Here is a 72,089-nt window from a genome sequence, read left to right as displayed (position 1 = left end):
CTTTTTGTGAAGGATGCAATTAAAAAACAATTCTAATTATGATCTTTAGACAGTAATGATGGCTTTGAAACTGACTTGCTTTCTTAACCAATTCAAATGCAGAATGTTGCTCCAGGGTACATGTTTTCCTGACCATCTCTTTTTTGGCCATGAGAGTGCAATCAGATTAAAGGGCAGTTTATTTCCAGAACTGATGAAAAACAGTGTGCTGATGGAGGATTGTAACACAGGGCTTAAAAAATGGGCTAACCTGCTTGCTGAATGAAGCAATGTTTTACTTCACAGCTTATCTTGCCATTCAGCTCTTATTATTCAAAAGGAAGTGCATCTCCTAGTCACTGCTTGTCATTATGACAATGCCAGCAGCAACTGAATTTGCTGGGGATAAAATTTTGTTCAGCCTCTGCTGCCCTTGTAAACAGATTCTGTATGTTTTAGTGATCTTTGCCTCTTCATTTTACTGGTTCCTTTAAAAAGAAAACTTTTCTTCTGTTGTGCCATTCAAGGACATGATAAGCTTAATTTGAATTTTGCAGCAAATATAGCCTTAGAAGGATCAGTGGGCAAGTCAAGTCCTTTATCTGTTTCGTAAGACTAAGAATATCTTTTATCTGTATATGTATATGTATATATATGTGTATATATATATATGTATGTATATATATGTATATATATATGTATATATATATGTATATATATATATGTTTATATATATATGTATATATATATGTATATATATATGTATATATATATGTATATATATGTATATATGAGGCAAAAGCACACAAACACATAGAGGTAAGAAAAGGTAAAGTTGTACAAAATACTCTTCACCTATCTTATATGTCGAAAAAAAAAATTGGCTTAGGATTGAAACTGGAAATAGCTGAAGGGTTAGAAACAACTATAAAATTCTCTGTAGCCTCTACTCAGCCAAACCTCTCTGGCTTTAAGTTCTGTGGCAAAATAAAATGTCTTGATGGAAACGGGATTTGTACCTTTGTTTGTAAATAGCTGTATATTTCTCTGTCTATGAAATCTTTTGGTTTTATTCCTGATCTCAGCTTTGGATATACATATTTCAATTCCACTCGGTCATCTTAAACATGCAGGTGTTGTCATATTCATTAGTAATGAATGCATATTCTCATGTACATTTCTGTTTGAAAATGAGCTCCGTTAATTGTTGCTGCACGTGATTCATGAGGAGAATCTCCTCATTTAGCCTCCTTTGTTAGAACAGTTATTGCCTTTCATATCCAGAAATGGGTGGAAGGGGAAAAGTCGGACCACAGGACAGCACTGCGTGCGCCTTCTTATCTGGTGTGGGTGGGCTGGGAGTAGGCTCAGAATTTTATTGGCCATAAAGCCAGATAAAATATTCTGAGGGAATGACATTAAAGTCCAATGATGTAAAATTCCAGTGAGGTAGAGATAACTATGTTGTATTCATTCTAAGGTTTCCCAAAATATCAACATGGACAGGTCTGTAAATATGCTGTAATTAGGTCCCCAACTGTGCCTGCTTTCATCTCCTTCCATTTCCTACTGGAGGTCTGTGAATGCATGGAACAAGAAAAATCCAAATTAGAGCAGGTTGGCAAAACTTCCAACAAAACAGTTTTCCCTGGTACCTTAATTCCTGTGAAATTTCAGTGAAGCAATAATCTGGGTTTTTGTCAAGTAGGCTGCTTAGGATACCAGGTCTGCAAAGTCAGTCCCTGCCAACAATTCCATCATGATTTATTCTGAGGCTTAGAATCCCAAACAATTAAACAGTGAAGATAGAAGTAGAGAATTCTTTTAGCTAAATGTAGAGGGTTGTTTCCAAATGGCAAATAAGCCCATCCCTAGTAGGATGAGGGAGAGAATCAGAAAACAAAAATAAAAAAACTTGAGAGTAGAGATGGATTCATAGGAGACTGGGGGAAGAGAGGGGGAAAAAAGCAAGTGATGGAAAAGCTGGTAGTCAGCACTACCAGCTGACTGATGCTCAGTCTCTGAGCAAAGGCTACTTTGGAAAAATTCCCACCAAATTTTACTGGTGAATATGACATTATATGGACTCTCTGGCCAGCTGGGGAGAGCTGTCCCAGCTGTGTCCCCTCACAACCTTTTGCCCATCCCTAGCCTACAGGCCTTTGGTGGTGTAGCAGGAGAGAGAGCCTTGACACAGTGCAAGTGCTGTTCAGCAGCAGCCAAAACATTGATGTGCCAATGACACAGTTTTGGTCACAAATCCAAAACACAGCTCCATATGGGCTGCTATAAAGAAAATTAAGTCAACCCAATGACCCCTGTTTAAAAATTAAGATTTTTAAATCAGTGTTTGGCCTTGAATTCCACAAAACCAATGCCATTTAAATTGTAACTGTTTTCTAAGGGAGACAGAGTGTTTTTGCTAACATCCGAAATTCCTAGGAAATTACTAGGATGTTACATAAAAACAATGTTGTTAATCTGCCCAGTTTTCACAAGGTAGTGGTGATTGCTTGAAAACAGTGATGGCTTCATATTTAGAAATGACTTTTTTCCTCAGTTATAACCTCTCCTACACATGCATGTTTACCAAAGAGAGAAGTTAGGAAAACACTCCTATATTTACAGCTTTTAGATTTAGATGGTGTATGCTATTTGCTATTTTCCACCTGCCTGTGTTTCCAAATCCCTTTTTTGCATATTGTTGAAGTTTGACACTGGCCAAACAACAGGCACCCAAAAAAGCCGCTCACTCCCCTGCTACAGCGGGGCAGAGGAGAGAAAAATTTAAACAAAGGGTTCATGAATTGAGATAATGGCTGTGAGAAAAATACTCCAAGGGCAAAACAGGCTCAACTTAGAGGTACAAAATGAGTTTATTACTAACAAAATCAGAGGAGGATAATGAGAAGTAAAATAAGCTTATAAAAATACCTTTTCTTCCCCCAACCCCTCCTCCTTCCCACCAACAGTGCAAGGAGACAGGGTGTGGGGTTTTGTTTAGTTCATCACCTGAGATTTTCTTTCACTGCTCCAGGAGAGGAGTCCTTCCCCTATGAGGCTGTGGGGTCTTTCCCACAGGAGAGAGTTCTCTGTGAACTTCTTTGGCGTGGGTCCACTCATGATCAGCAGCCATACTGCACCTGCTGCAAGGTGTGTCCCTCCTATGGGCACACAACCCTCCCAAAACTGCTGTGGTGTAGGTCACCCTTACACAAGGTGCAGTCCTCCAAGGACAAGCTGCTTCCCCCTGGAAGCAGGGCCCCCTCTCTCCCCCAGATCTCCCACTGGATCACAGCCTCCTCCAGGCATCCTCCTGCTCCAGCGTGGGCACCTCCTCACAGGCTGCAGGTGGATCTCTGCATCCCCCATGGATCCCCAAGGGCTGCAGGTAGATCTCTGCATCCCCCATGGATCCCCAAGGGCTGCAGGGGCACAGCTGCTTCCCCATGGTCCTCACCACAGCTCACAGAGGAATCTCAGTTCCCAGGACTGGAGAACCTCCTTCTCTTCCTTCTGCACTGACCTCAATGTGTCCATGTTTTTTCCCTCGCATGTTCTCATCTCCTCTTCTTCTCTGGCTAGCAAAAACTGTACCCACTTTGTTTTGATTTTTTTCTTAAATATGTGATCACAGAGGCCCAACACCTCCAATTGCCCCAGCATTGGCCAGCAGCATGTCCATCTTCAGAGCCATCAGGGATTGGCTCTGCCAGACGTGGTGGAGGCTTCTGGCAGCTTCTCAGAGAAGCCACCCCTGAGCCCAACCTGCTACCAAAAACCAGGCTGTGCAAAACCAACACACAGATTCAATGTGTACCTGAATAACTTGGTAATGTAGAAAGGGAAGGAACACAACATGAGTCATTTCTGCAAAAGTCAGCATGAGGTTTTTGTATCATGGTTTAACGAGACTTAAGTGATGCACTGGCTTTGTACCGGTTTTCATACAGTGGGGACTGTGGGTCAGACTATTAAAATTATGAATCCCTAGCTAAATATAAATACCTAGCTCTTCACTGGAAGTCAAACAGCTTCTGGGGACTTTAGCATGTTATTTACTTCTGTATGTCTTAAACATCTGGTATCATGTGGCTTTCAGATTTGGGATGTTAAGATTATTGTTTTCTTATCTTAAAGCTGAATTAATCCCACTTGAAATCTGGTGAAGGCAGTGGTGGCTATCTAATTTGTAGTTCATTCTCCTGTAGGGTCAGTCCTTAAGGGTTCTTTTACTTTCCTGAATTAAGGTCAATTGCACTCTGTACTTTCTATGTAACATTTTCTATAAGAAAAAAAAATTGATGGTTTGCGTTACTAAAGACTATTTCGTTAGAGAAATAAAGTTCACAAATGTGTAACAAAAGTGTCACAAATATAGCCTTCAGATAAAAAGTTCTGTGTCAGCTACAGATGCATTGCCAGGTGAGCAGCCAACGACATGGGAAGAACTGATGGGTGGTGAAGTTATTTTGCTGCCTCACACACCCGCTCGGTTTTTAATTCTCTTTATAATTATATATGAGAACACATTATACAAGCAATCAGGCTCAGGGGAACTCCTCTTGTTTCTTATCTGAATAAAGTACATTGACATTAAATAACTATCATGAAGAAGTAAGTCATTGTCTCCCACAGGAGAGCTGTTCTTTTATCTTGTCTCAGAGATTGATCATTTCAGAGCCCACAGACAGGTCTCATCTTCTTTACCATGTTTTTTCATTTACATGTGCTAATGGCTACTCTGTAGATGGTACCACTTTCCTAAAGCCATTCTTACAGAAAATTAAATTTCTCTGGATTGATTGATGACACAGTTAAAAATGTAACTTTTTTACAAGGTATAATTACTAATATGTGAACTAACCTTGACAGAAAAAGTATAGCATAAGGAGTAGACTTAAATAAGTGCTGTCACAAAAAAAAGCAATACAATACATTTATTTTGATCCCTCAGATCCCATACCTGATGAACAAAACAGCTATTCTGCTACTGTAAAGATTAGCAGTTATTCTCCTCAAGGAAAAAAAATTAGCCCTTGATTTTCGTAAGTAGAAACATCACTGCCTACTTCAAATTTTATAATGGTATTTTAAGCTTTCCAGTGTAGTAGATGCCAATACAATTTATGTTGTTGAAAGACGAGGAAAGAAACATATTATGCAGAAACGCCTGCTTCACTACTATGTAATTTAATGTCATGTTTATTTTCTGTGCAAAGTGCTGTGTGTTAGGGTTTAAATTTCTCATATACACATCAAAGAGGAGGGAAAGAAGAAAGTAATGTCTGTGTGTACAGCTGAATCTTTTACTGAAACTTGTATGGCACATACATGAATTTCTAGAATCCAAAGAACCTGTTGGCACAGAGAAGATAAAGTGGCACTACACCTCATCATGTGTGATGATTTATTTGCTGTCTACAGTTCCTCTGTTCAAAGCTCTACAGTTGCCCAGCTCTACAGTTGTGCCAAGTTCAGTAACAGATTCAGCAATGTTTCCCTCTTGACTTTGCCAAATGCGAGCTCAGTGTCAAACCACAATCATATTTTATTTATGTTCAAAAGCTGAGGTTGCATTTTGAAGCAAGATACCACATTACAAGAGATGGGGAAGAGAATGTCCTTAGGAGATTGGAGGACTGGAGAGCATTGTTTAAGAAGTCAGCAGTGGCTAGAAGGAAGAGAGGACAGGTTTTAACTTATGTCTAGGGTTTCTACCAATCAATCTATCATTACATCTATATGTAAATGGCATAAATATATTTGAATTAATCAATGCTGAAATGGAATTGCTCAGACAAGGTACTCAACCAGGCTGGTCTTCATGTTCCAAAGGAACATGTCAGTAGGTTTTAATCTTAGAATTATAGAATTGTAGAATGGCTTGGGTTGGAAGTGACCTTACAGATCATCCAGTTCTAACCCCCGTGCCATGTACAAGGAGATGGAGATTGGACTGTTTCCATGGTCCTTCATCTGTTTTGTGATAAGACTGGACAATACTTTCCAGAGCTATCCATGTAACCTTTTTTGGTGATTCTTAAAGGCTACACAAAGGAAAAAAAATCAGCAATTTTCTTATACAAGATTTTAAAGATCTTAGCAGAGAATTGATAGTATCAGGTCAAGAATGCAAAAAACCACTCCATATATATTAAAATTTATTGTCTGTAATGTGACTTGCATTTAACACAAAACTATGGTATCATGCAGTAAAAATTATGCACTGTTGCTTTAGGCAGACTTACAGTTAAACCATAGGACAAAACAATAAGCCTATTGTATCCACTAATATCATTAAGTATGTTTTATATGTGAAAGGTACATGTGTATGCATTTACACAGACATGCACAAGTATATTCTTTATATGAACCTATATACACACACATGTAAGTTATGATGAACTGCTTCGGACCAACATTGAATGGAGGCACAAAGATGTAGAGATGGAATTTAAGAGGAGAAGAAAAAAGGAACAGGAATATTTGGTGGGTTTATCTGTTTTTTAATTTGTTTACTAAATCCTAGTCAATATCTGGAATTTTGAAAATTGCCTGGAGCTTTGCTAGGCAGAACAGAATACAAGGAATCAGTAGATAGTTTATAGAGCTGGACAGAAAACAAAATGTTTTAAAATTTCCACAGAATGGGGGGAAATGTTCTAAGAAATATTTGGCAATTCCCTTCTCTGCTTGTTTTTTTCCCCTAGCAAGCTTATTCTTGTCATTATCATGTCTACATATGTAAGTTCATGAGTACACACATACACACTAAGGAGATTAGATCACTCAGAGATGATAAATCCCAGATGCAAGCCATGGATGTTCTCCATCTATACATAAAAGGCAACCCCTTGGGGAATATAGCCACTCTTCAACTGCAAAACATTTAATGGTGCAGAGAGGATGTGGATCTTGATCCTGCAAACACTTAAACATGTGCTGCAGTGTAAGCTGTTAAATAGTCTGAAGAAGTCAAGTGTGTAAAGCTAAGTACATAATTTAGTTGCAAATTGAAGGTTTTAAAACAGAGCAGAATGTATTGCTTTTAAAACTGCTAATATTTTTTCCTTAGCAATACCACACAAAGCAGGAAGAGATAATTACAGCTTGAAAGTCTTTTAGTAGAATTCTTGTAAAACCAAAGATTACAGTCAGAAGGGGCAACTGTCATAACCTTTATGCTCACAGATGCCGAAAAGATGTTGGTGGTCTAGGGATTATCTTCAAATACACAATGCTAAGACTCGGGTTGAACAGCAGGATATCTGTTCTTAGCATGGCAGCAAGTCTGGAATCAAGGAGGTAAGAACATCACAGAGTCACAGATCTGTGGAAGCAGAATTCCTAGTTCTGCAAAACAGCAAATGTAAAAGCTCTAGATTAAGTCTATGTCATCAAAGAGGAAAGATGTAAGGTCTGACTGATTAGATTGCCTTTGTAGAGAGGGCTTAAAGACTGAATGTTTTAACTTCATTAAACATGCTGTTAATGGGTTGTGAAGTTTAAAATGACCCTTCATCCTCAAAATGAGGATGAAGCTGAGCTTCAGATGAGCTGGCTTCTACATATGCAGCAGTATTCTGAAAAGAGAAGCCAAGGAGGTTATTAAGGACTGGGTGGGAAAGAAATGCTACAGAGGACATTTGCTTAAAAATATGTTCTTAGTTCTAAGACTGCCACTCTATGCAAGGCAAATAGCAATCTTTTAGCCTCCACTACATTATATTTCTTCTTCCTGACTGACAGTCCCTTTTTCTATGAACAAGTAGACAAAAATGAGTAGACACATTTTAAACCCTGTTCCTTTGTAATATGTGTAAGCATAGACCAGTCTAAATACAGCTGAATGAAAGGAAATATTTCATTGTATTAATTGCTTTTACTTCTAAACATCTTCAATTCTGAGTGATAATCACATTAGGCTGGTAACTAAACAAATCACATTTGCTTTACGACAGTTAAAGAACAGCACTGACCAAGGTAATTATTCTTTTCATTGGAATGCAGAGGGCATCAGCTTGGAATAGTCCTGGTGGGACACAGTAGATGTGTTTGAGATACGTTTTATCCATCAGTCTGTACGTGAAGCTTTAAACTCTGATATTTTACATTCTCACAAGGGACTCGTAAGCATTAATTTCCATCACACTTCAGGGCAGGTTACAAAACAAATTTTTAACAGGTGTTTGAGGGCTGTTGAAGATACATACGGGAACTTTTATTATCCAGTGCTTTTCATTGCCTTGGTTTTTGTTTTTATATTCAAGGACTGTATTTTAAATTCACGATCGTGAATTCTGTGAAAGCATTATATGCAATGGAGAGCTAAAATTACACAAGCAGGACTGAAAGAAAACCCACTTAATGCAGATTCTTTTCCTAATTACTGGAACTGCATAAAAATGAGATAAATCCAGCAGCCAAATTTTATCAGCACAAAGTCATGTAGTTCCGTGGGGCCCACCACTGTAACAGGGACTATTACAACAACCAACATTCTCCATTCTTTTCAAGCTTTTTCCCTCAATTTGCAATCAGACATTTATGCAGTTTAACAGTCTAACTTGGCTTTGATTTTTGCAGGTTTTTTCTGGTATCTTTTATGTTGATTTCATGTGACAGTTTCAGCAATGACATGCTGAAAGTATTCTCCAAGCCCCTGGGTGGTCTCTGAGCCATAGAGAAAAGGAGTTGAAAACTGAACAGTATTGTACAGCAATAGGCCTAAGAGGAGGTTATTATTAATAAAGCACATTTATTTAATTTTATATTTTCATAGCTCAGGCCTACAGAGATGAAGATTTAGAACACCAATGGCAGTAGGATGCTACAGTAACAGTAATTCTGTTGCTCCTTAAAGCACTGCAGCTCCAAGCTCTTCCAGGTAATGAATTTTAAACTTTAAATTGAGATATGGCAGGAAATTGGTCTGTTTTTTAACAGCACTAGCCTTTCCACTGCTGACAGAAGAGACAGAAGGGCTTATGGCTTTGCTCTAGTCACCTATCAAAACCCTCAGGTATTTGTCAAAATCACATGTCCTCATCAGAAGGAGCACAAGCTGCCAACGTCTTCTGCATATTTTCAAGTTTGAAGGAGTGTTGTATGATACCACATATATGATGCCTTGACATTAGTAATTATGCAACACCTATGAACTCAGGTTAAGAATATTATCTTTTTTTACAGCAAGGGTGGTAAGTTGCTCCAACGGGCTGGAGCAAATCTTTGCTTAAGGAACACAAAGAAGGACTTCACTCAACTCAGATGCTTATGTGTTTTCTCAAACAAAAACAACACCCTACCAAATGTAATATCAGCCTCGATTTCCCTTTGTCAGGACCACAGATGTAGCAGCTCTGAAGCCAGACAGGTATGGTACAGAAGGGATGCATGTTTAACTGGGAAAAAACCCCAAGAAATTATGTTATGAGCATAGGGTTTAGGGAAGGATTAAGGCAAAGACAAATGTCTACACATAGTTTTTGTAGGAGACACAGTTTGGGGGAAGCAGGTTCAATACAACCTTGTGCTAGCTGGAGAAATGAAGTAGCTGGTTTCTTGGGTTTTTTAAGTAGTGGTAATATCTCAGTCTAGATTTTATTGATGATATTGTTTTATTCATTCTTGCCCTGTGTAGTCATTGGAACAAAGCTTGAATCATGAAGAAAAAAAAAAGAAAAGGAGCCATAAGGATTTATTTGCTCCCCCACTGACCATCTGGCTTTCATTCTCAGATCTACTTATGATCTATTGCTAAAATGACAAAACTGAGATGATTAACAATATTAAATGTCAGAATACAAAAGTTATTTTTTTTATCCTTACTCAAAACTCTGTCTCCACAAGCCATTTAATTACCAGGTTCTGTCCAGTCCCATCTGGGTGCCAGAATAACATTACATTTAATACAGTTCATATCAAAATTCTTAACTATAGAGGAAGAAAGGTAGTGAAACAGAACCTTCATGTTACAGTAACATTGAGACTGTTGCCCAAAAGACATACAATTAAAAAAATTACATAGCATTTACCATATTTATACTGCCAATAAAATGAGAATTAATATTTTAATTTAATGTAATGGTTTTTTCTGCATCTCTCACTATAGCTTTCCTTTCACAACATTTCTGTTCCTTCCTATTATTAGCTTAAGAACCGGAGGTATAGATTCACGAGCCAGCTAAGGTTCCCCATTTAAATCTGGCAATGGTTGGGTAGCTCTTTACCTTGTAATTTTATGTAACCCTTTTTTTTTGCATTTCTACTCTTTACTAAAGATTAAGAGCATAAAAAAAATCAAACCATGTATTACTCAATACCAGTGCCTGACAGGACCAGTACCATCCCGCTCAGAGAAAACAGAACACACAAGTGAAATAATTTCTTGTCCTGTTCTCACTTTTATCCAATTTCTGATGCTTTGGTTTTCCTGAGCCAGACACAGTAGCTGTGTTTAACACTTCTTCATATCTAACACTTCACCAGATTAATAGCCCTCAATTCCATGTAATTAATTTAGCACCAGCCTTTTAAATCTGGTATACTACTGAATTAATATTTTAGTGGATTTGCAGATTTTTTGATTTTTTAGAAATCAAATCATCAACGCTACTTTGCATGAATTAGTAAAATAGTTTTTGAACATTTTGTTCACTTCTTCTTTAAAACCAGGTCTGTGCTTTGTTCCTGTGTCAATAGACTTCTGTCAAATCAAGTCATGCTCTATTTTTTTAGGCATAATAAAAACCAATGGTGTTAACCTAAAAATTGAGATGGCCAAACCATCAGAGAGGGAAGTTAACAGGACACCAGGCAGAGATTGTCCTTCCAGTTTCTTCAAACTACAGATGATAAAAAGCAAATTATTTTCATAATTTGCTGTGCCAAGAAAATTCTATCTGTAGTGAGATATCTTACTCCTATCCAAGAGAAAGACTTAATTTTATCTGGGGAACAGACAGGAAATATATTTTCCATTAGAGTGAGGCAGGGGGATCTGCTTTCCTCAAAATACTTGTTTAAAGCCTCAACAAAGCCCATTGGGAAGGGGAAGAAACTCACATCTGCTTCTCCCTGTGAGGACACTTCTGTTTTTTCTTACTGTATAAAGATACACATGAATACAGGCATGCTGGGAGAAATCCTCAGCAAAAACCAGTGGAACTTCACACAGTAAAGCTAATTGATAATCTCTGCTTCTGCTCCTTTAGAGCGCATCTGTTCTTACTGTCCCATCCCATATTAAGTCAATAAATACTGTCTTTCTCTACAGTGCAGGGAAAGGCTTACAGAAAGCCACAGCTTAGCTCAGTGGAGTATTAAAGCTGAGGAACCCCTCTGCATGTGCTTGCTTCCTTTTATGATCCTCAGCTGTGAACTCCCTCCTTCAGACACTACAGAGACCTTTTCATAAAACTAAGGCAAAGAATGTGCTTTTCCTGGTTTGGTGAATATGTATTTTTCTTACCAGGGCAGCCACAGGTTATTTGTTTTTAATTTAGGGTTATCAAATAGCCTTGGCTTGTGTGTAGGATGTGTCCCTTATCAGGACACATGTCTGTATTTGGACACAGCTAGAGGTGGCTGCTCAGTCACTTTACTGACTCACTACCCAGGAAGCTGTTCCCACATATAAAGTAAAAACCAGGAGGAGAAACGATAGGTCCAGAAAGAAAGAGCACAGCTTTTAGCACTAGAATGTGGGATTTGGGAGATTTTTAATCCCCCTTCTTCTTGTGGGATTTTACTAAAACACATTTTAGTGTCTACATGATCAAAGGTTTTGGTACTAACAAAGGTAATCTAAGAATTTGAGAAAAAGATTCTATTATTTATTCTATTCTATTATTATTTATAATAATTATTATATATTATTATATAGTATTATATATTTATTATTATACATTATTTATTATATATTATTATATGAGATATAATTATTAATATAATAATTATTATATTATATATTATTATAATATTCTATTATTATTCTATTATTTCTCATCTGCATAGGTTACATAATTTAAGAGCATTTTTTCTCATCTACATCTTAGAAGACCACATAACTTAGTCAAGACTTTTACCCAGTAATGTTATAGTGGTGAAATACAAATAGAATAGTGGTGCAAATGCAATAGTGGTGCAAATACAAATAGATGAAAGCCAGCAAGACTGAGTATGAAGTACACTGTTACCTATAAGGTCAACATTTTGCACCTTACTCAAGTAGTATTTATTCTATAAAGAGTAAATAATTAATTCTATGTTGCCCTACTTTTTAGAAATTGCTACTAAGTGAGCTGTACATACACAAACTGCATGGGAGACAGAAAGAGATCATATTCAGTTTATCAATGTAATTATATGTCAGTGCTACAGTTCAGTATGTGTAAAACAAAGATTATTCCATTAATATTCCACTAGCCAAGGGACTTCCTAGACTTCAAAATATTCTGGCACATTCTGAGTAAATACAGCTGACAGACCATGAATTAAAGATATAAAAATACTTGAGAAAAATAAAAGAGTAAGTGGCTGATCCAAAGATGATTGAAGTTAATAGAAAGCCTAACACTGATTTTATTTGACTCTTATTAACTTCTGGAGACACATCTCCCATGATTTACATTAACTCTTATACTGCTTATCAAAGCCAAATTACATTAGATTTTTAAACTGAAGTCTTTTACTGTATAAGTCAAATATAGTATATACAAGAGGTCAAATATAAAAGAGAATTAGGGACTAAAACATACTAAAGATGTCATTACTTCTGAAAGTTTAACAAACTGTCAATGCTGAGTACACTTACATGGCAGCTTAAAAAATACCCTCTACAAATTTTAAAAGCATTTTGGAAAACAAATGCCACTCAAAAGCCCCTCAGTTTTCTGAAAAAGCCGCCAGCAGAATAAACATGAGTAAAGTTAACCTCTTGTGATGCTGCAATTTTAGCCAGAGAATGACCAAAATGAATAAATGCACATGACCATTACCTATGCTCTGTTTCTATTTATTTCGTGTCAAAGATAGGAAGGGGTATAGAATCCCCTTCTAAGGGTTTAGAATGAGATATTCTAAACTGGAACAGGCAATGTGTCTTAGTGTGTCTTCCTATGATTTAGTGATGTTTCAGGACATTACTTTCAGAGCTGCTAAACCATGGTTTTAAATCAAATGAACCTTAGCTAAGTTAAAAGTCACACAACCTACAATTTGAAGGGAAGATTGGAATTTGACTTTAAGGGCAGAATTGATTAGACAAAGAATGTTAACAATTTATTGCTTTGGAAAGGACGAGTTCACCTACCATTCACATACATGAACTGGCACAAGCAAAAAGAAATTATTTTTATACAAAGAAGGAACTAAAAATATTAAGGAAAAAACACCAGAAAACGTATCCCTCTCTGATCCTTTTGGATCTGCCCAGGGCTGCAGGCTATCTCTCAGCCATCTGCTCCTTACAGGAGGGGTGTTATCTGCTGAAGGCAACTCTTTGCAAACATTCAGCACTTGGCAATACTGCAATAACCCTTTGAAGCTTTGTAGGGAAATTTCTCCCAGCTTCCAAATTCTGCTCACAGCTTCATTTGGAGTTATCATCCATGCTCTATCTCTGCACAGATAACAAATACAGCAACATAGATTTAAAGGGCTTATTCAGATTTACCTTGCCTTAAACTACAGATGTGCTTAATGGTACAGCATGAGAAATTCATTTAAGAAAGACTTCCATTTGTACTCTTAGCTACACAGTTGGAAAGAAAAGGTTTATAATTGATTAGATATAGTGGGCAATTTTAGCTTAAGCTTAATCAGATTCTTCTCTAAGTGTTTACCTGACTTCACAAAACCTGTCTAAGAACTTCTGAGTGTCAGAGTGAGCAAATCTCAAAGTGTCAGACCTGGGGATTCATTGTTCAGGACAGCATCCACCTACCCAGCTGTCTTCAGCTCTCACCCTCTGCTTCCCCTGCCTGTGCCCTACCATTCACAGGAATTACTGATTATTCCAAGGAGCCTACCACAAGTACTGCCTTTCTTGTAGGTGATCCCCTTATTTACCTTCGAGTTGAGGGTTTGGATACAAATAGAAAAAAACATTTGTGGCTTTGTCTAGAAACAACTCCTTTTAAAGGTGGTTTTTCATTTCCAGTTTACACCTGAGCAGCTATGCACACCTATTTGTACACATTTTGGCAAACACTGCTGATTGCTCTTCTTAGCTTAGTTACCAAAAAAAAATCTTTAATCAACCTGCTAGCCACTTGGCTGCTGCTCACTCTGGACTGTTCCCCTTATTGCAATGTGAGATAATGACATCTTGTTAAATAATGTATAGACATGTGCTTTGTTTACATTAAGTTAATGATCTGAGGTGTACTGCTACAAACATCCCACTGGCATGTCAGCAATAAAGTGTCAGATGACAAAGTTGCTATGTTGGCTGGGTTTATGAGAAAATTCCCTTTTTTCCCTTGGACGTTTTTTCCAGGATTCCTGTTACCCATACACACATGCTGGAGCTGGACAGTCATGAACTTATGCAGATAACCCTTAAACCAGAACAATCTAGTCGCAGATCCAAGAACTTAACATCAGCAGAGCTGCCTTCTTTGTTATCTGAATTTTTAAACTCTATTTTCAGCATTGCCCAAGTTGTGTTCCTTGTCATCCAACACGTCTTCTTTCTTCAATTTATCACTATGCTCTTCCCTGCCTTATGAGACAGTCATGAGTCAGCAAAAGCACTTCTGCTCAGGCTTTGTTCAAATAATAAATTTAATTTATTCATAGACAGGACTTCAGAATCCACCTTAAAATAAATATATATTTAAAAGCTTCACCAAACAGGCTGAGATTACTAAACTCTAAGTTAGTTTTGAAATAATTTTCAAAACAAACCTTAAATCTTTCTTTCTTTCATTGTTAATCATAAAATCTACTCTGGGAAATGCTGCTTTGTGCTGCAGCATCTAAATGCTCCCTAGAATTGATATCATCATTCCTTGTGCCATGTTTTCAGTGGAATATTAAGCAATGACTTGGGTTACATAACCATGATAGAATCTTAAATCCTTCATTCAACACTCTTGGTTTTCCTCCCAAACATCCTGCTATTTAATAATATACACATACAAAATTGCAGTTTGACTTCACATTCCATTGTAAATGAAAGAGGTGTTTTCAGTAGTGCAACACAATTTTACCTAGCCTATGATTTACTTAATTGAAACTATGGAAACTACTGACAGAAACTATCTGAAATTCAACCTGCTGGAAAGCCCTGTTCTCCTATAATAAGCCCTAGAATTACTTTCGTTTTCCATAAATTCACTGTCACTGACACAACTCTGTTACCATGAGTGCCAAGTACTACTTTTGGCAAGTTGTCAGCTCTTTTAACCACAATATGCTCTTTCTCTGCTGTCACTGTAAGAGGCTACAAGGCTGATAGTAGCAGAGGGAGCTGGCGGAGGAAAACCAGTCCAGAAAAGATGAAAGGTGCCTGTACTCTAGCAGCCATTACTGCCTCCTCTTTCTATCCCCTGAATGATCCATGACAAAAGGTGTTAATCCTCCTGTAAATACCACTCTATCATGACTAGCAGGGGTCAAAAAAGTAGCTCAATGTTTAAATTTTGTCAAAGCTTCTCACATCTCTCTTTCTAGCTCTTGACTTTGTAATTTGTTTTGTAAAATATCTCTTTCAACCCTCTTGTTTTCTTTATAAACATGTGGTTTGGGAAAGAAGAGAAGTAAAGCTCAAACTCATTTCAGACATATACAGTATTTCAGGATAACAGTTTGTCATATCTGCTGACAAATAATGGAGAGAGTTGAGTAAACAATTAAGAAAATTTATTGTTAAAATTTCCCCAATTTTTTAGGACAAAAGTCTTCCTTAGACAACTGACAGGAATCTAAGACACCATATCCAATTGTCAGGCTGTGCCAGCAATTCCTTTAAAAAACTCACCGCATCATAGAGCTGAACTGTTTCTTGCAAGGAAGAAGCTCAGAGTATGTGAACAAAAGATGACTGAGGTTACCCCAACAATGCTGCTCTGCCTCTGCCTTGACTCCACGGCCTGATAACTCTTCCTGCAGGCTCTGCAAAGAGCCATCCAGGTCAGTACAACAGGGAAGCAGTCTTTGCTGACCATTGTAGCCTGGCAGATGTTCAGTGGAAGGCAGTAAGGTGTGTTTTAGTTGTCAGCAACTTTTATTTTTGAGACTTAGGCCTACATATGCTACAGAGATTGTGAAACATTTCTGTGTACTGCTGTGCTGCTTGGTGTGTGCAAAGTAGTTCAATGACTGCACAACCTCAGGCCTACTGTGGAAAATACCAGCAGTGACAAATCTTAAATGCTGAGATTTGTCCTGCTCTTTGTCCTCTGACAAACGTCTCTGAAGAGGAGCATCTCTTAGCAAGTCTTGAAGCTTGGGCTCTTGGAACTGTTAAATAATTGCTAAATTCAGTCTGCATTAATGGTAATGAAGATTCAATATCGTAAAGGTTAAAGAAATATAAAAGACTCCTGGCGGTCTATTGAAGGACCAATTTGAAACCGGCTCTTCAGCATTTTACTGTACATCAGAAAATAAATACAATTCTGGGTTGGAGGGCAACAGGACATTGCTCACGATGCCAACCTACTTCGGGTCTGTTTGGACCTCTTTGGGATACGGACAAGCACCTTCACAGAGCCCCCGACAAGAACCAAGGAGGTTTGGCTCGTTTTCTTGCAGAAAGTCCCCACGAAGGAGCCCGGGGCAGGGGATGCCACAGCGGCCGGGTACAGGCCCCGGGCTGAGGCAGCCCCAGAGCCGGGACGGGACACGGACACACCCTCGGCCGGGCCGGGCCGGGCCGGGGCACGGACACCCCCTCAGCGACCCCGGTGGGGCTGGGCCGGGCCGGGCCGGGCTGGGTCGGGCCGGGGGCGGGCCGAGGCCCCCGAGGGAGGGGCTGCGCGGAGGAGCAGGGTGGGCGCGGGAGCGGCCACAGGCACCGGGAGCTGCGGGCGGGCCGGGAGCGGAGCGGAGCGGAGCGGCGGGGCCATGCCGGGGGCCGCGCCCGCAGCCCCGCGCCTCTGGCTCGGCGCGGCCGTGCTGGGCTGGCTGGCGGCGGCCGGAGCCCGCCGGAGAGGTAAGGGAGCCCGGGCACCGGGAAGGGCAGGTGAGCGCGCCGGAGGGGCGGGCGCGGGCGGCTCCTGCGGCGGGGCCAGAGCCGGGTTCCCCCCTGCGTGCCCACAGACAGGCGTCACTGGAACAGGCTGAACCCTGTACCTGCCGCAATAGGAACTGCCCTTGTCACTGCGCACTTGCGGGGAAAACCTGCCCAGGGGAACTCCAGGAGCCAAGGTGCTGGGTCTCCATCGCTCTCTGCAGTGTTAGAGCACAGGCAGTGCCTTGGCACATCCTCACCTGGGACCTCTGCTAAACCCGTGTGTGGATAGCTTCAAGTTTCGGATAGAAAATCTGCATCAAGTGTAGATGCAATAACGTATTGCAATGAGAGCTACTAGAAAACGTTTGATAAACATGTATGTTACAGTTTCATAAAAGTTAGGCAATTATTTACTACCTTTGTAAAGCATCTCGTAGGGTGCAAACAGACGTGGCTGAAAAGTGTTTTAACACCAGTTTAATGTGGTTATTTGTAAAGATGTATTAATTTGTGCATGTTGATTTGATTTTCTTCATTGGTCCATGCATAGGAATCACCATGTTCCTGTTCCATGGGATTGCAATACTGTAATTGCTACAACATTTTTTCTCATGTTCTTTTATAGGTCTCATCAAAGAAAATGACATTTTTTAGGTAGTTACAGTAATTTCTATGTTCTCCTTTAAAAGTATCACTCTAAAAAGCTGTTCCAGGATAACTTCTTCCAAAAAGTGAACTTTTTTCTATTTTATTATTTTGGAAGAGTTTAGATCCACAAATACTTTTGCTAAATTCAGTCATAGCTCTAATTTCTGCCTTGGGATTTTGGTATTCTGTATCCTTTGCAGTCAGTAGATGCAATAAAAAGCACATTCCCACGCGCGGTGGGCACTTACTGAAGACACTGTTAGTTTATCAGGGGTCATTTGCCAGGCCTCAGCCTTTGGGCAGCAGGACTTATATACTTAAAAGCTATTTGTACCTAAGGGACTGGATTGCCACTGTTGCCACTCTGCCCTTGCCTGTTTGTACTTTGCTGTGGCTCCTTGTCTCTTCTCTACTCCAGTTTGTACCCAGTAGTCCTCAGTTCCTTACTGTTCCATTGGGTTGGAAACATTCTGGACAGGTGGAAAATCACTGACCCCTCTTTGCACATGGATGGAACAGAGATGTGAACAGGAAGTTGAAAAGCCCTTCCTTTGTGGAACTCATTTTCCACCCCAGTGCCTCAGAGATAGTCATCAGAAGCCACTTCATGTCTCTTTGTGGCAAATGAGCTCCAGTGTTGACTTCAGGAACCTCTTTGACTTTTGGTTAAGGTGTTGAGAGGTATTATGTGACTCAGGTTACAGCAGCCATGGTAGAACCTCAACATGTTTGCAGAGATTGCATCTGTATCTCTCCCAAAAGGCTCATCCTCTAGCACATGTGTTTTAAGATGTTGCAGTTTAGGTTCACATTTCTCAGTATCCATCAAGACCAAGGAAGTCTGGGATGGATCAAAGCAAAGCTCACTGCACTAATCCTGAAGACAGTCAGGAAAAAGCAAATATGGAATCAAATTCTTCCTGCTGTGCAGAGAGACAAACTGAAGAAAGGTAGAGAGCCATGAGCAGTATATATATAAGGTGTTTGTGGAAAGAAGCACAGAATATGATAAAATAAAGTAAACTCAAATGCTAGAGAATTAGCTGCATGTTTTCCCAGGATGGTCTGCTTTTTTTCAGCAGACAGTGTAGTCTGGACAATGTAGTCTGTAGTAGCTTGACCACCAAACAGAATGGGAGAGTTACAACTTTCTAGAAACAAGTCTTTCCTAATAACCTATTGATAACCTTTTGTGTGTATCTCCTCTAGTTTAAGTGAAAACAGAAGTACACAGTCTACAAAGGAGACTGGATATCATGGTCTTATTTCTCAAGTATTCATTTGTGTATTTTATAATTGAATTTTCACTATTCTATAGCAAATATTTAAAATGAAAGTTATTAAATCACTAATACATTTAAAGGTCAATAAATAACTAAAAATAATATTCCCATGTATATGGAAAGGTTTTTGTCAAGAACAATCATGAGTAAATGCTAAATTTTGTTAAAACTTACATGAGTTTCCTGGTTTGTGTCAAAACATGTTAGTATTTTTTGTGATGAAGTCAAGCCACACCAGTAGCACAGAAATCTTCCCCTAATTTAATGTTCCTCACATCCAGGACAGAACTGTGGGTAAGCCTGCCCTTAGGAAGGTAGGTAACCTTCCTTAGCACTTCAAAGCTATCAGAACCTGTTTTCAGATCCTTATAATTTTGTCAGATTTGAATCATCAGGAAGCCTACAAGAAAAATGGAGAAACATTATTTACAAGGGCCTGTAGTGACAGGGCAAGTGGTGGTGATTTCAAACTGAAAGAGAGTAGGTTTAAATTAGATATTAGAAAAACATTCTTTGCTGTGAGGGTGGTGAGGCACTGGAACAGGTTGCCCAGAGAAGCTGTGGCTGCCCCATCCATGGAAACATTCAAGGTCAGCTTGAATGGAGCTCTGAGCAACCTGGTCCAGTGAAACATGTCCCTGCTTGTGTCATGGAAGTTGGAACTATATGATCTTTAAAGTCCCTCTAAGCCCAAACTGCTCTATGAGTCTATAAAATTGCTGAGTGTTAGAGGTAAAGCTTTTCTGGAGCATTTCAGCAAAGTCACTATTCATCATTCTGAGAATAATATTTGAAAGAATCTTATATCAAAATCTGTTTTTATTTAAGGCATCCTGAATAAGGAAATCATTATTTCAATGGAAAATGTAGCCAACTCCCTCTTAAATGCTTCTGGTTGGAGCAGATCTGTTCTGCAGGGGTAACGTTTTCACAGAGAACACAACATTAATTTTTTGTGTATCTGTCCATAAACATGATAATTTTGTTGATTTTGCTGTTGCTGAAGTTAGACAGCACTTCAGTTACACTCAGGTGTGCAGAAAAGTTGTTTTTATTTGTGTTATTGATGATGACAGTTATTTTTAGTTGTTTTTCAGAAAGAAAAAGAAAAAAGAAAAAAAAAATCACCCAGTGTTACATAAGATTTCCAAACAACAATGATAAAAATATTAGCATACTTCTCGAAAGGAAAAAGGGATACACTATATTCATAAAGAGCTGGATGGCCTTTTAAAGTGATATGCATAATAATAAGAAACTTATAATTTGATCTTTAGTAGGATTTATAACCCTATTACAAGTGACTACAGTCAGCTGTTTTAAAGATCTATCAAATGATGATCTAATTAAACTGTGGAGGAAAAGAAAATAAAGACTTGTCTCATGTCTAGCCTGATATATTAATGGAGAAGGTAACAGATATTAATTGTTTCAGGAGTGATTCAGTTACAGGAAAGAAAATAATGAGGGTGCTGTATGAAAGGGAGAATTCCAGTGAAAGATAGAGAACAGGAAGAAACTTTCATCATGGCTCGTAAACTGCTTGTGCTGTAGCTTGCTTGGAAAACATTTCAATAACACACATGACTGACCTGTGATTCTTCAAGGGCTTTTCTCTAAATTCCAGTGAAGGGTAAGTTCCCTGTAAGGTCAAATTGTATGGACATGAATAGCCCACAGGCTACTACAAGAAACTCAGAAACACAGTGGTGGCACAGTCAATCACTCTGACTTCCAGCTACCCTTAGAGGATTGAAGATAAAGCTATTGTTACCTGCCTGGGTAGCCTAAAGCTGTATCAGATTAAATCTTTAGTCTTTGAAAGACTGTAGGATTCTCATACTGTGCCTGTGGTGAGAGAGATAAAGTGTATTCCTTCACTAGGGCATCTTTTCCATTTAAAGGTGGGGAATTACCTGATTTTGAAACTGTTTTATAATTGTGGTTATCTAGAACAACATGAAGAATGTGGAAGATAGTAAACTATCTTATATTAATAAACTAAAATGTTTCTTATCAGTAACACAATTATACCATGCAAAGTATACAACAAATACAGACACACCTGGGACCAAAAGCTGGAGATCAGAGCATTCATATTCAAAATGTAACATTTGACAGCTTTGCTTACAGCTGCATCTTTAAATTCAATGCATAATGAAGGCAAAGATTAAGCTTCACTGTATCATTCAGTATAACCCAGATTTCTGTTCACAGTTAGCATCAATTGGTATCCATTTTAAAAGCGAGTTAAATAGATAGGTATACTTTTAGTGTCCCTTATATATAAACGTTCTCTTACTTTATTTTTCCATTCTTTCACTTTCCAAGCACATTCCTGAACAAGAATGACTATTCAGTATGTTGTATGTAAATATGCCATTAGCCAGAACTTTTGTTGCCACTGTTTTCGACAGAAGTCAACTCACATGCCAGATCAGACTCAGAAATTCTGACATTCTGCTTTATTTCTAAATGAGTTTATGTTAAAAAAACCCAAAAAACAAAAACAAAACAAAAAAACCCAAAACCAACCAAACCAACCAAATAAAAACAACTGTGATAAAGACTGCTTCATATTCTGATCCTTCATTTTATCTATGAGAAAATTTGAGAGATTTTTCGAGGCCACAAGGTCACTTAGATGTCAAAAAATATGTTTGGCAGTTGTGTTTCTTTATTATAATTTAGGATGTCATTAATGCAAATTTACTTAAAATGTCTAATCAAGTATCTACCCATTTTAACACACACTTTTGCTATGTTCTGCATGTATACATGCAAACTGCATGCAACTATCCAGCTATCTCTCATCCATTTGAGGGAATTGTTAATTTCATGCAGAGGAGTTCTGTGAAATGGTAATCTATTATGAAAAGACCTTTGGATAAACCTTACTCCTACTGAGGTAAGTTTTGTATTCTCATATATCTGACACTTCATTTGTATTCAGGTTTCATAAATATAAGTAAAACTAGAAAATAAGAATCCAGGTAGAATGTATAAACATATTCCTTCCCACTGATTTTTCATCTAGTGTAAATGCCTATGTGGTTATTACTGCATTTATTGTCCACTAAAAGAAGGAAAGTTATGACATAATGAATTCTGTTAAATTTCAAGAATGCTAACATGCAAAGTTGTTGTTACTAGAACTTCAATATATTCTTTCATAAATTTAGTTTTGCATAATATTGCAAGATATCCTTATTTTCCTTTAAAAATGCTTAACATCTTTTCTAAAATACTTGTTAGGCATTCCATCTTGATACTCTAAATGCTCTTGCTCCACAGTTCTAGAATGCTCTCCTGGTGGACATCAGATCCTGCAGAGCCCTTACCGAAGTGTGCATTTTGATTCATCCCACCTCCAGCAATCAGCTATCCAGGATTTAATCTGTGACCATTCCCTGACTCCAGGATGGTATCGTTTCATGATTTTTGATAAGCCTGCTGAGATGCCAACCAAGTGTGTGGAGGTATTGTTACAAATAGTTTCATTCTGAGAAATAGATATTTTGGTGAAGATTTTTTCAGTATGATAGGTATAAAAAAAAGAGTATGATTATGTGGTCTGGAGCAATACTAAGTTCCTATCTTCTCTAAATACTTGATTATATTAAAATGTGTTAACTGGAAAATTAAATCTAAGCATTGAAAATTTTACACTGAATGGGCAATAGCAGAGGATGATAAATCAAATACCTTTTAGAGCACTCAAAAACTGTAATTTCCACTCAGTGCTAAAGAAATTTTCTCAGTAGCAGCATAGGGCAATCATGTTGTAAATGGAACTGTGTGATGGTCAGTGTGTCAGGAAGGCCCTGTGAGAGCAGTATAAAGGCTTGCAGCCACATGAACCCAGTAATTGTGGAGCTTTTAAAGTCATCATGTCACAGAAAAGAGATTACTCCTAAAGTGACTTGAACTAACAGAGCTAATTGAATATTAGTTGCCTTGTCATCTGCAAGCCTCCAAAGATTCAAGAGTTGCTTGAAATATTTAATACTTCAGATGACTAGTTCTTTATTTCAGAGCTTATTTGTAGCTTTATTTTGGAGCTTTGTTGTATTCTAAGGAGATACATCTTTTTAGTTTCCCCTTTTTAAAACATTTCCTTCCTCAAAGAACCTAAAAATGTCATTAGAATATTGTAGCCTTGATTTTTCTACTGAATTGAAATTTCCTTGTCACAGTCTCTTAAAAAATAAGCTAAAATCCCATCAATTAAGTGCTTTTAAATGAATACAAAACAGTTCAAACATACTAATAGATCAGCTGCTCACATCTCTTAAAAGAAATCCGAGAGGTTAGTTGAGCCTAGTTGATGGCAAAGGGCAGATAAAACTTTAACACCTTTAGCTGATACTCAGTGTACTCCTGCTCTGCACTGCATTTGCTGTGCTCTGATAGCATCCCACAGTCACCTACTGTAGGCTAATGGTGCAAAGTAGCTCACTAAGACATAACACAACTGTGAGCTTTTCTGAGCAAAGCACTCAGATATGGCTTCCTGGTAAGTTCTTCACACACTAAATTATAGCCTGTCGTTAGAATACAAACACAAATTCACTAGGTTCAGTAAAGGACTTAAGTCTCTTTTGTGTGCATTTGTATTCAGCCTTGAGGAGGAAAGTCAGCAATCCCTCTGTTATACTGGCTGAACTTTGCTAAAAGCTCCCGCGAGAAATTAATTACATATGTACCTCTAATTAAAGCACAGCATTAACCATTTCCTGATGTTTTTCTCTGGTGCTGAAGATGCATCACTGTGGGACTCAGGCCCCTGTCTGGCTGTCTCTGAGGGAGTCAGAATCCATGCCTCGACCTGGTGAGATGAAGCAGTTAACAGCTTGTGCTACGTGGCAGTTTTTCTTCAGCACTTCCAAAGACTGCTGTCTGTTCCGAATCCCCGTCAGGGTCAGGAACTGCGGGGATTTCTTTGTTTACTTTCTGCAGCCCACCCAAGGGTGCATGGGGTATTGTGCAGAAGGTGAGAAAATACATGCTCTAACTCAGCTAAGTGTGTGTGTTTATGTGAGTAAGTGTTTTTCTGATTTATATCTGTCTGATATTTGGTGGTGTGGAAATGTCAGGAAATAGTTATGCTAAAATTCCTTGCAATCCTTACTTTTAATATTGATATGATAGGAGAAATTATTTGAAATGGTGAGGTGGGTTCACTTCACCCCTCTTTAACTTACATGTAGCATTTGACTAATTTTCAAAGACCAGAAACTTAAGAATTGAAATTTTCCATATAATGAGGTGGGGTTATAAGACACATCTAGAAATCAAAATTCAGTGTGCCAAAATTCAGTGTAATTCACGGCACTCAGACTGTCCAAATAGCCATTACTGAACATGCATAGAATTTTGTATCAGAATAAATTTTGTCTTAAGAACTTGAGCAAACTGTATTTATATCAATTATTATTTAGCACTGTAAGGAATATGTTTCTTGTTGTAATTCTTATCATCTTTCTGGGATGTATATGTGTTGTTGCTAGAAGAAAATTCAGCACAGAAATGCTCTACTGATATGCATTGTATTAGTTCTGTGAGAAAGGAGACCCTTTGCAATGTCTCCTACTGTCTTGGGCGCTTGTGCTGCAAAAGTATGTTGGTGTTGGCAGCTCAAAACTTCAGCATTTCATTATTCATGACAGATTTTTCAGATAAGCAAGCCAGGGTGAAATCCTTAGAGTTATAAATACTGTGAAACAGTGACAAATTTGTGTAGTAGGAAATTCTTATTAGCTCATATAACACGCCATCATGAAAATACTAGCAGGATTTTCATGCATCATATGCTGTATTGCTTGGAGTCATGTTCCCTGTTACTGACTACTTTCAAAAGCTTAGTAGCAAATCTATCAGTGGGCTTTCTGGTGCTTGTTGGCCCATCATCATACATTTAGATCCAATTGTTAAGACATTCTCCAAGGGCTGAGCAAGCATGTGCCTGAAACAATGAACTCTTGCACACTAGGGCTTGCATTTACTTTGAATCCTGGTACATGATGAGGAAAGAAGATATACAAAACCACAGCTAGACAGCAAGCTAGCAAATTTTTACTACCTCAAAACAAAGCAGGCAAAAAGCATAACTCTGACTTGCCTCTACTGAACACTGTAAATCTGAAACACATTTTGAATCTAAATGCACATACTTAAGATGATGTTGTTATGTGATGTACATTGTACTGTTCTACTGCTTTTTGTATCTAGGTTACCATGTGGCCAGTGTTTTTTCTTTAACTTGACAGCTCTAAATACCTAATGCAAATTTTCTATCTGTCCTCTACATGCTAAGGAATTCAAACATTATACCACTGAAGGTGGAACAGCAAAGTCTGCTCTTTATTCTTTTGGTGAATGGGATTTCCAGTATTGCTGCCACCCTTCTGATGTAGTTTGGGTACGGTGACTAACTGGCATTTTCATGTTTAAGTGAAGTTCCACTTATTTTTCTGTAGCATTCAAAATACAAAGCAATAGCAGGGCACACGCAGTTTTTCTTAGGCTTCTGTAGAAAAGATGATTTTTTTCAAAGCAGGTCTGCACTGAATTTTGCTGTCCAGGGTTACAGGTAAAGAATAAGTGTTCAGATATGAATTTGGAGAGGCAAAATATATATTTAAGAGAATAGTATAATTCCTTTTTATTCACTAGCAATGTGTGTTAAGTATTGGCTGAGCACATCAGCAGTGAAGGTTGTAGAGGTGGTAGAATGTTCTGTACCCTTCCTCCTAGATGATTTCCAGCACAAGACATTGTGCTGACTGCTGTCCTAGCTGTTCATGGATCAGATTACAAGATTGCTTCTATTCTGACTTTTTGCACTTCAATTGGTGTTTTGTGACATTTGGTGTATAATCTAAGAGCACTGCTGTTCATGCTCTGTATGTGTGTGAATATAAAATGTAAAAACACTTTATAGTTGTTTCAGATGCAAGGCCACAAACCTGTGATCCCGAGGGAATGGAAATTGAAGGCGTCTGTAGCAGTGAGTATTTTGTTTTGATTTTCCAGGTTTTCTGTGCATCTGGGACCCAATAATGTCAGCATTTAGTGATATTCTGACTTGAATAAAAATGTGTTCATGTTATCAACAGTATTGCTTGGTTTGTGGCAAAATGAGCAGTTTGGAGGTAATTTCAGACAAACGTGGATTACAAAAGTTCTTTCTCAGAATATTTTGAGTAGGTATCAAAATGTCAAAAAGGAACTGTAGTGATGGTGAATGATTGTTCAGGAGTAAAATATAAGAGGAATCTACAAATCATATTGTTGCTTATTCTGTTCCTTTCTAAATAGCCTTTTTCTTTCTCCTTTTTTCTTTTTCTTTTCTCCACTTTCTTCATAAATAGTGAAATTATTCTTCTGTAAGGCGCATTCCTTTGCATGTTGCTCTCTCCTGCCTGGTAAAATAATTAGTTGCATTTTATTCTCTTGTTTATGTTTTTAATTTAGGTTTATTTGGATTGAGGTTTTTTCCTTCTTTTTCTTCCTGTTATGTAGAATGTAATCAAAAGCTCATAGAGAGTTTTTTCTCCATTGAATAATTATTAGCAGGAAGATACACATTTTTCTTTGATTCTCTTAAGAAATTATGTAGCATTTCCACATACAAAAAAGTTAAATATTACTAGTACATTATTTAGCAAAAAATATGTCAATGTCATTGTATCCAATACTGATTTTGTGCAGAATAAAAAGCACAGACCACACTTCTGTTTGACTAGGTAACCTGGCTCCCACATCATCTCCATCTGTGCCACCACCACTTCCATCTGTTCCTGAAGTTGTAGCAGAGATGATCAAAGGCAGCATCTACCTAAGGTGTACCTTTGGCATTCCTTTTGCTAACAGCTCTGTTGGATTCATTGTCACTTGGTCAAGACTTTCTCCTGAAGGTGTCAAAGAAGAACTTACACATGAATCAGCAGTTCATACCTTCTCACTTCTAGAACTTGATGGGATAAATGTCAGACTTGGAGACAGAGTATGTTAAAACATTATTATGATTTCTTTGTGTATTTGTAAATATGGCTCAACAGACACTAACAGAAATATAACTACCACTGCCTCTGAGGTTTTGAGACTGATTGTTTCAATACAGTGCAGTGTCCCTCCAGGAAAACTTTTTATTCAAATAATGTAAATTAAGAGATTTTTTGGATACAACTCCATCTCAGTGAGAGGCTGTAAGAGCCAGAGGTTGTTAAAAGCTGTGTGGTTGATTCATTAGATGTATATTTTTCTCTGGATGTGAGTTTGTTTCTAGGATTTATGTTTTAATCTCTGCCATCAAAAGCAGTGTGATGCCTTACCTTCCATTGTATGAGAATGAAGACTTAGGGTCTCAGGGTAACTTTGAGAAGCCTAAGCATTGGAAAATCAGTACATCTTTTACCTATATATGCACCAAAATACAGGTTAATTTTGGCTGGAGAAAATAAAAAAAAAACCAAAACATGGTTGGTATGCATATTTATGTTCAAGACAAAGTCAGGCTGCCTGGATGGCTTATAGACAGGAATAGCAATTTTTATTCCCCGAAAATCATTTGTGGACTTTGTGAAGACTTGCCTGACAGTGTTGGCTTGGTTACACTTAAAAAGAGAGGCACAATCATAAGCTATCTCCTGCTGCTATGCATCACTTTTTTTTCAGGATCAGAAATACTGCATGTGTGGTCAACACATCTCAAAATGGATACAGCAAAATAAAAACAAATACCAAAACAAACACCAAACCAAAGCAAAAGCACAGTGTCTAGTAGCATGAAACTGGTTCAGTGGAGTGAAGTCATACTGAATTCCTCATCTTGAAGAACATTATCCAGGTCTATAACATCAGGAAAAATATAATCTGATGGTCACTAAATAAAATTAAAAAGCAAAAGCTATGATATTACAAAAAAAAGTAGTGAATAACATGTAAACAAGTGTAAAATACATTTTCATAGATATCATTGGTTGTAGAAATGCTCCAGAAAAGATTTTTAAGGTATTCATTGAATATGATTTGTATGCAGCCGTTAGTTGAAGATACCTCTGCACCACTAGTAGAATATGCCAGGAAAATCTCCTAGGGTGCTCAGTCTGTTTCTGCTTTTTTTCTTTAGCAGTATTTATCTTTTACCAGTGGCAACTGGTACCTTGTGGTGCAATCAGAAGACTGGCCATGATGAATCATTGAACTGACCATGGTCCAAGTTTTGTCTTCATGTGACTACTTCATACCAAAAATATATTCTTTTATTCTGGTTTTACCCTACAGGTCTACTGTAGCAGTTCTTCTTTTTTCATGGAGAAGCCAGATATACAAAGCTCTTCAGTTGAGAGCAAGGAATTTTTTGCTGGAATTAAGGTAACTTTGTACAAAACATAATGTGGTAGGAATTTTTGAGTATTGCTATAGCAGTCAGTCCTCTGACTAGAAGGCGCTTAAAATGTATAAACTGTGAATTAATAGAGCCTGTTGTCAGCTGAGGTGGACTTAAATTTGTCCCAAAGCAAGAGAATCACAGTGGTTTTTGTGCTCCCAGGTACTCAAGGTGCAGGAAGGCTGAGTTGGCACCTTGCACACACAGTGCAGGCCTTGGCTTCCAGCACTGGAGCTGGCTGGTGCTGTGCTCATAAAGTTCGGGGGCACAGCCTGAGCCAGCCTGGTCTGGGCTTGGAGAGGGGTAGCTGGGAGGTGGGCTGTGCTATGCTGCCTGGTCAGAGGCCAAGCACCAAACTAGTTTAGTTCCTGCTGTGGATAGAGCTGTAGGGACCCATTTGCTGGCCAAGAATGGGACTCCAGTCCTGGAAGGACAGACTGCATGTCATTAATTACATATTGGGTATAGTCCTGCTGACTTAGCCTGAGCCTGTTCCTGTAGGATCAGGGCCCAGATTTCTCTCATGGAGGTGCAGTTCTGCAGTGTACCCTGCAAGGAGGCAATGTGCTCTCTCTGTTTCCCTGTGAGGCTGCATTCAGGACCCCACCCACCCTACCAAGCTGAGGCCCCTGTTACTATCTCTAATTGAGTTTCTGATTATCCATTTTTGGTGATCCACATTGTGAGCTTGTATAGAGGAATCCCAGGAGAAATATGGTGCTTCCAAATTCTTTTGGAATTGTGACCTCTAGATAGCTTCCCACTTCCTTCCACCCTCCCACCCACTGTCCACTTTGACAGTACACAAAGCTGTTTGTATCTTGGCTTCCAAGGGTTACTCATTTTGTGGTGAAGATGTGGTTTGCTTACTCCCTCCTTTCTAGCTAACCCTTTTTCTTGCCTTTTCCTTATCCTTGCCCCTTTACCCACCTCTTCAAAACTATGGCTGCTGTGTCTGCATCTTCACCTCAATATGCTGCTGCTCCTCAGCTCATGTAAATAAGCACTTCTAGCTGATTAGGAAGCAGTGCTGCAGTTTACTTACAAAGATTGCATTTTAAGCACAATTTCTTCTGTGCTAGATACATCCAGAAACATATGATATATCAGAAGATGGGAAGGAATACAGACTGACAATAGAAAGTACCATTCCTATTCCTTGTCCTGAATTTAGCCAGCTAAAAGATGACTGCAAAATCTCATTAACATTAAACAGTGTTGATGAAGGTAAGTATTACCCTGATTTTGTTACGTTTTGTGTATTTAATTACATTTTAAAATATTTTTATAAATACTGTGCTGGTTTCGTTCTTCAGAGCTGTAAGATACTTTCTAAAATGTTAAAGTATTCAGAGTCTGTATGACTCTGTATGCTGCTGAAAATATGAAAAAATTACTTGTTGAAGTTTGCAGGTGTTTTGGTAGACACTGATATTAGGACCACATTCTTTAACTTGAATAGACAGAATTCTGTAATACTTGTAAAGTTTATAATTCAGGTAATTTTGTTTATGTGTTGCATTGCAAGTATTATATATGCAGTCATGAAGTCATCATTTTTTACTCTTATAGCCATTTTCTGTAATATTTTCTCAAGCACAAATCCTGTGAACCAGGAGGAGCTTTGCCTATGCAGACAACCATTCTTTTTTTCATATTATCAAACCTATCATGATTTCCATTTGTCTGAACTGGGGAATGCAAAAACATTGTCTTGGGTGTGTATATGAAGAGGTAGAGAGGAGGTTTTTTGCATGACCAAATCCAAGAAAAATGCATCATTATTTTAATTTATTAAAGTGTGTGTAAATAAGTTAGTATCTATATTAGTATCTCCATATGTAGTATGGAGAATGTGGCTTCTTTAGAGAAGGAACTCACTAATGATGTATTTTCTTTAAAACAGGTAAAGAGCAGTTAGGTCTAAACTTGGCTCTTTCTTCTTGTCATGTGGATCTTCTCCAGAAATCCTGCAATGATGGAATCTGTAGTCAAGCTGTAATTTATTTCAGTGCTGTGACAGACTTCATGCAGGATGGAGACAGGATTACCAGAATTGCAGTTGCACCTATATCCAGTGAGAATTTCCTGTGGAATGGCTATGTTCCAGAAAGCACACAGGTTGCAAATCTTTGTGTTAAGATCTGTAAACTGTCCAGAAGTGTGGCTGGTGCTAGTGAAGCTTTTATTTCAGTTGTGACTTGCTGATTCACACCAAAATTTTTAAGTAGTTGATTTTAGCTGCTTTGTTTTTCCTTGAAATGCTGTGTTCTCATTTGAATTTTTTGTCTTACATTTTAATATTGAAGTAACAACTAAGATTGATTAAAAGTATAATGTAATATACTTACTGGAATGTAAACTACTATCATAAATAATGTAGCTGAGTGCATTTATTTCCTAACCTGACATATTATTTTTTTTCCTTTGTTTTGAAGATTACAGTTAAGGATCTACCCACTGCCTACTGTTACTCATTTACTGACCCTCATATAATTACTTTTGATGGAAGGTAATTACTGGCATGCTGCTCTTAAATTTAAGTGTGTTTGGAGTATTTTGGGTGGGTTTTGGGGAGTGTGTTTTATTTCTTTAATTATCTCTATATTTATTCTAAATCTGTGGTGGTGATACAAGTAAGCTGTAGTTTCCTGCAATTGCACTGAGTGGTTGACAATTTTTTTTTTGACAATAAGGATTAATGTGCCTTAGTTGGTAAAATCTTGCCAGTCATGATGAGGTTTGTAATATTTGCATTTCTAAAGGCAATTTTTGGGGTTGTGGCAAGAGAATGAAGCAAATGGACAAGAGGAGTGGTAGCTGTGGAGTCTGTTGACTGCAAATAGAAAAGTTCATATATTAAATATGAACCATGATAAAATGATTTAGTAAACAAAATTTTTAATGCAAAGATGTTTCTAAATAAAAGCATAGTTTCCCTATTTCTGTGTGTCAGTATCAGAATCCTTATAAGGATCAAATTACTAGAAGCTGTCTGCTGTCTGGGTAGCATTTTGCTGTGTTTATTAGTGGCATTGAAAGCAACTTATTGACTGCTGTCACTTGCACATCACTGGCCAAAAAGGATTTTGAAGTGAAAACAGCTTTCATAGCCACAGCTGGTTTTGGTGTGCTTCTTTCTTACAAGATATTACCAATTCACAAAGGATGTCTGAACAAACACGGGCTCCACACCTGGGAGTTTTATGTTCTTGTTCAGCAGAAGCACATTTCAAGCAGCAGGGTGAGAAGACGAAGATATGTTGCCTCCAAAAAAGGATGTTCAACCCACACATGAACTTTGACTACTACTACTAGTAAAATCAATGGGCTTATCCTGATCTTGCAGTTTCTCCTTCAGTAGAAGTTTTAAGGATGTCTTAACTGGGCATTGTAACAATGGATGCATTGTGATCAAGCTTTCTCATGAAGCAGTGTTTTACTGCAATGTGATCTGTCTGTAAGCATGATGCTGCAGAGAAGGAACTTTCTTTTTGAAGGATAAATTATGTTGCTACTTTATTTTACAAACTGAGGAAACAAATTACCTACTGAATTATGGACAGTCCGATGCAGTCCCAGTTGTGCAGCCATCTGCAGTTTGTCTGCTGCCCCATTATACACAAAGTAAATTGGCAGGCTACAATCAACTGTCAAATGCCATTTATAGCCAAGAGGCTATTAAACTTACAGCAAAAGTTTGGGGGTTTTCTTGCTGTTTTTTTCTATTTTTTTTTCTTGCTGCTGAATCATTAAATTGGCTATTTTAACCTTGCTTCAGGGGACAGATGGCTAACCCTAAGGAAAAAAAGCAAGTTGCTATTTATGGTTTTCATCTTAAATGATCATTGGGAATAAGCACTCCCCATCTCCATCTTAATAAAAGCAGACCTTTTTAAAAGGATGTGACTTTCGAAATCATTTTGTCAAAGGTACTTGTGCAGTTTCCAGCAGCTGCCCCCACATGCACACTGCTAGGCATCTTATTGCTCTTGCTGCATAGGTGTACCATTGTAGACACACAAAGCTTGAGAAGTACCCCCCATATGCACTGTTAGAATCAAAGAATAGCAGTGGCTTCATGCTTATGTTTCTATTCACAGCCATTGTCTACGTATTTTCCACTCATGATCCTTCTTTTCTGCTGTAAAAATAAGATTATTTTTTCAATTTAGAGCTGCTCAGAGGAAGATATGATGGCATTTGCTCAGGATAAAGCTGTGTTTTGCTCTGTGAGCTGTAGTGTTTTTTCTGACTTGGGAAAAGGAGTTTCAGTATCAATGTTCACCAAACGATAGAAATCTGCTTGAAAATAGAGTTGCTGACATGTAGTGATACTGTTATTTCACAACCAAAGTGATATCATGTGCTATTCTTTTGATTCCAGAGTCTATGACAATTTTAAAACAGGAACATTTGTTCTCTATAAGAGTACATCTCGAGATTTTGAAGTTCATGTTCGCCAGTGGGACTGTGGAAGTCTTCACTACCCAGCATCCTGCAACTGTGGCTTTGTTGCTAAGGAAGGAAGTGATATAATTGCATTTGACATGTGCAGTGGTCAGCTCCATGAATCACAGCCTCACTTATCTGTAATCAACAGAGACACAACAGGAAGCAATGTCAGAATCACTGAATCCTACCTAGGAAGAAAAGTAACAGTAAGTGGTAAATAATTGCTTACAGAATAGGTAAAATGAAAAATCAAGTTTCTCATGAGGCTATCTTCAATCTCTTTTTAGGTTTTGTTTTCTTCTGGAGCTTTTGTTCGTGCTGATGTGAGTGAATGGGGGATGAGCCTAACGCTTAGGGCACCCAGTTCAGATTACAGACATACAGTGGGACTCTGTGGCACCTTTGATGGAAATGCAGAGAATGACTATCACACTGCAAGTGGCATGGAAATCCCAAACCATGCTAATGTTCCTTTTTCTTTTATTAAGGAATGGAGGTAACAAAGTGCTTCTGTTGATAAATCAAATGCCACCATTTTTGGTTCTACCCATCCTTCACACTCTTAAAAACTTGTCAAATGTCAAAATAATAAAAAAAAGAATCTCCTTAAGTTTTTAAGTTGATATTAGAATGTCATAATTACATTCCATATTTAATTTAAGAGAAAGTTTAAACTGTATTGCCAAAAAAGTATTTAAGCACTATGATGTAAGATTAGTTTGATTAGGTTTGGAACAAAGCACCAAGGTATACAGAAAGTATCCACTCATCTCAATTCTTTTATAAGTTACTCTTGAGGTTTTGTGTTTTAACTAGTGTTTAAATATAACTGTGTGATGCAGACTTATGCTGTAGAAGTATGAAACAACAAAGAACAAAAAAAGTTATACTTTAGTAACACAAAGAAAAAAGTTCAGATGATACAGTTTCACCTTTTCCTTTCTTCACTAGGATTTTACCAGGGGAGAGCTTGTTTGACAAGACACCTGCTTTGTTAACATCTTCTAGAAAAATGTTCTTCTGTGACTGTACACTTGAAGATGCTGGATTATATCAACCAGCAAACAATCTGGAGACAGTTACTCAGTCAGAACCTCTGTCTTGTAAAGAAAGTGAAAATGGTAGATTTCTTTCTTTGATACCAGGACTGGATGTCACTGCTGAGTATCTTGGTCCTGCTGATCTTGTCAGGGGCTTAAAGAAACGTTCATCTACACATGAAATGGATTCATCTACACTTCTGCAGAGGCAGAATAATCAAACCAAACTTCACAAAACATCACTATTAAACTCACGTCTCTCTACCACCTCAGAGGGAAATACTGGTACAGAAAGAGAGGGAAGTTCAAGCTTAGACATTAGGAGAAATTCTCACTATTGCAGCAGTCATTTTCACAAAACTCAATCTGCTACAAGTAGAGGAAAGCGCCAAAATTATTATGAATACCATCCAGTATTTGTCTTCCAAAGTCTCAGCCAAACAGATTTAGAGGGATATAGTTATTTTTTCCCAGAGGACCATGCCACTGACACAGATGAAAAGCTCCTTCCTTCTTGGCCCACACCTTCAGGCCTTACTGAATCTAGTGCTCTGTTCCTGTGCCAGCAGGCAATAGCCAATTCCAGCATAGGAAGGTCCTGTGGTGCCCTCCTTGGCCGCCGAACAGGGGATGCCGTCGATATGTGCCTTCAAGATCTGCTGCTGAAAGATGACCTCAGCTGGGCAGAAGCTTCCTTAGCTCTACTGGAGAATGAATGTGAGAAAAGAATTTTAGAAGAAATAAATTACAGCCCAGAGGAGCTTGAAGAGTCAGTTGAGAGCCTGCTTACTGCTTTGAAGTGTCCCAGTCTCTGCAGTGGGAATGGAGAATGTACAGAGTGGGGCTGTGCATGTTTTCAAGGCTATGGCTCATATGACTGCAGCATACTGTCTGGTAAGTGGGGGGAAATCAGATTTACTTCAATAATGTTCTCAGTGTTTGTGCAAAGTGTATTTTTTTTTGCACCCTTTCTCTTCTGCTTTTGTACATTGGCAAGGGTTCTCAATTGTTTAGTTAGAGTTTACTACAGCTGTAATTATTTTGCATTCAGCCTTCTTGTTTCCAAAGCCAAAACATGAGCTTAGTTTCTAATAGGTCAGATTTAAAAAGTCACTTTGCCATGCAGAGTGTAGCCCCAAGAGACTGTCAATGTTTCCACATACTGTCTCCTTCAGGGAAAATATGCCACATTCATCACTCCCTTAGTTTTTTATAGTTTATGTGATCCTGCTTATTAAATCTCAGTGGGATGTTTTTGTCTTCAGTGATGTTACATCTCTGTAAGCTGTTAGATGGGATGGGAGCAGAATTGGTAGTGAAGAAAAAAGAGCTGTAACAAATAGTGCTGGGCAGAGTTTGTTTCATTTTCAGTAGGTAAGGTAGTCACTAAAAATTCAGTTGAACAACTACACTGGAAAAATATGAACAGTCCTACTGAAGTCAAAGCTCTATAAAACCTGTAAATATTTTGGTTTGCAATCATGTTTTTGTTTTAATGACTTACTTAAGAGCAAATAGAGAAAGAGGGAATAGAATAATAAGAAATATTTGACTTCAAGAGGAATAAGATGGTTTTGCCTCATAAAAACTGTTTTTGAGTGTTCTGATCTGTCAGTTTATTTCCTGAAATAACTTCTATCTGAGATTTTTTTTGTTTGGTTGTTTTTTTTTAGTTTTTAATAAAAAACAATCCCTATATAAATTATTGCATAACTGTCTCCTTTCCAGTTCCTATTTCTAAGGCCTTAGTTTAATTTCAGTTTTATTCTGGAAGTCTGATGTAAAGAACCATTGTTGAGAAAGCAAAACATGTATTCACATGCATTTGTTACCAGTTGAAATTTCTCTGCTTCCTAATACTGAGATTCCAAGAGAAGAAAAAAGCCCAACTTTAAGTTTAAAATTTCAGTGTAACATTATAAAGTCTTTCTGTTTATGCTTCCTTTCAGCTAGTCCCAGATTTTCTTGTTTACATAATTTTCATGGTTGGACAGAAAAATAAACATACTGCATAATGTAAATGCATATGAATGAGTTCTCATACTAGCATTTATTGTCTAATCTGTGCTTCCAAGACCAGGCTCCAGAAATTACAGAGCTGGAGAATGCTGGGCTTTGCAATATCCGACAGTATGACTGCACATCTGTGAGAGTGTTTGGACATGGCTTCAGGGACTCACTGAACCTGAAATGTGAAATCATCAAATTGCAAGTAGGTCTCCCTGAATAGTGACAATTACATTTTAAACTTCCTAGAGAACAAGGGACAAAGTGTCAAACATATTATTCATTGACATGGGCACAACCCAATGGTTTAGTGGAAGCTAAAAGCAAAGGCACTCAGCACTTTGCAGCAAACACTCAAGACTTTGCAAGATTGCCATTTCCTCCATGATAAGAGAAATACAAAACATAATGGGAATGTTCAGCAGCTGGGAGGGAGATAACAGCACACGGCAGCTATCCATCAGAAGAGGGCAAGGGCAGCCCTATTAGTAACAGCCAGCACATCGTTGTATTTTTAAGTGCTTATGGAGAGGAATTGAAGTACCACTTCTTTGAAAAAGGACAGCAAGGTTAAAGCCATTACTAGATTTCTGTCTCAAATCTAATGCTTGAAATAGCCTTTTATAAACATAATAAATCTATTAAGAAAAGATAAAGGCATTTTTGATGCGTTGTCCATTTCCCAGAGGTAGAATACCATGGGTATTTAATGATATATGTCAGGTTTGAACAGGAGATTATAAAGTGTTTCACTGTAAACTTAAGGGGAATTTGTATGGAGAGACTGTTGTTGCTCATTCTTAAAAAAATATCAAGGTAAATAGATAAGGAATTTACAAGTTGTAGCCTAGAATAAATGGTCAGCATACAAGTTTTTATGTCATGTTAGATATGAGAACAAAAAAACTAAAAGTAAAACTGTATTTTATTGGTGTGATGATGGAAGGGATGAGAGCTGGCAAAAGGGGAACCATTCCATGGTTTCCTGAGACAATAGTTTTCCTTAGCTATTTCCAGCAGATGCTGAAATTATTTTGACAGATTTGGCAATGCTGGCTATAGATTTTTCTTAAACTCAACATATATCCACTCAACTTGGCTTGAAATGATTGTCGAGAGTAGGTTTATGCTCCCCTTATATTAAAAGACTTTTGGACCAAGCTTCCAGTAAGACAATTATTGGGAGTTCACTTATCACAGTTTGAAATGTCTCAGTTTTAACTCATGGCAAGATATTGTGAAATCTGTCTTGGTGATGCTGTATTTGGCTCCCAACACAAAAACTTCCTAATTAGTCACTTTTAATGATGATCTTCTCACTGATAAGAGCCATTTTTCTGCTGTTAGCTGCAGCTGAGGAGAAAGCTGTGAATTTTTTCCTTGAGAATACAAAAGAAAGGAAGTTTGGGGTACTGTTTTTTATTTTTTCTGGCTGGAGAAATAGTTAATTTAAGGAAATGTCAGTGAATTTGCAACAGTATAGAACTGCACATATTTTGAGATTGAACTTAAATGATCAAAATTTTGTAGAAGAGACATGTTGACAGAATTTAGAATTTCTTTTTGTTTTCAGTATTTTCACTTTTGAAATGTTACATCAAATCTGTTGTTCATGGGCTGTCTTACCCAGTTTAGATACTTGATACAGGTTTGGGTAGGAAATGGCCAGGAACCTATGATTACAGAGATAGAGAATTTAAAGGTAAAGGATGAGAGTATGTTTAATCTCTGCAAAACAAAAATACAGTTTTATTTCCCTCTGTTTTACATTGAACTCCAATTTCCATGAACCTTATGAGCTGGAATGCTTACAGATCTGAAGGCTTTTTAATTGGTTTTTTGAAAGGTTAAACCGTTTCTGAAAAAATTATCTGAACTTGTCTCCAGCTTGTCTCTACTTCTTCAGAAACAAAAGGTTTCTGAAGAAGTAGACAGTATCACATTTCAAAGGTTACAGTAACTAAATGTATTCAAAATTACATGTTTAGAAATATTTAGCCTTTATCCTTACCTTTGTTAAATTTGTTAATTTATTAAATGAGTATAGGGTGAAAGAAAAAAATGAGTGGCTGGAACAGAAGCAGCACACGTCTTTTTAGCAAAAGTGTTCCTTTTTCTGTTTAAAAAAAAAAAAAGGCAAGGCCTTTATCACAGATGACTCTTCATGTCTTCATGTGAAGATTTGGATTGAGTAAATCTTTTGATTGGTTTCAATAACTAAAAAAATGCAAGCTCAGTAAAAACTACTCAAGCTCAAAATCCTTTGTACTTGCTGTTCTCTTGATTCTTAGTTGGCCTGGATTCTTAGTTCCATCTCATGTTATTTATTTTCCATATGCTTAACCCTACTTCCACATCAATGCTTCAGTCAAATAGTATTATCATCCTTATTCTGTTATCTTGAGCTCTCAAGATGGATCTTTGGATGCTTTGTCCTCACAGCAGTTTAGAAGAAAAGTGTGTGGGTGTCAAGAAAAGTCAATGGTGTCTTGTTCCATTGAACAACCTCTTGGCTTGTACAAGGGCTAAATGGCCAACTGCCAGTATTGCCCTGGCACCCAGAACGATTCCTGAGCCCTGCCAAAACCCTCATCTGCTCCTTCGACTAGAGCCTGTCCTGGCATGGGGAGCAGAGGTGGAGTGGAGCAGAGGCACTTGCACGTCAGATCAGGGTGTTTGAGGATCACCCACTGCTTCACCCTCCTGTTCCCTTCCACCTGGAAGGGCTGTTTGTCCTTGGCAATGCAGTGCCAGAGGGCCATGCATCAGGAAAGACTTCTCTGCCTGCTCCTCCACATTAGCTGGATTAGGTAAAAATCTGTGTGTGCAAATGCTGTCATGTAATATTTGCCCCTGCATTCTAATCCAGACACATTTGACTGGTTCAAACACTGTGCAATACATGGGGAGTTTTTCTCTGGTAAAAATGTTTTCATGATGTATTTCAGTGAAAAACAAATTTTCTGTCTTAACATTCAGTATAGTGATAGACAATGGATTCCTGGAGAACCTCTAACTGTGCCAGCTGCCTTCCAAAATGCCAGGACTGTTGAGTGCCAGTTACCAAGTGATGGCCAGCAGTCTGATGTCATGGATGTGGTTGATGACAAACCCATTGCCAGATGGCAAATAAAGGTACTCTCAGAAATTTCAAATATTCACTTACAAATGTTCCTATTAGGATGAAAATACATCATGTAGATATTATCCTTTATTTAATGGTACTAAAGGGAGAAGTCAACTTGCTTAACTTCGGGTCTCAGTCTTGTCACCTAAGTTTAAGTGTCAAATATTGTTTGACAGTGTTGTCCTGCAAGGGGACTGGTAGATACAGCTAGGGCCTGCAGAGACACACATTCTTCAAGAGTAGAAGTTAAAGGCCAAGTAGTTATCTAGAGTATTTCAAATGACCTTGGATCCATCTTTGGTAGAACTGAGTTGAGCTCAGCCACATGTACAAACCCTTGTGAACAGATACCTGAGCTCTCATACAAATGGAGTCAATAAGGTCAATAGAGCCTAAACACAATTCAATTTACCTTACATACTGACATGTGGTTGGGTCAAAATCTGTCTAGACTCCTTGGCACATTTGATTAGATTTCTGATGACTTTTGTGAGGGTTTCGACACCTGCACGTGGGTGTCTATTAATGAATGGAAGCTCATGCTAGCAAACCTGGTGGGTTTATCAATACCTGTATCAGTTAATCCATTTTTACTGCTCACCTTGCAGATTTCTAATGACGGATTTGTTTATAGCAACTCTAAAACAATGATATTATATGATGGAGCCTGTCAGACATGTGAACCACAAGAATCTGGGTTATGTACATTAAAGGTATGTTTCACTACTCTCTATTATGAAAATATGCAATTTTTTAGGCTGAAAAAAAATTTCAAAAAATTAGCAGAGCACACCTGTTCTTTTTTCCTGCAGGGATTTTCAATGCATGGAAAGAGAAGCTGGGATGAGGCAATTTTAAATGTAAAAAATCAAACCAAAAGTTCTTCATATAATTACCAAGTACAACCAAACTTGCTATTAGTTGTTTAGGTTCAAAAGCAAGCTCAGTTGTTTAATAGAAGTGCAGAATGATTAGATTTTATTTGATACTTAAAAATTCACAACCAGTTTGATAACCAAAAACATTAATTAATCACATTTTCATTTCTGTGAAAGGAGAAAACATGCAACATAGATGGACTCTGTTATGGTGAAGGAGACACAAATCCAACCAGCCCTTGCTTACTGTGCAGACCTGACTTATCAAAGTTAACTTGGTCAGTTGTTGAAAGTAAGTTCTAAATAGTTATTTTTTAATACCAAATAGTCAAAAATCTGTGAAGTTTTTAAATTTTTGGTAATAGTGATGTTTTAAGTTTAACTAGGTACGTGTTTTTGCATTTTTATTAGTTTCTGAAAATTATATTGTTGTTTCCAGATCATATATGTAATATTTTAATTTACTTTCCCTGACTCTTCTGCTGTAGCAATTACAAATAACTAATGAAGATTAAGAACTTTCAGTCTAATTAGTACTTTGGAGTCTTGATATTAAACACATCTACATCCATATATGTTTGTCTTCAACATATAGGTGTAACAGGTATTTTTCAACAAATTGTTCTGATTACAAACAAGTGGAGATCCCAAATTAAATTTTTATTTTTATTTTTTTTTTAGACAATAATTTTTATCAAAAAATTTTTATTTTTTTATTAGACAATAATTTTTATCATTTTTATTAGACAATATCTGGGCATCATTTACATTGATGGCATAGATACATGGCCTAAATCTAAGTATATCTAAGGCTTCTGTACTCCAGTCCAGTTAGAAACCATACTATGAAGGGAAAACTTAAGTCTAAATTTTTCATTTTCCTTCTCTGTAGTACAAAGTTCCAAGATAGAAGTTGTAGCTCTTTTGGTGCAGATATCAGTCTTTGGATATACTCATCACCTTGGTCCCTTCACCAAATGGAATGTTTCTTGGAGCTTTCATACTAGCCATCCAGCCTGTCCTGCCACCCCCAGCCTATCATGTCACAAATACAACCATCCTGTCAGTGTCTTCATGAGTGAAAGACTCATGAACTCAAGACTCTGCCTTGATTAGGAAAGGTCCTGTCTGAATGGGACTTCTGGTGCCTCTCTTGGTGAATCTTGTCCCAGTTCAAACTTGTACTGAAAGCCAAGGTAGATATAACTGTTCTAAAAGGATGAGATGTGAATGGAAGGAATGAAATTAAACTCATCCAGCAGACAGGGAGTCAAGGGATTTCCATGTTATAGCCATGTTATGGACTGGAATTCAATACAGCCAAAGTCAGAAATGAGAGAAGAATGAAAACCAGAGGCAACACTCCAAACCTAAGGAGCACAACCTCTTTCTGCAAGGAGGATGATGTTAGAAATGAGAGAGTTTAGCAGCTGAGACTGGTTATGCCTTCTTCTTCCTTCATGGTTTTTGCCACAGTGGGTGGATTCTTGCTGGCAGCAGTCACTGGCCAGCATTGAAAATATCAAATTTTTTTCCTGTGCCACTCAAATGACATTAGAATTTTTAGAGGAATAAGTACGTGGGATTTCTTTAGTAGAAAGATATGTTCCTTTTAATTTTTATAAGTATATTGCAACTTTTCCTTAGAGGAGGAAAATATCTCCTTTGTTACAGGTAACCAGCCTCCAGTGCTTGAAACTTTTCGGGGTATGCTACAGACATTTTATGGAGAAGATTTTTTATATCAGTTTTTGGCTTCAGATCCAGAGGGCTCTGCTATTCATTTCACATTGGATTCTGGTCCAGAAGGTGCCAGTCTTTCCCCATCAGGTCTCCTTTCATGGAAAGCTGTGTCAATGAATGTCCACAAACTAACATTTTCTTTGACAGATGACTGCAACGCAACGACCAAGGTAGAAATAGAGGTAATGGATATTACAGTAAAATGACACTTAATAATAAGACACCTAAGTTATCTATTTTCAGAACTCATTACTAGTTCATTAAAAAAAAAGAAAACTGTCTTATTGGGCATGTCTTGTAGGTCAGTGTAAAATCATGTGATTGCCTAAATAATGGCTCATGTGTGACAAACATTAATTTCCCACCTGGAAGTGGAAGATATCTTTGTGTGTGTGTGGCTGGATTTGAAGGTGAACTCTGTCAAGTGAATACTGATGACTGTAAACTTAACCAGTGTGGTATTGGCAGATGTGTGGATGGAATAAACAGCTATTACTGTGAATGTCCACATGAACTTCAAGGTAAATTGCTGCTTTATTTCCATGCATTTATTATGTTTAGTGATAAATAGGAGTTTTTAATTTTATGTGTAAAATTTTATTTTTTTAATTTTTCACTGTAAATAACTTACTGTTGTAAGTTATGTAGTGCTATGAAGAAACTTTATGGTCTTGTGGTACAGATATATGATATACTTAAAGATTTTTCTTGCATGAATATAATAGTTGTTTATTTTAGTTCATTGTGAAAGCTGATTTGCATTGTTTCCCTCTGCAAAGGTAAATTCATCAACACAGGGAAACACAGGAGATTCCTCCTGCAGATGAACATGTAGTCCCCACAGCCCATCTTCTCCATATGCTACAATAAGCAAAGTACTTGATATGAGAGGAAAAAATGTGAATAGCAAACCTTATCAGCTGTTCTTATTAGATGTACTGAAATGAATGGTTGCACTTTTTTTTTTTCTCAGCACTTGCATACTTTTATATGCACCATCAAAGTCTAGTGACACAATATTATAAAGAAAATTTAAATCTGTATTTCAATACAGGTAAAAATTGTCAAGAGGATGTAGATGAATGTGCATCCAGTCCTTGCTTCCCTGGAGTATTTTGTTTCAATACTTTTGGTTCTTACTATTGTGGTCCATGCCCAAATAATCTTCAAGGAGATGGGAAGTCATGTCATGGTAAAACTATTTGATTTTCAGAAGAATGGTATTGTCTTACTGTCATTCAGATAAAATATCTTTGATTGTGCTTCATGTTTCTAGCAATAACTTAGAACTCTTTTCAGTAGTCAGCAAAGCAGGGCTCTGTCTCTGCTGATGGCAATGTTAGACTGTACTGGGTCAACACAGCTGTAAAACACTCTCTAGCATAGAAAAACACAGATACAAAACACATCCTCATTCTTTTACATCAGAGTAGAACAACAGAGTGGAAAATTTTGGCATTTTCTGTCATTATTTTCATAATCTGAGAAATTATTAATAAAATAGTTATTGAAAAAATATATTTTTATTAGCTTGATTAACACAGAACTGTTTACGCAAGCCAAGGCAGCTGCCAAACATTTATTTACATGCAATTTCTGAATAACTTGTATTTTAAAAATATTCTGCAAAAAAACTTTTAATAAATGTTTTTTAAATTTTATCTACTTTCTGAATTTTTAGTTGTTTTTATGTAATGAAATTTTAACTCTGTTTGTAATTTATTTAAATTTTAAAAAATGGAGCTACTTCTGTGCACTGCTAATGTGCCTTCAAATCTTTTCAGAAAGCTTTGATGACACTGATGTTGTATGGAAGGATTCCATGGGAGAAGTTGGAGAGAATAAAGGTAATTTTTTTCCTGAAGAAAATGGAATTTCTGATTTGCATGCTGATAAGAATATAGCTGGCAGATAAAGGTTCTAGTCAGTTTTATGCTATTCACTTCACTTATTTTTCAGTTTGACACAATTTATTAATTACTGGGGTTGTATTCTGATCTGAAAAATGAGACTGAAATGTCAATATCAACAAATCCCTAGGGTCAGTCAAGTGATTTTATTAACAGTGTGATGTATGACACTCTTACAGTTGCCTTTTGTTTTAGTGACCAACCACTGACATAAAATAGGTAACATGGGGATAGGGACATCTGTTATATGAGATAAACAAAAGTTTATGGCATTATGTTGAATGCCATTTTCCTACTTCAACTCAGAGGAGAGGTGAAGGATATGGCAAGTGAATGTCTTTATTCTGAAACTCTGTAAGTGCTGTGGCTGGCATTTCCAGGTCTGTGCCTGCAGGGGGGTTCTTTGTAGGAAAGTCTCATGTGTCTTTTCCCTATGTCTCTGAATTGTTTTTGGGGGGAAGGAAAACTCTCACTGCATTGCTAGGGCTGGACAATTCTTCATCAGCTGCAAAATGGTTTGCTTTTCAGCAGTGGGAGACCACACTTTAGGAGGATTCAGTAAAGTTTAACCTTTTTTAAACCATTTTCTAGTTATAAATAGGTTAGGGTTTCATTCCTCCACTGCCCCATGATGCTAAAACCCCATATGCAGTATTCTACCAGTCTGGGATTACAGTGCTGTACTTCTTTGCACAAACCACACACTTTCCCTGGGCAGAATATGAAGAATTTATCTTTCATTTTGTGCTCTCTTGAATGAGGAGACTGAGTCAGTATCTGATGTTTATTAAACAGTTGAAACATCCCACTACTAAAAATGCTGAGAATTTTAAACTTTCTGTACTGAAAGGCACAGAAATTCTCAGCATCCAGGGTTCCAACAAAGTTGATTAAAAAGTTTGAAGAATAAAACATGGTAATACTTGTGCTATGAGTTAGTGGCTTATTCCCCTATAATATTGTCCATGGTGCATCAGTATGTATAAATATCTACATACATGTGGTTTTATCTCTGCTCCTAGTGCTTAGACACACTGATGAACCATATGCAATATCTTTTCTTTGAATTCTTTCAGTTACCTAGTTAAAAACAATATATGGAGCTGATAATCTGCTGACAGTAAATCTGTTTATTGACATAATATGGGAAAATCTCTGCTCCTATAAATCTCTTCTCCTAAAAATCATGCCTCATCCTTATCTTCCTTTTTAAGAAAAGGCCATGGTAAGGGCAGGAGAGGTTGTAATCAGAATACCTTGATCTTCTCTAATTCTCCCACTTAAATTCTACTGCATACTTACATTCTGAAATAGCACAGGGAGAAATTTCCTGAAGCACAGAATGAATGGGCTGTATGTTTATCTGTTTAGAAAACATTTCCCACCCTCAAAGAGGAAAAAAGTCTGATGGTATTCACATACTTCTCCCCCCTTTCTTTCTAACATACTGTAGGTTTTCAACCATCATCCTTTGAGAAGGTTTTAAGTATGTCAGGTTATATTCCCAGTTCTGCAGATGTCCCAGAGAGATTTATTTCTACAGAAATGGTCAGTAGCAGCACACTGCCAGCCTCCACGGTAAAAACAACCACTGCCTGGAAGACACCTGATTCTCAGAGAAGTGCTTCTGTACAACCTGTGGTTACTGGGAACATTGCTCATGCTCTAGGCACCATCAGGGGTCACCTTGCTGACGTGGAAAACAGTTCTTCAGTACCTGCTGCAAAGGCTGCATCTTCAAGGAGCCATGCTGTATCACCTGAGAAGAAAACAAGGGCACAAGTTGAGGCCTTCAGCTATTTTGAGAGCCGCAGGAAGAGTTCCCCTAGCAACAGAGCAAATATAAGCAAAGGACATTCTTTGCCAAACAAAGTATTCAAAGGTGGAAATCCTCAAAGAGTTCTGCACCTTTTAGCTAAGCATCAAGCAAGTAATTTACCTTTTACCCTTGTGGAAGTCACTGTCCCACCAAAAATGCTTCCTGAAGAATTGAGTGAAACAGTAATTCCTAAAGCAGTGACCTGTTCTGATTTACCCTGTTTTCCTGGCGTGCCCTGTGAGCCAAGGCAGGATGGAAGTGTCAAGTGTGGTCGTTGTCCTTATGGGTATTATGGAGATGGCTTCACTTGCAGAGGTAGTGCAAATTATTGTACTTAAATGCTTTGAAGAAAAGAATCTTGAGATGTCTTTATAATTTGCAAGTATATTGTTACTGTATTATCAGTGGAAAATGTGGTATATTGAATTTTCTCATTTTCATTATTAATATTGGCATAGCCTACAGGCTTTTAGTTGTATGGATGAGCTTAAAAATACCTGATGTGTCTTAGACTCTACATTTATGGGCAGAGACATCATGGATTCTCTGTGATCTGTTCACTACGTTAGGCAAGACACAATGTGCTGAAATGCCACTTTCATTTTCCTTATTCCTTTCTTTGTTTTCTTCTTTGCCTTTCAGCAAGATGTAGACAACCCTGTGGCAAAAATATGGATTGTGTGGCACCCAATATTTGTAAATGCAAGCCTGGTTATGCTGGTCATAACTGTCAGGCTGGTGAGTATGGCGTGTTAATTTTACCTGTGGTAACTCATAAGCACATATTAATAATCTGCAGAGTGCTGTTGATTTTTTTTTTACAGCTCTATGCAGACCTGATTGCAAAAACCATGGGAAGTGCATTAAGCCAAACATCTGTGAGTGTTTACCTGGATACAGTGGCTCCACCTGTGAGGAAGGTAAATGTAGCAGTCTTTGTTTTTAAATCCCTAACTACCCAAAGGATGCTGTGAACAACTCCCATGACTGTTCTGACAGCATGAAGGTGTGTTCATTTTACTGTCACTTTAACAGAGCTCTTGAGTTACGTTTTCATGTATGTCCTGATTTTCTAGATACACACTGTTGCTTATGATTGGATATTCCTAAATTTAGCTTTCACATCAAGTAGAGCAATTCACCAGTGAATGTAGTTGCCTCTAAGCTAAACACTCCTGAAGAGTGGGAAGCACTGTCTGGAAATTGTGTCAGCTTTCTTTTATTCAAGGTAACCACCAATGCTGGGACTCTGTACTGATGAAGTGAAGTTGTTCATGTTACTTACTCCTGTCAAAAGGCATTGCATATATCTCCTTACTTTATTTCTAGTTTTTTGCTCACTGGCAGTTACTAACATTTCATCTTTCATAAAGCATAACCAGTCCATGCATCTTTCTAGAGGCAATTCCTTGAACTTAATTCTGTATCTGCAGCACATTGTAAGCCACCGTGTCAAAATGGAGGCACCTGCTTGGCCAGAAATCTCTGCACCTGCCCATATGGTTTTGTGGGACCAAGATGTGATACAAGTAAGCAAAAGAGAATAAGAGAAAAATATACAGTATTTTTCCTGTTCTTCAGGAGCAAGAAAGCAAATTATGGTTTAAATTTTTTATGCCTTCTGTCTAATGCTAGCAAATGACATAATACCTGTGCCTCTTTGAAGGTTCCTATACATGGGCTTTTTAAACATATTTGGTAGTATGGTAATATTTGCACATAACTGTGGAAACATAATGCACTATAAAAGCTGCAAATAGTTTATGTTTTATTATTCACAAATATGGAAGAAATGAGTACATTGTGTATGTGATATTACCTTCAGAAAAACACGCAGATATTTCATATGTCCTGACAGCTTTTTAACTTCTATTAGCTCAGATTGGTTAGATAACTGGGGTACATTCAGAAGCTGGTGTGTCAGAAAGACTAGGATACAGGAAAATTGAATTCAGAACCACATTATGGTGTCTTTTTCCTTTTACCTGGCCTGAAAATTAAAAAATTTGCTGTGATCATAGCTGAAAGATTGGAATTACTTTGTCTCACATAAATTGTCTTTGACATATCAAATCATGCATGCTGCAATTTGGCAACTCCAAATTTTGGATAGATTTTATATGGGTAATTTGTATCCTTCAGAGAATCCAAATTTAGACATGCTGTTTATATATTGTTCACCTGAATGTACCATTGCTTTATTGACCCTGAATTCAGAAAATCCTTTGTCTCCTCCTCAAATCGCAGGACTTTTGGTTTTCAGTTTTTCCTGTTCTAATTTCAATTCTGACAAAAAAATTCTGCTCTTTGTGAAGGAGTACTAAAGAGAATGAGATGTTTTCCTGAAGAAGTGATTCATGGTTTTCCTCAGACATGATATTTTAATGTCTTTGCGTGTCAGTCTCATGTTCCTGTGTGTATGCAGCTGCTCTTGCATCACGTAACACAGTCCATTTGTCTCAGTATTACATTTCTCATTTGGTTTAGAATTTTTATTTAAGTGACTATGTTTTTAACACTATTTATAATCAGACCATGGATATTTGCATGGAAAGACATTTTATTTACCTTTGTCATCTATGCTTGCTATTATGGGTTTGAGACTAGATTACTCTGTTCAGCAATTCCTCTTCAGATAAGAATTCTGTGTTACTTCCAGTGTTAATTTTTGGGAAAGAACTGAAAAACAAATAGAGAATAATTTGTGATGTATCTCTTTCTTGTCCCCCCACCCCCTGTCTCCTCCCCTGCCTTATCTTTTTTCCACCTTCTTGGACGGCAGTGGTTTGCAACAGGCACTGTGAAAATGGTGGTGAATGTCTCACTCCAGACACTTGCCAGTGTAAACCTGGCTGGTATGGACCTACCTGCAGCACAGGTAACACCCCTGCAGCTTCCCTGCTCCTGGGAGAGCATCCATGGGACCTCCCATTGTTTGAAATTCAGAACTGCCTGACTTGGGTAGCAGCAGTGGGCAGCTGCTCTCTGCTGCAGAGCCCTCACACTCCCCTGAGTCTCTGCATATTAGTTCTGCTGCTCATCTCTGGGAAGTCTTATGCTGATCCTTTAATTTGGGGTAAAGACTCTATGGGAATGATGTTACCTGCAGTTATCTTAGGTGTTTAATTCCTATTCTTGAAACAGAAACACATATTTTATAGACTATATTTGGATGTCATGCTTCCCACTCTTCCTGACCCTATTTCTGCAGCAATGTGTAATCCTGTCTGTCTCAATGGTGGTTCCTGTACTAAGCCAGATGTTTGCCTGTGTCCACATGGATTCTTTGGTGCCCACTGTCAGAATGGTAATATTTTCTTTTTTTCTTCTCCCTATTCCTTAGTTGACATTATGAGGAAATTTGTGAGAAAACATTAAGACACAAAATTAACAATCAAGTACATACCTGAGAAGTGTTGTAAAACAGAGATTACATTATTTTTTAGATTGTATGGTGGATTCAACAACTGTCCAAGGAGAATGAAGACTCAAAATTATTCTTGTATTGCACTCAACATTTAAGCAGCTTTCATCCCATTCCATTGTATGTTATGTGTAGTCTGGTTCCTTTTGTACACATACAGTTGCCAGCCTTGACTCCTTTTTATCTAATTTTGTCTTTACTACTTTACAACAAACCACATTAATATGATTTTTACAAGGCAGGCCTGATAGTACTGAATGTCCTGATAGGACAAGCTGTCAGTATCTTAGCGTTGCACTCTCATTTTCCAAAAGTATATCACTAAGTCAAAATGCAAACTACAGCCTTTTCCTCCTGTTTGTACCTTTTAGCTGTCTGCAGCCCTCCTTGTAAGAACGGTGGTCATTGCATGAGAAATAATGTCTGTACTTGTCCTGATGGGTACACAGGCAGAAGATGTGAAAAAAGTAAGCCAGTCTTAAAATCTTCCTGTGATCCAAAAATAAACAATAAATTACTGTGTAGTCAGTTAAATGTGTTAAACAGCAGATGTTTTTGATTTTAAGGTGTCTGTGAGCCAAGGTGTATGAATGGAGGAAGATGTGTAGGCCCAAACATTTGCTCTTGTCCTTCAGGATGGAGAGGACAAAGGTGTAACACTCGTAAGTACCTTGTAGTTACCAGGAGAACCATACCTTAAAAATAATATGGGACTCAGGGCAACTCTGCCCATGCAAGTAATACAAAGTTAGTGCCAAAGAAAGAATATTTACATATTGAAAACAATAGTCTATATCTTGGCAGCAAAATTTAGGATGGAGAACTAATACCATGCAGTTCTTAGGCTAAATCATGGGACCAAAATATCTGTGAAATTCTTGTATAGCAAATATTATTTGTTTCTTTCTGGATTCTTGTCTAAATAAAAACATCTGCATTTCTACAAAGAGAAGAGTCAAAAAAGTGAAAGGCATCCAATTTTTGCTGTAGGACATAAAGCCAGATAGAATAGAAAAAGAAGTTCAGTGAAATATTGGAAAACTGGAAACAGTTGGATGTGATGTGAATAAATGGCGCAGTGGACTTAAGCTCTTTAGGACAGGTAGAAATTGGACTGCGATGGTTGCACATCTGTGGGTCACATTTTATCTTAAGAAAGTTATTGATGGTGCATAAATAAATTGTGTCAGCATGGATAAAAGCACAGTCTGCATGAAAATCAGCATGAGGATGGCTAAAGTGTTAGTGTCTGTCAGGGTACCCACCTGAGGCTTAAGAACTGATGTGGGTAAGAAGCTCTTTAATGGCATGGAGGAAAAGTAAATTTCCCTGTATTATTTTCTGTAATTATTGGAAAGGGGTTGTTTGTTGAAAAAAAATATTACCAGTACTTACAGGGGTGAGATAGTCTTGAACACTGTGGAGAAGAGATTTGATTATCAAATAGTCAGCTATGAATGAATGGAAATAATTGTGGGGTAGATCATGGTTTAATAAGCAGGGACAAATGTGCAGACAAATGGGTCATAGAAAATAACTTTGGATCAAATATTCTTGAGTTGATTCATTGGGTATTCAGTTAAATGACAGACAAAAGATCTCTCACCAAGGTGTGTGCTTTAGAAAGGTAAATTTGGAAAAAAATAAAGCTCTTTAATTGTCCTCTCCTAATTCAGTATTTCAGGCTTTTGTAGAAATCTGTCACACAGCAGAACCTCTGAATGTGGGTTTTGGTTGTAGGGCTTTTTGTTTCTAGTTGTCTCCCTTCTTTAATATCTTATTGGCCTTAGACACACATTTGAGTGAAGATGATGTGACTCTTGTGTGTGAAAAGCACTCCACCTCTTGTGAGAGCATCCTGAAATCTGAATAATAACTCAGTGTAATCACTTGGGATATAACCATACCTTTTGGTGATGTTTGTGCAGCAGTCTGTCTTCAGGAGTGTAAGAATGGTGGGGAGTGTATTGGACCGAGTACCTGTCATTGTCCTCCACAGTGGGAAGGATTCCAGTGTCAAACACGTAAGAATGATGGAACCTGAAACCTCTTGCTTCTGCACAGCTCAGAATGCTTCAGCCATGCACAGTGCAGAGAAATCCTCCTATACCTTGGATTTAGTTTGTCCACATCTGTGCCAAAGGCAGGATAGAGTAGAGATGGCTCTGTTCTGAAGCCCTGAAGGATTTGATGGCACTCTGGGAGCATGGCAGTATGTGTTGGCTTACTGCAGTGCTGTATGCTGCTGCACAAGCCCTGAGAGGCCATTGTGATAGCTTGAAATAGCAAGATGTGCCAAAAACCCCCTTACTCATGTTCTTTTCTCAGTCTCTTTCATGCCCTCAGCATGTTCTCACATTAAATCTGCATCAAAGCAAAAGGGGGATGGGATAGACACAAGAACACTGTTGGCTCCGCATGACCTTTAAGTGTCCCTATTCTGAGGGGTGTTACCTTGTGAAAATACCTTCCAAGGTCTTGATTCCTATAGCAAACAGAATAAGTAGAGGTAGCATCCACTTTTCCTTCACCAAGATGTGTCCATGAATAAAGCCTGAAATGTACCTCTCTTGTTTTAGCTGTGTGCAACCAGAAGTGTCTGTTTGGAGGCAAATGTGTACTGCCCAACGTGTGCTCTTGTCGCCGAGGTTATACTGGAGTCCTCTGTGGGAAGAAAATTCAGGTATGTGTAGAGTCAAGACACCATCACAATACAGTGATTTGGGAGTAAATTAACTAGTGCACCTGTGTCCAGTGAAGCAGCATGCTATACACCAAATGTGTATTTTGTCTGATTTCTTCATTTCACTCTGCAGCAAGGGAAAATTAATGGAATTTCTAAGAGCTTTTCCAGTAATTTTTAGGTTCCAATACTTACAGAATTGCTCTCAGCACCAAACTTCCTTTGTTTCAAATTAAGCTGATTGTCTCCTGTCATGCAGTAGGAATCGATAACTGTCCTCTTCACAACAACCACTATTTTCTTTTCCAGCATCTGGTCTCATTTTAGGGAACAGTGTCCTACTGATGACTTTCTTAGCTTGCATCAAGTCAAGCCCTGATCTTTTCCCATCTAACTACACTGCTAGTCAGTTCATCAAGTGTTACTTGGGAATAACTTTACTTTTTTGTATCAGAGGGAATGATGACCATTTCTCTGCTTTGTCATGCAATTTTCTGTTGGATTCCCTTGCTTGAGTGCTGATGCTCACTCACTGAAGTAATTTGATTAAACATTTGCTACAACTAACTGTTTTGTGATGTCTGAAGTAAAAGCATTCTGCTCTTCTTGCATAATCTATGGTGTTTCTTGTCTTTCAGTTTCAGTGTATTTAGACACATTTGTGCTGCCAGCAGAATTGAGAGATGAGTAGATTTGTTGCAGAAATTTAAACAAAGAATTGCTCATACATATTTTGAAAACATGCAACTACTTGTCCTATATCAGTAAGACTATAATGTTTGTAATATAGATTTCCGAAATGTGACCCAAAGAGAGAAATAATTTTGATTTAAAGGTTTTCTTAAATGTGTCCTGCACTGAGTTAGTATATTTTTAGTCTCAAAAATACATATACTGTCAGTCAGACAGTGCTGTATCATACATTGATCAAAATGGCACATTTTCTTTGTGAAACAAAAAACTATAAGCCCAGGTTTCACTTAATGTTTTCATTCTGCATACCAGGCAAGCAGAGATTCATTAAAATTGTTTAATAAACTTAATCATAATAATGTGTTGCCTCATTAAAGTCTGGTTTTAATATTTGTTTTCTCTCTCCAAGGTACAAAAACATCATGGTTGAAGAAGTGTGGCAATTCAATTGCAATGCTGCATGGATGTATGAGACTTGAAAATAGCAAAAGGGTTGAAGGCAATTTCAGAGTCATTTAAATGAAAGGAATATTCAGAAGCCTTATTTTAAAAGATTCATATAATCACAAATGTTGGTGAGCTTCAAAACAGCCATCTTATAGTCATTAAAACATATGTATATTCCTGTAATTTTTTGCTACCTCATGTACAAACCCCACAGCCTCTGATGTCTTCACTGAATTCCCAGATCATATCACTGAGCCCAAAATCCTGCAGTTTATTCAACTGGACTATGGAATTTCTGTTGAGGAAACAAGACTGTAGCAGCTGTTGGGTGACTCTAGCAAGGAAGGCAGCACTTCTGCATTTGTGGATGGTACCTCCTGTTTACAAACACTGTTTACATACATATTATTTGGCTGCAGACAGAAGAAAAAGCAGAACTGGTTTTCCTTGTTTTGTATTTCCATTGGTCTTGTTGTAACATCAAGCCAGTAGCAAGGAAGGAGGGGAAACCAGAACTGAGCCTGGGCTACTAATAATGAAGGCAAGGCCTCCTGTCTTGTTAACAGCCAACCAGATCTAGAATGACTCTGATTTATCTATGACAAGCCTTTGCAGACAGAAGCCAGATCCCAACTTTTCTGTTTTGACTTCATTACTTACATCACTTCAAACTTGAAGAGCCAGCTACTGAACTATTCCTCTGTAAGATTTTTATGCCCCTGTCTGAGATGGCAGTCAGTAATATGAGGAAATTTTGTTCCCAAGACTCTTAGAGAATTTAACAATGCTTTCAGCAATGCTTATTCTTAAAATAGGAACTAATAAGAGGAGAAACTTGTTGTACATCATGCCATCCATATTCACCATGCCAGAAAGTATTTGTAAAGACTTCACAGAGGATTTTTTTCCATTACCAATTGCTCCAATGAACTGTTTGACCTACCAGCTCCCAGATAGTTTTTGAAAAAATAAAGTTCCTACAGAGGACTGTTATCTTCTTCTAGAGCTGAGAAGGACATTTCAGCTTCTGACATAAAAAACATAATAGACACAAATATCCCTTTAGATAAGCCAGTGAAATTTACTGCTATGGTTTTTTAAGCCAAAAATAAACGTCATGGCTTCTGGTTCTCCTGAGCAATATTCAGTTTATATGCACTAATTTTGAACAGGAAGAAAATAAAGGTAATTGTGCCATTTACTGCCATTCTGGGATGCTGATTACCAAATCATAGCTGTTAGCAGCTCTGTGCCTAGATTTCTCCTCACCTTTTGATAGTTTCTTAAGTCATCTTGCAAAGTAAGCTGGCATTTTGAGAGCTTAGCATCATTCCAGAATGATACCTCATGGATTTCCAAGTGCCTGACTGGTGTATTTAAAAAAGATCCAATTTCCCACTTGCATTTTACGCTTCAGTGTTTCCATAGTTTCTTTCAATCAAGCATCCATGTGGCTGATAGCCTGATGATCTGGGAACCATTACATTATTTAAAACCTACTCCTCTTGGACACTTCCTTTCCCACATCTCACAAAGATGTTGATGAACAAAATCTGACTAGCTCTTGGAACTGTTTTGGATACATAAGGTACTGAAGAAATTCTTAGAGTACAAACACACCAATATAACATAATCTCTTATTGTAATAATTGCTGTTCCATGTGTCAGTTACAGAGGTACTGTGCAAAAAAGAAAGATAACATCTGTCTGGAGCACTGCTAATAGTACTTTGGTTAATGAGTTTGTGCAATCCTTCACTCACAAAACTTAATCAATACATATATGTGCATTTCTAGGACTTCAGGCTCAATAAAGGGTTTTTTAATTATAATTGTTAGTGTTTGCTGTTTATTTTCAATGGTTTTAAAGGCAGAAATTATTTCTTTTACATTTTCCAAATGCAAGCTGTGCGAACAAAAGCACATCTAGAGTTTTGCTACAGTAGCTAAAAATGCTCAGTGCTAAGCTGTGCTATTTTTGCTATTTTCCAGCAAGCACATGAAAAATTATTAGTGCATGCAAAATGCCAGATAGCTACTTCAAAACTGCCCAGTAATTATGTGATTAGTTGAAACTGTTTTGTTACTACATTGTCCATCATACACATGAAACAGAATTCGCTGTAATTAGAAAGCAATGGCAACAATACAGTAAAATTGCTCAGTGTAACAAGATGTGTATTTATATAGAGGGCTTGTGCACAGAGGTTAACAGAACTGCTGAAATTGTAACCTGCAGTTAGAGTTAGGGGATGTGGGAGCGGGGAGAAGGGTTGGAGTTGACACAATTCCACTCTGGAGGAATGAAGGGTGGCTTGTATCAAACTGAAGATTTTGCAGTGATTACACATTATGCATAACACCAGTATCTTCATTGAATTTTCTTGCCTGATTTCTTTAGACACTAAAGAGTGCTGGAAGGTACCCATGTACATCATCCATTTATTACCTGGTTGTACTACATCTGCTCTGCAGGCCAGCAGAAATTCTCCCAAGTGCACATTGATTTTTGCCCCCAATCTTGAAAAGATCTTTCAAAATGCAGTACAGTGAATGTTCTCTGAAGGAAGGGTTTGTATCACAGAAGACAACAGATAGTCATGTTGGCTGTGATTTAAAAATAAAACCACAAGTGGGCCCTATAGAAAAGGCTCTTTCCTTTTAGAAAATTTAATAATATATTTTCATAGCTGAGAAGAGACAGCAAGTTAACATTTCTATTTACCAAAAGCAAACTCGTGAAGAAATATCAGCACAAGCCCTAAAGTAAATGGGTATAAAAACTGAAATTACTTGAAAAGTTGGCTACATCCACTCCATTATTTGTCCAAATGGAAAAGTCCAAAGTTTAAATTCTCAAAACATAACATTGGGGTACATATACAAACCCAAATGTAGAGCTTAGAAAGTTTTGCTAATAACTAAAGTTGCTTATGCAATTTCTGTCATTTAAAGGTGTCATGTACTGATATCAGGTCACTTTACCAACTTCTGCCCACAGTTCAGTTTAGCTAGCAAATGGTATTTTACAGCTAAACCAAGTAAATCCATTCTTGCCAGAAGCACTTAGAGCAGAAGAGAAAACATTAATAAAAATGTGCATGTAAGTAAACTAAAAAGAAACACCTCACCTTTCTATGCGCACTCTAGAAAGACAGAGTATCAAAAGTGCAACCACTGCAATACCCCTAACATTTTTACAGCTGTTTTAGTGAAAACCAGAGTATCTGTATAAGGTGTTACAGTTAGGTCTAATGAATAAGGGAGCCAGCATGTTCTGTGTTGCTTTTCTTGACCTTTGAGCTCCATGCATAGCTATCTCCCACAGGAAGACATAGCTATCTCCCAAAATTACATGCTCTAACTAGTATGTTCAATCCTGTACCGAGCAGAAAACAAACAAAAGACAAGAATTACTGGCAGTTCTTTTAGTCTTTTTAGTATGTTTAACTGTGGAAATAATAATCTGGGGACACAGACTGTCATTGATAATACATTCTAAGATTGTTTGATTCTAACTAACTAGAAAAATCACTTTTAAACTCACTTGAAGTTTAATTGAATTATAAGAAGAAATATTTCTTAAAACAAACAAAAAAACAACCCAAAACCATGAAGAACACTGTAGCCAGTAGATGGTGCTATGTTCAAGTAGTATTTCTGAAATATGTCATTGCATTCTCTGTGGCATCAAATTACTGCTTACTTCAATCATTTCTAAACAGGAAACTAAATTAGCATTTGTTTTGGCCTGTTCAGAAACACCAATTACAGATCTTTCAACGACTGCTTCTGGTCTCTTGCTCCTGACAAGGCTAATATTTCTTCCAGCTTCTAGTCACTATTACTGTCACTTTTGTCTTTATTAGTAGAAGTCAGTCTTTTTGGGAATAATACTGAGATATTATGCTTCTTTGTATTTCTATTGTACTGATTATTTATTCTAAATTTTGGGTCTGGTGCAAGTAATTTTTTTCATTCCTTGGCAAACAGTATGTCACCTAAGGTATATTATAATATAAGATATATTATAATATCATATTATGTATTTTTATATATATATATATATATATATATATATATATCAGCCTAACTCCTGAATTTCTAAATTATGGCTTGATGTTGTGGACTATGACACAGAATTGCATCATCAACCTCATCATCATTATAAAACTTCAGAACCATTAAGGAAATAATTTTCCCCACATGAGAAACAAATTTTCACCAGCAGGTCTGCAATAGCCAGTGTATCCCAGCAAAAGCAGCACAAAAATGTGCATTCCTCTTATGTTATGCCGTGTCCCTGCAGGAAATCCTTCACAACATCTCTGCAGCAGGTTTCCTCTGAGCCTCCAAAGCAAGCCCAGGAGAAAGCTCAGCTATGCAATCGCTCAGAACAGGAAACAGGAGTCTCAGGAACTAAACCATTGCCTTTCAATTGCCCTCTGCATGCTTGGGCACCCTCTTGTAAAGAAGACTAGTAACTGAGAAGACCCCATTACCTTTCCCTCTTTGCTCAGTGGATTGTAATCCCAGGAGAAACAGGTCCACCTAAGTCACTGCCCATGAGAGCTACATGTTCTGGTAGTTAAACACTGTTAAAATGTTGTTCCAACAAAAAGTAATGCATAGCTGAAATTCTCACACACACACACAAAAAATTCCAGTTAGATCTAGAAGACAATGAATATCAATCTCTCAGAAAAAGTAAAAACTGATTGAGCATCATTTGGAAAGTTCACTGATTCAGTTTGCATGTTTTGGCAAAGCCTTCTTCAACAGTGCCATACAAAACCAGCACAAATGAGACAAGGAACAATGAACATAGGAGACTCAGTCCGTTCTGCAGCCCATTCAAAAGGCTGCAAAACCTAAATGAAGCCAAACAGGAACATCTCCAGAAGATAACGTCAACATCCCCTACACATGTGACTTGTGACAGGCACAAATCCTGTGCTTTTCCTCACTGCTAGTCTGCAGCCTCCCATTATACTGCTCCCAGAACAACACAGTCTTGAATAGCATAGAATTATCAATGTCTCCAGAAGAAAAAAATCATTTCCCTGTCTCACTGGAGTAAGGAAAAGAAATAATTAGATGTTGAGAAATGATCAGATAATATGACTTAGAAGTAGTCAAGATAAGAACTCTCAGAGTATCAGCATGGATTAAGCTTTTAGAAAGTAACAGCAGAATTGACTGAACAAAAATTGGTGGGGGAGTGCTAGTTGTTGGTTTTTTTTTTAAACACTGTTTAGCTGATTGAGATCCAGATCAGATTGGAGGGGGAGGGACAGAAAGCAGACATAAAGTGATAACCATGATTTAAATAAGATGCTTTGCAGTCTGGTAATGTTCCAGGAAGATGCAAACTCTGCAAGTTTCTTCTTGCAACTGTTTAGTCTCAAGGCAAATTTTATTTGAACTAGTATTCACTTCTGATGATGTGAATTGAGGGCTTTTTGTTTCATGTGCTTTTAAAAAATGTAATTATATAACACAGTAAGTTTAGTCAAAGGGGAAAAAAATCGAAAAGAAGAGCATAGATCTATTCTGACTTGATTTGAGGAAAATTTTATTTCAAGTGTATCAATCGAGAATAATACTTTTGCTTGTAAAGAAAAAATGAGGAGAAAAGGTGTCGTACACTGCGCACAGTTGGATATTTGTAACAACTTTCTTACAATCAGCAATACCTTCTTTCATATAGAAGAGCATGTACTTAATATAGTGAGGACAAAAAGCTGTCTGAAATCAAGTTGCCATGTTTATTTTAAGGTCCCCCACTGCTGCAGTCTTCCTCTCTGTATAGTCACATAAAAAAAAAATGCAGAAATGCAGATTATCTTGGCTGAAGTTGCTTCATTCCTTCCTTTTCTTTGCACACTGTGGCCCAGAGTATGGCAGTCGGCATCTACACACATTTGGAGCGATGCATTTCCCTCCGTGCTGGCAGGGCAGTTTGCACAGAGCTGAAATGAGACACCAGATACACAGCATATCTTCAGCACAACACAGGATCATTTTTCTTTTTGTCTCACTGCAGTGGCAGAATTGTTCCCTGGTGACTGCACTGGGACAGTATAAATAAAAGCATAATGGAAGAACTGAAAAGCAATGTCTCTCAATTTATGGCATTGTGGCCTTCACTGGAATACAGGCGCGGTCTAGTCTTATTCATGCTCCATTTCCCTTTTAAAATACTATAATTTCTGTTCTTTAAGGCACAGGCTTTTTTTGAGATGGATACCCCCATAAAAGTGAGAGACCAATAAAATTTCCTGCTGAAACTTATTCAAGCCAGTGCTTGGATCCACACCCATGAGGAGACAATCACCTCATCCTAGCAGTGTCTCACATAGTGCCCTCCTCTTCCCCCACAAGAGCAGAGGAGAGCTGAGTGGGCACAGTTTCAGCTCTCCCCTGCTACACACCAGTTCAGCTGACAAGCCAGGGGCAGCAATTCATGTATGAGCATGTACACAAAATAAGTGAAATTTGATGCAGATCTAGTTAGTTTGGGAGCTGATTATTCTGACATTAAGAACCTGCCATTACTGCAGCTGCAGGGAGCTAAGTATTCTCTAAGTCTCTGCAACTCTCACACTTGGCTTTTAATATCACCCTCTATCTCAATACACCGATGAATATAAACCCATTTTGATGGTCAATGGGAATATCAAAATATTACTTGTTAATGTTTGCTGGACCATCTATATTGCAGAAGAACTAACACTAGCTAATCTAGTGCCACAGCCATGCCTGCAGCCATGAGAAAATATCAGATGCGGAGGACTTAATCCAGAGACTCTGAACCCACAATATCCATTTCAAAACCAACGTTTGCACAAGGGTCTTTTCAGAGAGCAAAAAAAGAAAACCTTGCCTTTTGTAGTCTCAGGATTATTGCCTTTAGCATCAGGGCAGTGCTGTTACAAGCATACAAGGCCCAAGAAGCAAAGATTAAAGACTTTATAATCACCTGCTTTTGTGAATCAAAGTTTGTGAAAATGGAAGTGGTTGTTCAGCAAGAGTGCCAGTACTAATCCTGATTAGTAGGCAGCTTTCAGAGTTCTAAGAACACATGGAGTTGATTCTATCAACTTATCCTCAAAGTAAGAAGCAAGTTTAAATTTTAAATGTCTATAAAGTTTAATGAATCTTCTAACCCACATCAGTAGCAATAGTACTTCTGTAATTTTCAGTTCCTTATACTGGGTTCTCAGTTTACAAACAATATTTCAGAAATACCAACGAAACATACCAAGTAATTAATTTGGTGACAACCAAAATCTGAATCTCTTTCAAAGTGAAAAAGTGATGTGTTTCTGACCAAATTGAACAGCCATCTACTCCCTGTACATACTTGCAAGAGCCCCAGTATGTGGAAGCAGCTCTCAGTTATTATTCTAAGATACTTTCCCTGGAAGCTTTGTTAGGCCCTGAAGATTTGAACACTTTGATTGGTAAATCAAACAAGCAGAGGAAAGGATAAATGAAAAATGCCAGAAGTCATTTACCTAAGTGACATGCTCTACCGACCCATCCAGCTGGACAGCTACAAATCCCAGGAGCCACACAAGCTCCATTATTCCGACAACCTTGAGGACAAATTGCTATAAGGAAAAGAGTGGGTAAGTCAGCAGGATTTTTAAAACTGATGTAAAAGAATCCTGACAGAATGAAAGATTCAGGATGATACAAGTCAAAATGGCAAAACACATTTTCTTCTAGGCCAGATATTCAACTGGTATAACTCCAAAAGCATTTCTAGGATCATGGAAATGGAAAAAAAAAAAAAGGTACTGTGTAACGAATCTTGGTTTAAATGTGAACAGTTGTACACCTTAATGCAAAATATTTTCACACTATTTTATCTGTGTAAGCATCCATAATGTAGGTCACTCATTTCTGTAGTAATGCAATGACATTTCCATTAATGCATTCAAAATGTTTTTGTTACTGCAGTTTTAGAATGAATATAAATATTTGCATGAATATAGACACCCACCTTCCTGGCATCTTGATCCTGTCCAGCCAGAAGCACAGAGGCACTTCACGACTCCATTGACAGAGACACATTCCCCACCATTCTGACAGCCTCCTTCACAGCTTACTGTGGAAAACAGCGTACATTGGGCATTTCAGAAGCAGCATGGGACTTCAGATAATTGTCTTTTAACAGCTCATCTGGCATCAACTACTTGTTTTATCACATCTGCAAAAACTAAAATTTCAACTGTTCAGGGCAAGGCACTGTTCTGCATCCCACCAGTAACACCACTGTTCACCAGCTACACCACAGGAACTAATAACATGCATATTGGTATCAAACTTGCCAAATCACTCTTGGTGAGCCAATAACATGTGGTGAAGGATTCACGTATTTCCTTACCTGACAGGACCTACATGTAACAAGAAGAAGAAGAGAAGAGGATATTACTTTGACAAATGAAACTATGACTACAGTCAAGTTAAGCAGTGCCTTCCCAAAGGCCAAATACTTGAGTTAGCCTCCTCATTTCAGAATTGTTCTACACACCAAAGCCCTGAAGGCCTCATTAATGAAGTATTATTTATGGCAGACATATGATTGGTATCAACTGTGGAGAGTACAATCACTATTCTGTACAATCAAATGCTTCCTTTCACAAGCATGAATGTATATTCTATACCACCTTCACTGTATTGAAGAAAAACAACTATCCTTCACTGTAAAGATGGACAGTTTGGATGTCTGCTTGATAATTCAGAGATTAAACATCCAAATCTCTTGTTCAACTACAAGTATTGAGCACAATTTCAGCTAACAAATTTTTGGCACAAATACTGAACAAGCAAGAACATGCAAGTCAAATCCAGCACAGCTGGAAAAGTTCTTCACTGCTTGTTTGCATATTACTTTGTGACACAATGTAAGTTAATGTATTTAATATTGATTGCATTTGATCCATTACAGTGACAGAGAGAGGTGCATGAGGACTGGATGAAAGCAAATATTACTCCAGTCTTCTAGAAGGGCAAGAAGGACCCAGAGAACTATAGGCTGGTCTGCTCCACCTCAGCTCCTTGTGAGGTAATACAAGGGCTGACTCTGGAAACCATTTCCAGCCACATTAAGGACAAGGAAACCATCAGCAGGTTTCACAGAGAGGGTGACCAAATGCTGGTACAGATTGCTCTGGGAATTGTGGAGTCTCTGTCCTTGGAGTTATTCAAAAGCCATGAAGACATTGCCTTCAGCAGCTGGCTTAGATAGCCCTGCTTGAGCAGGGAGCTTGGAAATCGCGACCTCCAGAGGTCCCTTCCAACCTCGCCCAGTCTGTGATTTTGTGAGATTCTGTAATAGCACATTGCACCACACCACAAGTTTGTACATGTACAACAGTGTTTTCTTGGACTGCCTTTTCCAATCCATGCATATATTCAACAGACTTCACAAAACCATCAAAACTGATCTTTGCTACACCTTCTCTGTCATCTCCCATTACCTCTCAACAATACATTGCCACATATCCTCAGTGACTGGCCCTCAATGTTACCATCTTGCACATACTACATGAATGGAATATTTACTAAATGGAATATTTACTAAATGGAATATTTACTAAATGGAATATTTACATAGCACATAAAAAGGGTATTTTCCAAGGCAAAAAATTCACTCAGATTCTCACACCACATTTCAGCATGTGTACTCCATCCCATCCTCCTGCAAGCATGCAGATCCTCTAGGCCATGCATGTCTTGATAGTAAGGTCAGAGATTTACAGAATCAAGGTCATTATTTCAAAGTATGTTAAACCCAGGACTTGAGGCATCCTAAATTAATTTAGTCTGTTTTCAAACTCCTTGTTTTTCCAAGCTATTACTTCCTTGGGTCTTACCTTTATGACAGTATCTACCCCCATATCCAGGAGGACATCTGCATTTTCCAGGCCGCAGGCACTCTCCCCCATTTTTGCATTTTGGATAACAGGTAGCTGTAAGACAGACAACAAAGAAAGGTTGGATAAATATTGGTGAATCTTACTAAAGTTACTACTTAAATACATAAGACATTTATACATAAGAAATTATTATATTTTCATCGGTTTGTCTTAATATTTTCTAAGATATATCTGCCACGTCATCTTACACTTCTGATAAGGTGAAATCATTTCCCTGCACGGAGAGGACTCCACCACACTATCAAAAGCTTAAGCAAAAGACTCAAAACTAAGGGGCCAGGGGTTTTGGGCCTGGACAGAACAGGAAGAAGAAAGACCCATATTAAACAGGAACACAGCTGAACTGCCAAAAAAGCTTTTGATAACTGGAGAAATAACGGAAAATAGGTAATAAGAATAAACGATTCAATAAAAAGATGTTGCAACTTGAGAGGCATCATGTGATTCTTAAGATGAAATATCAGACTTTTTACTCTTTACTGGGTTCCTACATTCATCTTCAGAAAAACTACATGCTCTCTTCCTTATAACTCTTCTCTAAAATGTCTCCAGAAGTAAGTCAGGATTTCTTTCTCCCCCACACTCATTTTTCCCCTTTTTTTTTGCTTCAGCTGGCTTTTCAGAAACCTTTCTGAAATGTACAGTGTTTGTTTAGCAAGCATCCAAGATAAACTTAACTTTTCTCATAACTCTAATAATCTGTTGGGAGAAAAGCATCTATGATCATCATAAATCCTGAAACTTTTTTATTGCTGACAGCTTGGACTAGTTTGATAAGGTATGAATAAAAATCTCAATTTTGCAAAATTCTGGATAAATCCACTCAGATTGCAAATTAATTACCTATCATGTAGACTCTTTGCAAGTCATAATCATCCCTGAATCAGCTCTGCTGTCTGAGAAAACATTTGTTTATTCACACACAGGTTTTGGAAACCCATCTGTGTCTGGGAGTCTCATCTGAGTTAGCTGCTGTGAGATGGGCTTTCTACTTATTCTTTGACTGGATGGGTGAAAAGTAAAAAAGATGAACAATGAGTAACACCATCCTGATTTTGTCCTTACCTACTTACTGCACTCCCAAGAAAGCCAATTGAAGAATAGAGGACTTTTCACATTATTACCCACAGAATGAATACTAGCAGGCAAAGAAAGGACAGAGATGTATGAAAAAAAAAGTCAGTGCTCAGCTCTCCATAACTTTTACCAGATGCTCTCATTTCTTGGGAAGTGTCACACAAGAGCTCCTGATTTAAGAAAAATTTTGTTTCTGTATTATTTCACACAGTTTTCAGTTTGGTTTTTTTGATGGAACAAGGGATGAAGCTTCATTTATCCATTTTGTTTCCTACGTTAATGACCTTACAAGCACAAGGTGGCTTCAGTGGTTTCCTTAACAGTTCCAGACAGTTCACCTCTCTAGTTCAAGAACTGATCTGCCTCTCCACCAATATTTCACCTCTCCTCTAAACCCCAAAATGTGGAGGAACCAACAGTTTTTGAAACAGTTCATACAGCATAGTTTTTAATCTCCACTACAGAGCACATTAGCTGTACGGTATTTGTCACCACCTGCTATCCTCAGCCTCAAAATGAAACAACACTCCATGAACCATTACAGTGCTGAACGAAATTTTCAGCATCTCATTTCAGACTTAAAAAAACATAAATCACATTTTAAATGAAGAACATTGAAAATTAAAACAAATATTGTACAATTTTATCACCTCTTCACATAGGACAACATCCAAAGCAAAGGAGCTCCTGACACAGTGATTTTTTAGCATTTAATAGCCACAAGACCTACAGTTAAACTTTTAAACAAGAAAATTAGAAATCTAACATGTAACACTGAACAGGGTTTAAACTAAAACTCTTCTTCCTGAGTTTGCTTTTGCATATTAGGTGGCATTTTCAAAAAATACTTTGTCTCTCCATGGAAACCAACAGGAACAGACTCCACCCTAGCTTTACACCTCCTACAGTGGAAATGGGATGTACAAATGACTCTGTGCGTCAGGTAACATCCACGAACTAAACAGTACTTTTAAAAGCATAGTGTATTCCAAATAAAAAGAAACCCAGTAAACAGCCTACTTTCTACACACTCTTTTGATGCTTTTGTTAGTGAGTAGTCCTGACTAATTGTACTTATAGATAATAATTAAATGTTGCTGTGGTTTAGAATGCTGTTAAGACTAAAAGCATTCAAGAACCATCTGGATCCCATCCTGTGCATTGTGCTCTAGGATGACCCTGCTTGGGCAGGGATGCTGGACCAGATGACCTTCTCCAACTTGACTGATTCTGTGATTCCTTAAATACTTACAGGGAAGGATTTAAGCACGCAGTTAAAGCAGTAGGAGGAATAAAACACCAAAGCCTGTCCAGCGAGTGACCTCTTACCCAACACCCAAGCGGCAAAAAATTCTCTATGGACCCACGGCCATTTCCGACAGCAAGGTCGGTTTACTAACGTGAGGTGTTCATGCTGGCTTTTGGTTGTGCTCCATCAGTTCGCTATCACTGTGTGATACCAAAGAGTGCCTTAACTCTCTTCTTCCACCTCGCCTCCTTTAGGTCTTCTCCGGCACCTCATCACCCGCCTCACACCTGATCCAAACCCGATCTCCTCAGCCCTTCCCGCAGGGATTGCTGGCCGGGGGGCTGGCAGGACAGAGCGAACCAGGGCTTGTGCCCGTCCCTGCCGCGTCCCGGCCCGCCTTGCCGTGCTGGCCCCGGCCCGCCTTACCCTGCTGGCCCCGGCCCGCCTTACCTTACCGTGCTGGCCCCGGCCCGCCTTGCCTTACCCTGCTGGCCCCGGCCCGCCTTGCCTTACCGTGCTGGCCCCGGCCCGCCTTACCCTGCTGGCAGCGCTCGCCCTCGTAGCCCTTGGAGCAGAGGCAGGAGCCGTCGGCGAGGCAGAGCCCGCCGTGCCGGCAGCGCGGGCTGCAGGCGGGGGCCGGGCCGGGGCACAGCGCCCACAGACACAGCCCCAGCAGCAGCCGCAGCCCCGCCATGGCCCGGCCCGGCAGGGCAGCCCCGGCTCGTCCCGCTCCTCTCCGCCCGCTGCCCTCTCAGCCCCGCTCCCTCACGCTCCTCTCGCTTTTACCCTCTCAGTCCGCTCCCACTCCTCCTCCTCCTCCTCCTCCTCAGCGCCGGCCTCCCCGCCCGCCGCCCCCCGTGCCCCCCCGAGCGCCCGGGACCCCAGCACGGCCGGGACTGCGAGAAAGGAGGCCCTGGGGTCACCTTGTCACCCTCTGCAGCTCCCTCAAAGGAGTTTGGAGCCGGGTGGGGGGGTCGGCTTCTTCTCCCAGGCAGCCAGCGACAGGACAGGACAAGAGGACATACTGTAAAGCTGCACCAGGGGAGGTTTAGGCTGGACATTAGGAGGAATTTCTTCACAGAAAGGGTTTCTAGACATTGGAACGAGCTGCCCATGGAGGTGGTGGAGTCATCATCCCTCATGGTGTTTGAGGAAAGACTGGATGTGGCACGTAGTGGTGGTTCAGTCATAGATTGGACTCAATCTTCTCATAGGCCTTTTCTAACTTGACTGATCCTGTGATTTATCTGCAGGTCCACAGGCCTCCAACAGCAGAGGAACAACTGCCAGGTCCAACATCAGGTGTGTTGGACAAGGAGCCCACCTTAGCACCCGGCCTGCTGGCATGCCTGACATCTGCTGGCCCTGCCACCATCTCCAGGACAGCACAGCTCTGAACTCCTGCCCTGTTTAAGACCCCACAGACTCTGATTTCTATACATTTCCATCTTTAAAGGCGCCATATGTAAATATCATGACATGATATTCAAAGGAGGGTTTCAGAGAGAGGACTTAGAGACTGAACTCACTGCCACCTGACAGAGGAGAGGAATATGGGTCTCATAGAATCATAGAATGGCTTAGTTTGAAAGGGGCCTTAAAAATGATCTGGTTCCAGCACCCCTGCCATGAACAGGCACACCTTCCACTTCAAAGCCTTATCCAGCCTGGCCTTGAACACTTCCAGGGATGCGATATCCAGAGCTTCTCTGGGCAACTTGTATAAGTGCCTCACCACCCTCACAGTAAAGAATTTCTTCTTTTTATCTGATCTAAAATTACTCTTTTTCAGTTTGAAGACATTTGCCCATGTCCTGTCACTCCATGTCCTTGTCAAAAGTTCCTCTCCAGCTCTTCTGTGGTCCCTTTAGGTACTGAAAGGTGCTCTAAATTCATCCCAGAACATTATTTTCTGCTGGATGAATAGCCACAGCTCTCAGCCTGCCTTTATAGAAAAGGTACCCTAGTCCTCTGAGCATATTGACTGCTCTTCTCTGGTCTTCCTCCTTGCCATGCTGTCTCTGGGAATGGCTTGAGTACAATTCTGTGACAAAATACCAATATATTTCAATTTGATAATGAAAATCTTTCTGTTGCAAAGAACACAAACATAGATGATCAGAAAACATTTTCTTCTCTTATTATTTCCAATATTTCACAAGCATTTCCTATAATTTCAAAAGTTTCCCAGAGAAAACACACACTTTCAGCAGCAAGACTCAGCCCAACAATGCATTTTCAGATGAATTGGAATGAGCAGTAGTGAAAAAGAGAGATTATAAGCACCTACACAAAGTATATGCAGAAAAGTGAAATAAACCTCATGCCTTTTGAAAAACTAAGGGAAAACCAAGTCTTGTTGTTTACTGTGAGAGTTGACTTTGAATTACTTTTGCAAGTGGCATAAAACAGCTCAATTTGTTTTCCAGATGAAGCAGGAGTATGATTTGGTAACTGCTTTCACTTTGACTGGAAATTAAAATTTGTGTGACTGCCTTGTAATTGACAGAATAAAAGCCAAAGGTACTTCGTTGTAAAACTGGTTTCAATCCCTTTTCACACCTACAGAGTGTGGAACATACAGCTCATAGCAGCAGTAGAATACAAGGCAAATCTGCTGCCAATAGCATGAGGTGCTGTCTGGCTTCTTGCAAAGGTTAAGGCACATGTAACATTATCTTTGCAAGACTGCATTCAGACTTTCAAGCAGCAAAATACCATTACATGATTAAACAAGAGTAACCTGAAAGTATAACACTGAATAATTGCCTAAAACATGCACAATTCCCTCTTTCTTGTGCCCAGGCAACCTAAGAAACATTTAGAGGATACATACATTTGTCCTGTGCAAACCCACATAGCAAATATCCTTTCAGGTAGTAATGATGAAGCAAGAAGCCCTGGTGATTTAATTATTCATGCATAAATTGCCATAGTGTGTTGATTTGCTATTTAGAATAAGAACATCCAAACCCCATTCCTATTGCAGTTCCAGCTGTGGTGAGGAGAGCAGGGTCTCCTGTTCTCACATGCAGTATTCCTTCTTGCAAGGACAGGAGTAATAGGATTATGCAGTGAACCACTTTTAGTAAAACTACTTGCCAGAAATATATTGTGGAATAAATTCTTCCCAAAAGGAATAGCTGCCTTTATGCCATCCCCACAAGAGCAAAATGAGAAAAGAACTGAAGACACTGAATCCAGGCTGTGTTGTTCTCTGAGTATATCATAATTTTGCACTTCCTTGACTTCTGCCAATAATTTTGTGCATATTGATTTCTTCACAGAAATATTTTTTCCATTACTGTCTTTCCTCTGTAAGACAGGTTTATGTAGAAGTGTGCCTTTCTGATATTAATGCCTAGCAACAACTTCTTCATATAGAATTCTTTTCAGATTTTAAGAGCTATTCTTCATTATTCATGATTTTTAAAGCACTTTTTTTTTTCAGTTCCATATCCCATCTTCTCTATTCCAGCAAGATGACTTTTGGTGGCTCAGGTTAATTAAGACCCCCTTTTTATTTCTCTCCTGGTTTCCTTTGAGGATCTTAAAATAATTATTACCAAAGAAAATAATCATATTTTGAAATATGGGAAGTGCCCCATCAGAGAGGATAATTAAATGCAAAGACTATATTAAATAAGCTTGCCCAGGTGTTTCATTGAATGAAGTAAATTTGTTTAAACATTATCTTCTGTAGGAAGGATTAGGCTATTTCACCATTTTTGTGCATCTAAATTCATCTCAGGGCTTATCAAATTTGCTGAATGCATGTCTGCATTTATAAATGATTGAATCATGTTAACAGAGGTTCTCACTGAAAACAGAAATGCTTCCAGGCATCCAACAATCCAACATGCTTTAGCCTTAGAAGAACAATCTGATTAAAAAAAAAAAAAAAAAGCAAAACCAAACCCAGCAGGTAGTTTGAAAAAATGAAGTTTTTAAGTAGAAAATTAGACAAAGAGAATTAAGATTCATTCACTATTGTCATAATGGTCATATTTAATACTTCTTTTCAAAATAAAACTAAAATAAGGCAGTTTTAGCAGTAGGACATTCACGGGCTCAATTTTGTGTTCTCCTCCTCCTGATGTACTGTATCATAGCAATAGGTAATAGCCTTTTGAGGGATGCTGCTGTCCACTCCAGAGAAGAAGACAGGGAAGAAATGAACTCTCCATTGTAATCAGAGTTAAGGTACTCTGTGGAGTGGTACATTATGAGAATAAGGATGCTCACCTGGAGCTTGGGGTTCTGCTCCATCCAAGGCAAAGCAGGTACAAAACTGGGGTCCCCAAGAGTCCTGTGGGAAGTCACCACCACTTCTGGCCAGCTTAGAGCATGTCCACACCTCTCTTGCCTATTTCAAAGAGTTTTATTTCATTTCAGTGTGAAAAACACTCAGGAAGTTCAAGCTCAGATCTTCACATGCCATGGGAATTTATAAGCCAGCCAGCTGTAATACAGCACAACCGCTTCTCAGTTGTAGTAACTTCTAAGAAAACAGTAAGCTTAGAAATTGGGATACAAAACCTTAGAGGGTGCTTGTGCAGAGGTGATGCACAACCACCTTATAAAATGTCAGTATCTCAGTAATCAACTGGAATTGCTGGGATGAGAGGTAATGTTAGAAGGTGTATTACACAGCTGCTTCTTTACTAGCCCTGTGCAGCATGTGCAGTTCCAAGCTCTGGCACAATCAGCACTGCACTGTAACAGCTGCACTGGGTGCTGTGCTTAAGTACACCTAAAAATATGTCATCCAGAGATGATGCTTTGTTTATCAGTGTCACATCACAGGTAGAAACCCCATTTATAAGTGCTTTTCAGCATAATTTGGTCTCTGTTCTACCATGTGTGAGTGAGCCATCAGTTAATGGTACAGTTAAGTAGCATTGATCACAGCTGTATCTCAACTCAAGCCCACATCAGGGCTGTCAGATAATAGGACTTATGACCAACATCAGTCTTTTTGTTGACAGCTTGAATACTGATCTGTCTTCCAGTGGAATTGGGCTTCAGTGGCATTTCAATGAAAGTCACTTTAGTTCTGCTAAAAGAAGGAAAATTATATATGGGTTTATTTTCAAACATGCCCATGTGTGAATTAAGTGAGCAGAAATATTATACATGCACAGGCTATGTACAAACATTCATTCACAACTGCCAGGCACATCTCTTCTTGGTGTCCAAAATTAGGGGCCTCTGTGGATTGCATATGCAGATTGTCCTCATTAGTGCACCTAGCCCTGGTACCATAATATGAAACCCTATTTATATGAAATTAATACATTAATCCAAATGATGCCAGCCCTGTATGCAACTTCAAAACCATTACTCTAATAAGTAATTTTCTTCACATAACAAACTCTCAATACATGAGCTTTAGTCAGCAAGACTGATGTGCACTGAAGTGCCTGTTCACAGATTTATCTTGCTTACTAGATAGAAACATGGAAAAGGTATTTGTTAGTGAGATACTTCCGAATTAACACTTCAAGAATTGCAATTAGTTATAAATCTCTCAGATTGCCAACCTTATGGAGGCATTTGCAATTAGAGTGCAGAATAAATCTGTGCCTGTGGACTCTGGGTAACCCAGAGCCATACAAGAGTATTGTGAAAAGACCAGCCAGGCTCACTCGAAACAGTTTAACTCTCTTTGAAGCTTTGTTCTGTGCAAGTCAAGGTCACCCAGTCACTACTCCCTCTTTTGAATCTTGGATGTAAATTGCCTGACAGGAAAAGAAACAACATTTCTTCTGCCCATTAAAGAGTACTGAGAAAAAAGATCAAGACTTGTCTTGCTGCTTGGTAAACAGCACAGCTTTCAGCAGTAACCTTATTTTGTTGTTGGAACTGCTTCTATCTTTCAGGATAGTTTGGTGATGTCTAAGCTAAGAGACCTTCAATATCTACAGAGCCAGTAGACCAGTGACTCCTTCTCTTATTTCACAAACATAAAGTATTACTTCAAAATTGCAATTTTATAAAACAAGGCCCTAACATTCCACTGCAGGCCACCTTGGTTAGTCACTGCAACCAGGAGAGACCAAATCTCTGCACAAATATAACACCCAATTTAACTTGAGCTAAGGTCAGTATCACCTTAATTGAGGGATTTTCTGCTGATGCTAAAGGTGTTGAGATCAGCCCCATTCTGTAGATGCACCATCTGAAACATGCTGAGCAGATAGCCATCAGTGGAACCCCAAACCTTTGATTAATACTCAAAAATAACTTAAGGACCAAAGTCCAGCTAAAGCAAGACTGCAAGACACCTAATTATCACATCCAGCTTCTTTTAGAGCCACCTGGAAACCTCTTTATTTTTGTCAGTACTGTAGTATCAGAACCCCTATTCTGGCAAATAAAAGGGAATGATGCTGCAAGGTTACTTCCAAGGTTACCTTGAATTCTATTCAGCCTGGCATTTAGAGGACTCAGTATCTCACAATACCATCAAACCCAAACTGAAATAGTCCTCTTCTCATCTGTTTTTCTTTCTGTATTGCATGAAGTTGGCTTGCAAGTAAATGAAAATTATTCAATTTTATCACCACTCATGGGCTCTCAGCCATGTCCCTCAGAAATAAATATGGAGGTTTTTGGTCCCAGAATCTTATATTTTTCTCTCAAATAAATTTGGCGTAATGTTCAGTGAAAAGAGTTATTGAATAGTACTTGGTGTAACTATTGAGTATAACTCAGATACCACTACTGTACACAGTATTAATACCAGGGGCCTAATGTCCTGTAAATTAGTTGAAGTGGAAAGTCCATATTCACAATTCATCCTGATTAACTTGAGGAAAAAAAGCAAGAGGCAAAATACTAATTCTAAGATAGGGTTTTCTTTAATATTGAGTAGTGAATTTTATAGAATTCAGCTTTATATCAATCAACTTCCTGCAGTACCAAGTACAAGTGATGATCTGGTATTTATATAGCTGTTATTGTATCATAATTCCCATACACACTTACACTGCTGTAAGTCAGAGCAGACACTACGGAAGCTGTCCCAGAGTAAAACCAGTGTGAGTGGAAGCATTCAGAGAATCATCCTTAAGAAATAAAGATATCACTTTGT

The 72,089-nt window shown here is 38.3% G+C and overlaps 2 protein-coding genes across 3 annotated transcripts; one reads left to right on the top strand and one right to left on the bottom strand.

Moving 5' to 3' along the window:
• Positions 1–17,058: 17,058 nt before the first annotated feature.
• Positions 17,059–54,934, top strand: VWDE (von Willebrand factor D and EGF domains). Of its 2 annotated transcripts, XM_071429090.1 has the most exons (31): positions 17,059–17,146; positions 22,393–22,577; positions 23,860–24,091; positions 26,042–26,107; positions 26,847–27,106; positions 28,387–28,476; positions 29,575–29,719; positions 30,399–30,613; positions 30,931–31,004; positions 32,880–33,153; positions 33,235–33,443; positions 33,899–34,881; positions 36,063–36,199; positions 38,974–39,129; positions 39,730–39,834; positions 40,177–40,291; positions 41,674–41,924; positions 42,044–42,263; positions 42,797–42,934; positions 43,527–43,589; positions 45,106–45,786; positions 46,114–46,209; positions 46,296–46,391; positions 46,905–47,000; positions 48,254–48,349; positions 48,683–48,778; positions 49,267–49,362; positions 49,462–49,557; positions 50,824–50,919; positions 51,475–51,578; positions 52,681–54,934. In XM_071429090.1, the coding sequence occupies exons 1-31, from the start codon at positions 17,059–17,061 to the stop codon at positions 52,699–52,701; spliced, it is 5,580 nt and encodes a 1,859-aa protein (XP_071285191.1). In that variant the 3' UTR covers positions 52,702–54,934. The 2 variants fall into 2 exon arrangements, with proteins under 2 accessions (XP_071285191.1, XP_071285190.1); XM_071429089.1 differs by lacking the exon at positions 52,681–54,934 and having other exon boundaries at positions 51,475–51,858.
• A 3,341-nt stretch (positions 54,935–58,275) lies between these two features.
• On the bottom strand, positions 58,276–65,786 carry LOC139591018 (wnt inhibitory factor 1-like). Its single transcript, XM_071429091.1, has 5 exons — positions 65,531–65,786; positions 62,605–62,700; positions 60,729–60,833; positions 60,238–60,333; positions 58,276–58,689 (listed from the first exon to the last, which is right to left on the bottom strand). The coding sequence occupies exons 1-5, from the start codon at positions 65,685–65,687 to the stop codon at positions 58,580–58,582; spliced, it is 564 nt and encodes a 187-aa protein (XP_071285192.1). The 5' UTR covers positions 65,688–65,786; the 3' UTR covers positions 58,276–58,579.
• Between the last annotated feature and the right edge of the window lie 6,303 nt (positions 65,787–72,089).

Source organism: Agelaius tricolor, unplaced genomic scaffold (assembly GCF_023055355.1).
Source record: "Agelaius tricolor isolate 1412-34295 unplaced genomic scaffold, bAgeTri1.0.p SCAF_6, whole genome shotgun sequence".
Taxonomy (NCBI): domain Eukaryota; kingdom Metazoa; phylum Chordata; class Aves; order Passeriformes; family Icteridae; genus Agelaius; species Agelaius tricolor.
Note: the sequence above shows the minus strand (reverse complement) of the source record. Positions and strands in the feature narration are given on the sequence as shown.

Bases quoted from the DNA above. Each gene is read 5' to 3' on its own strand.
- VWDE (XM_071429089.1), top strand. From the start codon at position 17,059: ATGCCGGGGGCCGCGCCCGCAGCCCCGCGCCTCTGGCTCGGCGCGGCC. The intron at 22,578-23,859 runs GTATTGTTACAA...CTGGTGCTGAAG, and splicing joins TGCCAACCAAGTGTGTGGAG to ATGCATCACTGTGGGACTCA. The intron at 30,614-30,930 runs GTTGCAAATCTT...TTTGTTTTGAAG, and splicing joins ATGTTCCAGAAAGCACACAG to ATTACAGTTAAGGATCTACC.
- LOC139591018 (XM_071429091.1), bottom strand. From the start codon at position 65,687: ATGGCGGGGCTGCGGCTGCTGCTGGGGCTGTGTCTGTGGGCGCTGTGC. The intron at 60,834-62,604 runs GTAAGACCCAAG...TGTTTTCCACAG, and splicing joins GGGTAGATACTGTCATAAAG to TAAGCTGTGAAGGAGGCTGT. The intron at 58,690-60,237 runs GTAAATGACTTC...GTCTCATTTCAG, and splicing joins CGGTAGAGCATGTCACTTAG to CTCTGTGCAAACTGCCCTGC.